Consider the following 72089-nt stretch of genomic DNA (forward strand, 5'->3'; position numbering starts at 1 on the left):
TTTAAATCTAAGATACCATCATAGAGTGAATAACCTTCACTTGTATGCTACATAATTATATTCAAAGTTTTATGTGTTTTTGGTTAAAATTATAAGCAGTTATAAGTATTTAATACCAAACTGATGAAAACACTATTTTGTTTTTAAAATCTTGCATTTAAAAGTAAAAATCTTTAGAAACCCAAGACACTGGAACAAGAACCAATGCCAGAGTTCTTTATAGTTACAAAATTAAATCAAGAAATACTGAGAGCAGCATCATTTGCTACTTTTTTCTTTCTCTTCCTTTTTTTAAATAACGAAATTCTGATAACGTGAATGCAGAGGTTGACACTTTTCTTTTGTAGGATTTCATTCCTGAAATAAAAGCATGATTGTAATTAATATAATATCTATGAGAATAGATTGCTAGTGAAGTTCAAAACCATGTGGGTAAAAGCAGTTTTAATATGTCAATGTTTCCTAAAACCATTTCCACCTCATAAAATATACTGCTATTCTGAAGAATGTAATTTACTGATGGCAATACTAGATGTTAGCATGTACCTGGTTATACTGATCATCTTCTATTTCTATTACAGATCATAGTCATGCAACATTTGAAGTTTTACATTATTTGACTTCACTTACAGAAATGTTCAAAAAACAATAGCTCCTTCTTCACATGTTACTTAAGTGAACAGAAAAATGAGCATTTTCAGCCTGAAAGCAATTCATGGTTCTTATAATGAAACAAAGACATAAAAGATGACCTTCTGCTTTGATGTGAAGAATGAGTTACTATGAGTGAAACAATAAGAGTGAAGAAACTAAATAATTTAGGAAAATAGAAACCCAGATTGAAATTTTGTACAAAGGATATGCTGGCTTAAGAATCTTTGGTCCTGAAGTACATATTGGCAACCACAGTGATTCACTGTTAAAGTGATTTTAACAAAATAAGAAGCCATAAAAAATGAAGAATCTGTCTGAAAGACTAATGCATATATAATAAAGCTGATCTTTATGGCTCATCACAACCAATTCCAAAATTGATGTCCTACTATTTTCCTATAAATTAAGGGAAGTTTACTTCTGTTTCATAGGGCATTGACCAAAAGACTCAATACAAAACAAAACAATGAACCCTTATGCTAAATTTAGAATATTGTTTTGTGTAGCAATCAAAAACATTCAAAACAAGTGAAATCACTTAACTTATTTTGACAGGCACAGAAGCATTAATGAAAAGAATGCAGTCTACCTTTATATGGGCATTTTTAAAACAAAAGCTCCCAGTAAAACTGTATATATAAACATCGGGAGGACAAGTGAAGAATAGTTCTATAGAACCTTTTTGGAATCAAGGGTCTGAAGCACAATAAACCTTTCAGTTATGTACTATATTATCCCCGCAATTTTTTACATTGTTTAATCTCATGAGTAACTCTACCCATTGCAACAATTCATGTGATTTTCCATGATAAAAAGTCCTCCGAGACCAAAACAACATTTCAGATCTGGTACACTTAGACATATCACTCTCACTGCAAATACTATAAACATAGTACTTTTAACTAGCCCTAGTATATATTTAAGAAGTTTCATAAATTGTTTGTGATGTTCATGAGTTTAACTCTTATACCAAACAGTTTCTTGATGAAGATGGCACTGTGGTTTATATGAGAATGGAAACATCATAAAGCTTCTAAGGCTTATGGGAAAATAAGCAAGGATAATGCACATAATTGGTGAATCCATTCAATGATTCACCAATTACTTTTAACTTTTTTTTCTTAAAGAAGTTGAAAGTTTACAGAATATTCAAATATAAAATTTAGGATTCCCAAATATCAACCCACCAACAAAGCCTTCCATCTGTGTGGAACATTTGTTACAATTGATTCTATCATTTCTAAAAACAATCATACTATTTATTTAACATTAGTAACCAGTATTTATTGAGAGATCATATGTTCTAGTTATTGTGTGAAGAAATCCACATAGATTACCTTATTTAAAATACACAATATACATGCCTGTGAAATATACCCTAATGATTTTTAAATTCCATTATTTTACTTTTCAGTTCAAGAAATTTTACTTAGTTCCTTTTCAAAATTTCTCTCTTTGAAGACTTATTTTGCTCATATATTGTTTCTTGATATCTTTTATTTTTCCCCAAGCTATCCTTTAGCTCATTGAATACTTAGAACATTCAATTTAACATCTTTGACTAGTAATTATAATGCCTGGAATTCATGAATTATAGTTTCTGTTGATTTATTTTGTACTTATTAGGCCATACTTTTCTGTTTTTACTTTTCTGTATCCATGTTGATTTCTTTCATTTGAAATCTGTAGACTTTAATTTAATAATGTGTAAATCTGAAAATCAGATTCTCCCACTTTCCCTGTATTTGTTATTCCTTCCAACAACCCATATTTGCAATGTATAATAGTCTATTCTTCAATGATTTTTCCAAACTGATTTTGCAAAGACTTTGTTACTCTAGTGGTTACTGAGCTCTGACCCTTTTGCTGTATTCACCTAGTGTTTATCTAACATTTCTTGTAATGCCAGGATCTAAAAACAAACCAATAAAAGAAAAAAGGAAAAAAATGCCTGTCTAAGTCATTACCAATTGGCTTTCCTTCAATGCTTAGCCCAGCTTAAATTGACCCTAAATATCAGCACAAGTTGACAGCTTAAGTTCCATTCAAGTCCTTCCATTTTTCCCTGTGCATGTGAGAGACTATTGAAGTAACCTTCTAATTACAGATACTTCTGACTGCCGTAATTCACAGAGGGAACTCCCCAGAGCCATTCATCTCAGCTCATATGCAACCTAGTATATGCCATCCAGTTTGCTAAAGCTGCTGAAATGCAATATAATAGAAATGAGTTTGCTTTTACAATGTGGAATTATTAATTTACAATTTATAGTTCTTAGGTTGTAAAAAGTCCAACCCAAGGCTTCAACAGGACCATACCATGATTCTGAAAACTGGTTGCTTACAGGATGGACACCTTTGTCGCATGGAAACTCATGTGGTTAACATCTGCTGGTCCTTCTCTCTGGGTTTCTTTGCTTTTGGCTTCTTTCTTAAGTGGCTTGCCCACTGAGCTTCTGTGCATCCTCTCTTACCTTCTCCCAAACTATTCTCATAAGATTCTCTTAAATTTATCCCTTAGTTTCTCTGGGACATTTTTCTGTAAACACCACTCAATTGCATCTGGTTTATAAAGGACTCCAGTAAACATATTAAGACCTACTTTGAATGAGGTGGGTCACATCTCAATTGAAATAACCTAATCAAAATGCCCCACCAACAATAGGTTTACAACAACAGGAATGGATTAAAATAATATGTCCTTCTCTGGAGTACATAACAGTTTCAAGCCACCACAATGTCTCAACCATAAATTTCCACCTATGTGGATGTAGTTTGATCACTCACTTTCAGTGTTTTTATGGCAATGCCTGCCACTTCTGTGCCTTGAATTAATTCCAGGATAGATGAGACAGCAATGTGCATGTTGATTCAGTCCTTCAGACAGCCATCAGCTGTGTTGGAACAAGCATGCTTATGTCATAATAAGTGAATAATATGCATTCTCCTCTCTTGAACCAGGGACCAGGGAAAACCCTAGGGGCATGGATTGCTGCCAAGGAGGGAAATGAGATAGTGAAAGTGCCCTGAAGCTTTCCTACTACTTTTACATTTCCTTGAAAAGGGTTCCTGACATTTAAATTTCCCATATGTGGGGTCCATTTCCTTCTAAAGATTGCACTTTGGAGCAAAATGTTTTTAACATATTTGCCTTTAATGTGGCTTAATTGCTTTAAATTTTGAGTGTTTGCAAAAGTTCTGAAATAGTTCTGCCAGTGTCTTCTCATTTTTCTACGTTTCTTTCAGCTTTGGATGTTTAAAGTTTCTTACTCTGTCATCTTGCTGAATTTCGTTTGGTTTTAAATGATGTTTCTCTAATTGCCTACTTGAATATCTGGAATTTATTCATTTTAAGTGGACAAATCCATGATGTGTATGGATACTTATACCTTTTTAAAACTGGATATTACTAGTGACAAAATAAAGAAGCATGCATAGATGTGATAATTAGTCATTCAGTTTTCATTTAGCTCCATTTTATTGAAGGTATTTATTCATGTTAGGTAATATTTGGCACAATATTTCAAATTACTTTCATGAGATTTTTTTCAGTGTCTTTACAAGGATCTACATTTAATGATTTTAGTAACTTTTATATATAACTTTCAGCAACTAACTGCATTAAAAAATTTAGTATTGTTATGCCATTTACTAAGGCTGTTTAAACACACCTCATTTGCCACAAAAATAGCTTAATTGATGTGAAAATTTTAGTAATAATGTATTGACATAAGTAAACATATTCCCTTTTCTTAACATTTACATGCATCATGTTTGGCACCTGAATTCATCTTCTTCCTTTGCAAACATGGCACTCATAAGACAATTAGGAGAACTCCCTAGCTGCTTCCACTCAGGATTTTTCCTCCCCTAAATCCTTTTGCTATGGTGAAAATCCCACTTGACCTGATTAAAAATAATCTAATTATTAAGGGATTTTTAGTGTCTTTAGTGTTGTGTGTGTGTGTGTGTGTGTGTGTGTGTGTGCAGTATGCATAGAAGATATTGCTGATATAAAGCTGCTTCTCTTCATTTATTTAGTTTAAATGTTCCTCTTCAGCACTCTGAAGGAAACCAAAATTGCATTGGTTAGCTTCCTAATCTTCACAAAGGTATGTAGTTACAAAAATGGATGTTTCTTCCCAGAGTATATTAAACAGATAATCAAAAAGTATTTGCATAGTCCCTTGAGGGATAGGAGAAAAATATGGAACTATTAAACTTTACCACTGGGGAAATTGTTTATACTGTGTCAAATATTAGGGATACCAAAATCAACCAACCAAACCCTTGAACTTAAAGGTTGCTCTTGTGAAGCTTTTGTATGTATCAGAGAAGCTTAGCCCACCTATAGGTATACCTAAGAGTTACTTCTAGAGGACCTCTTTGTTGCTCAGATGTGACCTCACTCTCTCTAAGCCCAACTCTGCAGGTGAAATCATTGCATTCCTCACCATGTGGCACATGGCATCTGCGGGTAAAATTCTCCCTGTTGGCATGGGAGATGACTCACAGGGGTTAGCCTGTCTCTGGCATTATGGAATTAACAATACCATCTTGACTAAAAAGGAGAAAAGAAGGTATCAGTGGCTGAGAGAGTTCACATAGAATGGAGAGGCTACTCTGTAGGTCACTCTTATACAAGCTTCAGTTAGACATTGCTACCTATCATCATTTGCCAACCCCCAACCAAAACAATTCCAGCCAAACCTAAAGAAAACTAAGGCAATATATAAGATTCTACAAAGGTTCCATGCACTAGGGTAATTTTCCAGAAAACCTACAACCTTCAGAGTGGTCCCTGGAATAGATAAGTCCTGAAATGCAGAGGGACCTGCTTCTGCAGAACATCAGCTAGTTCCTTTCTTATCCCATATTATAGACAGCCCCTTCCAACATAAAACACTGTAATGGGTATAGTCCAAATACCCCTAAAGAGTGGGAGAAAGATCAAAGGTGAGGGTGGAATTATACAGAGAAGGTAGGATTTAACAAATAAGTATGATTGATGAGTCATTATATTGATATTTATTTTAGTCTCTAGTATCTTGGAGTGGCTGGATGTAAAAACCTAAAATTGTGGAATTGTATCCCATACCAAATTCCAAAATTTGTTCTACAACTAACTGTGGCAATGTGCTTTGAAATTTACTGCCTTTTTGTATATAAATTATTTTTCCCAAAAATAAATATAAGTTGATTGTGATGATAAAAAATATTACTTCTAATCCCAGGGTTCTGGAGCAACTAAAAGGAAAAATCTGAGATGATGGAATGGTAAGCCACGGCAAACACTATGATTTGTTCTGTAACTACTTGTTGAAGAGTGCTTTGAAAATTACTTCTTTTTTCTTTGCTTGCTATATATGTTATGTTATACAATAAAATTTAAAAAAATAAAAAATGAAAAATCAAAGTAAATGGATATTTCTGCACATGTAGTTTTTTCAATTCCCTTTTTTAAAACTTTTTTTTATTGTATGTTACAGCATATATACAAAGCAAAGACATAAAAAAGCAATAGTCTTCAAAGCACACTTCAACAAGTAGTTACAGGACAGATCCCAGAGTTTGTCATGGGTTACCATACAATCTTCTCAGATTTTTCCTTTTAGCTGTCCCAGAATATAGGAGGCTAGAAGGCTTACATTTTTTTTATCATCACAATCAACTGTTATTCCTTCTTTTTTGTGAAAAATAGCATATATACAAAAAAGCTACAAGTTTCAAAGCACAGCACTACAATTAGTTGTAGAATATATTTCAGAGATTGGCATGGGTTACAACTCAATAATTTTCTATTTTTATTTCAAGCTGCCCTAAAATACTGAAGACTAAAAGATATACCAATTTAATGATTCAGCATTCATATTCCTTTGTCAAATCCTAACTTCTCTGTATAACTCCACCATCACCTTTGATTTATCCATCCCTCTCTTCAGAGGTATTTGGGTTATGGCCCTTCTAAATTTTTCATATTGGAAGAGTTCATCACTAGTATGGGGGTAGGGAGATGGAACTATCTGATGTTCTGGAGAGGCTGTGCTAGGTTTCAGGACTTATCTGGATCAGGAACCTGTCTGGAGATTGTCAGTTTCTGGAAAGTTACTCTAGTGCCTGGAACTCCTGTGGAATCTTATATATTATCCTAAGTGTTCTTTAGTATTGGCTGGAATGGTCCTGGTTGGGGGTTGGCAGGTTATGAAAGGTAGTAAGGATTAATGGAAGCTTTCATAAGAGCAACTTCCAGAGTAGCCTCTTGACTCTATTTTAACTCTCTCTGTCACTGATACTTTATTAGTTATAATTCTATACCCCTTTTTGGTCAGGATGGAATTGTTGTTCTTATGGTGCCAAGTCTGAATTCATTCCTATGAGTCATATCCCAAATCAGCAGGGAGACTTGTACCCCTGGATTTCATACCCCATATAGGGGGGAAGGCAATGAATTCACTTGCAGAGTCGGGTTTAGAGAAAGTGAGGCCACATCTTAGCAATAAAAGAGGTCCTCCAGAAGTAAATCTCAGACAGGCCTATAGTAGTCAAAATTTCTCTGCTACCTAGATAAGCTTCACAAGATTAAGCCTCAGGATCAAGGGCATGGCCTATTGATTTGGGTGTCCCTAAAGTTTGACATAATATCAGGTGATTCTTCACAGTAAGGTTTAATAGTTCCATATTCTTTCTCCCATCCCTCAGGGGACTTTGACTATACTTTTTGATTATTTACTTAATATACTCTAGGATACGTCCAAGCATTACAATATTCTATACAGGATTAAAGGACCTCTTTCTTATTCTGGGCTCCTTGTTGACATATTCTTTCAGGACTTCTTTGTCTGTGAAAACTTTAATCTCCCCATCAGTTTTGAAGGATCATTTGACTTGGCTATAAATCTTTCTCTTTCAGGATCTTGAATATAACACCACTGCCTTCTCACTTCTATGGTGCTAGTTGAGTAGTCTGAACTCAGTTTTATTTGGTTTCCTTTGTATGTAGTAGGTTGCTTTTCTCTTGCTGCTTTCAGGATTTTCTGCTTCTCTTCAACATTTAACAGACAGATTAGTATGTGCCTTGGGAAAGGCCTATTTGGATTTACTCTGTTTGTTGTTTTTTGGGCTTCTTTGATGTATATAATTTATGTCCTTTATAATGGTTGGGAAGTCCCCCCCCCCATACCCTCAGCTACTCATCCTAGCCCTTACTCCTCTCTTCTTCTGGGACACCAATGATTCTTATATTTGTGCACTTTTTTTGCCAATCATTTCCCTGATATTCAATTCAAGGTTTTCCATATTTTTTGCCATTTGCTGCTTTAAGTCTTCGAAGTTAGTTATCCTGTCTCCTATATCACTTATTCTTTCTTCTGTCTCTTCAAATCTGGTGTTTTGTGCCTCTGTTATGTTTTTTTATTTGGTCAACAGTGTCTTTAATCCATGTGATAACCACTATTTTTTCTATTTATTCTTTCAAATTCCTCTTTATGCTCTTCTACTGTCTTCTGGTGTTTTAATTTGGTCATTAGGCAGGGCTCTATCTGTCTGCATTGTGATGTTCACAGCGATCTGCTGTCTTCACGGCAAGTAATTATGCTAATTGATTTACCTTGGGAGTTCATTTCTTTCAGTAGTCTAAGACCTCATGTTTGTGTGATGGATGTGTTGACATCTTAGAGAGTTCTTAGAGTCAGAGGTTCTGTTTATAGCTTGAGGAAACTAGGTGGAAAGAGTGCACCAATTGTTTTCAAAGTCATTTCATTTCACTAGTTAGGTCTGGAAATAATAAATTTATCAAAAAATTTAATTCATTATCATAAGCCACTTTTTGTTTTAAAATAAAATATAACCCATATCCATGTCTTCTTTGACATATACAATGTGCTAGAAATATTTGAGATGGACAAATCTCAATTCTATATCCTGGGGTTTCAATTAAGTTCTTCACCCCAGGATATAGAGCTAGCAAATATAAAAAAAAGAACAGACTAAATCTTGACTTTAAATACCATGCTTTTTTCACCAGAGTACAATAACCAAAATGTTTAATCATTATTAATTAAATAACAATATATTTAATAATATTGAGATCTATGAATGAGGAAGAATAAACTTGGTAAAAACTCACTGTTCAAATGAGTTTAAAACAGGTGTCTTGCATCTGTTCTGTGAGGACACTTTGCCTTATGAGACTGGGATATTAATCAGCACCACTGTTTAGTTTCCTGTACCATTTGCAGTTATGATGGCCTCCTACACTCTCATCCTGGTCACCATCATCCAGACGGCTTCTACTGCAGGTCTACAGAAAGACTTCTCCACCTACTTCTGTCATTTAACTGTGGTTAACCTATGTTATGGAGCCACCATTTTCATGTACATGAGCCCAATCTCTTCCCAAACCCCAAGTAAGAAAAAGTAGGGTCTGTCTTCTACACTATTGTTACTCTTATGCTCAACCCCATGATCTATAGTCTTCAAAATAAGACATTGCTTGGGGCAATGGAAAACATCCTATAGAACTATCCATTACCTTCTAAAATGTGGATTTAAACATTTATTAGATATTATGAATTACCAGCTGTGTTAGTTAGATTCAGTTGTCAACTTAGCCAGGTGAGCATACCTAGTCTTGTTGCTGTGGACATAAGCCAGCGGTACGTGAACCTCATCTGTTGCCAATTACATCTGCAGTCAGCTAGGAGGCATGTCTGCTGCAATGAGTGATGTTTGACTTAATTGGCTGGTGCTTAAATGAGAGATTGCAATGTAGCACTGCTAAGCAGCTCAGCATTCCTCATCTCAGCACTTGCAGCTCAGCCCAGGCCTTTGGAGATGCAGAAAGAAGTCACCCTGGGGTTGTTGGAACCCAGGGGCCTGGAGAGAAGACTAGCAGAGACCATTTTGTGCCTTCCACATAAGAAAGAACCTCAGTGGAAAGTTAGCGACCTTTCCTCTGAAGAACCAACAAAATAAATCCCCTTTTATTAAAAGCCAATCCATCTCTGGTGTGTTGCATTCCAGCAGCTAGCAAACTAGAACACCAGCCTATGAATAAGCTCATACTGTTATTTACACTGTAGGACTTGACTACCTGGTAGTAATCATATATGTCTATGTGATATAGTGTTACAATCAGTCTACTAACCTAAATTAAATTCACTCTCAAATAGGTAGATTTAAGTACAGAGTTATGTTATTATAAAATAATGAGGTCTTATGTATTACATTGAGGATACAATTGAAGATAACAAATCCCAAATCTACAACACCAATCAAGGGAAAAAGCATGATGACAAGGGGTGATCAGTGTCAAAATCAAAGGGAATGTGAAGTAGGTAAAATCATATATGGTTGAATACTTTAGTTAGTCAATAAACTTGAATGGTAAAGGTATATTCAAAGGGAGGATTAAAGGTAAACAGTACAGAAAAGGGAATTATAGCACTGTGGGAAAGGGATTTTTAGTAGGTTACAAGATCTCTGAAGTTATAGCTGAAGATGACAGTGAAGTTGATAATGTTTGCAATGAATTTTATATTCTTAGCATTGTAAATGTTTAAAAGCAGACATCTTATGTGATTATATATGTTTTATTAAATTTTAAATTATCCACTTGGTGTGATTGACTCTGGAAGAAAGTGACACTATAGTTAAGGTAGTCAATCCAATGTCAAGTAGAGATAAGTATTAGAATTTTAGAAAAGGGGTTGGGGAAGCTGGAATATTTTTATACAGCACTATTCAGCAATATCTATGGGTTGGAAGGCAAACAATAGTCAATTGGGTATTTTATTTTCTTTTGTTTGTGTTTTGAGCTAATTTATGAACATGATGTCTGAATTGGAAGAGAGATGAGGCCCAGACTGAGATCTATTGGCACAGGCATATACAGCACCCTTCCACATGAAAGCTGAATTAGCTAGGTTGCTGCAGAATACCCAGAGAATAACTGTATTAATTATTACAGTTTGCAAGCTGCAGGAGTGGGATATATCAGAACAGGTGCAGCTTTTATAAAGGGAAATTTAATAAGATTCAAATTTACAGTTCTAAGGCTATGAAAATATCCAAAATGAGGCATCCAGGGAAAGATGCCTTAATTCAACAAAGGCCAATGTGTCCGGAACACCTCTGTCAGCTAGGAAGGCTGTTACCTTGCTCCCGGGCTATGCTGTTTCCAGCATCTGTTACTGTGTGTGTTTCTCACTTTCCTTCTCCACGGTTGCTTTTCATCTCTTGGCTATCCTTGGTTCTGTCCAGTTTCTGGCTTGCTAAATATGTCATGGTGACAAATACTGGGCTCCAAACATTTCCAAACATCAGTGTCTCTGTTCTGTGATGCAACTGTTTTCCAAGCATCTCTGTTATCACTCCAAAATATTTACTCTTTTAAAGAACTCCATTAAGCTGATCAAGACCCACCTGGATTGGGTGGAGTCACACCTCATCTAATCCAAAGGTCACATCTACACCTGGGCATGCCACATCTCCATGAAGATAATTTAATCAAAAGTTTCCTGCAAGACTTTAAGAAATGACTGCCTCAGCAAGACTGAGTAAGGATTAAAACATGGCTTTTCTGGGGTATTTAATATTTCAAACCAGCTCAATAACACTCTTATAGTCAAGTCATCAACAATGATCAATTAGGAAAATGTCCTCTTTGTGTATTGTCTTTAATGGAGAAGGGGCCAAAAATTATGCCATTGCCAGCTTTTACTTGCTATTCTGATTTGTACACTTACCCAGCTTTTGGTGAAAAAGTGTAATATTTGTGCTGACTACCTGGCAGTGGTCTCAGAGAATCAGATGGGAGCAGTCTATAGAAAAGTATTGGAGAACATTATCATTATATAATCTTAGTAGATGGCAAGTATGGAAATGTAGAGAGTGTAGATGGAATAAAAAGTAGGAGAAGATCAAAGGTACCAATCATTAAGCATCTCTCTACCTCAACAAAATTGACATTTTTCCCTGAGAGGCAGTTATTCTGACCATTGTAGAATGTTTAGAAACATACCTGGCCTCTACCCATGAAATACTATTAGCACCTCCCCAGCAATGATAACTGGAATTATGATTCCATACATTGTCAAATGTCCTCTGGGTGGGGCAAATCACCTCTGTATTGGGAACTACTGAATTAACTGATGAATATGCAAGATATATTATGCACTCAGGATGTATTGACTCATTTAATTTCTTCTAACTGTTTAATTTTTAAAAATGAGCTCAGATGGTTAAATTTACAACACTAATGTCAAAAACCTACTAAGCAGGAGTGCTGAAATTTGATCTAAGATTTGAAACCAAATTTTGCAAAGTTTAATTGAGAAATGTAGCAATATCAACCCATCCTCATCTGAATCACAATTCAAAGGATATATTCCAGTAATTTATCTCTCTTTCTCTCTCCCTTCTCCCTCTTTCTTTCCTTCTCTCTCTCTGTATATGTTTATCTGTGTTCATATTAAATAAAAATTATAATTTCAATATGTGGAATTTCATGGAAACCTAGTCACAAGAACAAAAGCTAACTTTGTACCTAGCAATTGAAAATGTAATTTGATAAACTAAATAGGAAAATTCAAAAAACACTAAGTAAATGTTTAAAGAAATGAACAAGGACACAATATTAAGTTCAATTTTCACCTCTATCTTGGAAATTGTTGAGTAAGGCATGGATGTAATGAGACAGCTAATAGAGGATTACATTTCTAGAAGTCTAAGAGAGGTAGAAACTTCAGCATCTATAACTGAGCTTTATTTGGTTAAAAATAATAAAACACCAAAGGAATTGTCCTAGAAGATTTACTTATTGAATTGCAGGTCATTTACTGGTGAGGATTATTGCTGAATGAAATGTCACTGCCAAGAAGAAGGAAACACAGTTTTAGAACAGCTTAGACCTGGAAAATAGAACTCTGAATTGGGAATCAGAAAACATGATTTTAGCTTCTGTTGTAATATCAGGTTATAGTTTAGCCTGGAATAAATGAGTTCAAAATATTTAGGGTTCAGTTTTTCCTCCCCATTGAAAAAATTTTGTTAGGGAAGAATCAAAAGAAGACAGATTTTTATTTTATTTTATTTTTTTGCAAAACAATCCAATCTAGCAAAAATGATAATCATTGGATTTGGAGACAGAACTCAGAACATGATGCTCTTTGTCAAATGAATTCCATTCACATATAAATGAGTCAAAGATTGCAATAAATCATCAGAGGTAACATACTGGTTTGAAAGTATTATGTACCCCCAAGAAGCCATTTTCATCCTGATCCAAAATTGTGGGAGGAACTATTTCTTTTAGTCCTGATTCAATTCTGTGGATTATAATCATTTGATGAGATTCGCTTCATGGAGATATGACACACCATTTGTTGGTGTGACTTTTGATTAGATGGAGATGTGACTCCACCCATTCCTGGGTCTTGATTAATTTACTGGAGTCCTTTAAAAGAGTGAACATTTCGGAGAGAGTCAGAGCTGACAGAAGCATCATAGTCTAGAAAAACAGCAGATGCCTCAGAGCCAACAGAGCCCAGATCTGATGTAGATGCCAACACTTGGAGACCAGACACACGGATGTTGGAGATGCTTAGTTCCCAGCAGATATTGCCATGAGATTTAAGCAAGCCAGAACCTGTTCAGAGCCAAGGGAATCCAGCATATGCAAGCCAGTCCTGGAGAAGTAAAGTGAGGAACACCCAAGGAACAGACACTGAAAGCAATGGAGCCCAGGAGCAAGGCAAAAACAGATGCCAGCCACATGACTACCCTGCTGACAGAGGTGTTCCTGACAAATCAGCCTTTCTTGAGTGAAGGGAACCTCTTGTTGGTGCCTTGATTTGGACACTTTCACTTGGAACTGTAAACTTGGAATTTATTAGATTCACCTTGAAAAAAGTCATTCCATTTCTGATATACTTTATTCTTACAGCTTGAAAACAAACACAGGTAGGAAGATCCAAAATCAACAAACTTTCTGTCAGAATTTTTACTCCAATCAATTCCTGGATTTTCACCTGAATGAAGTGTTCGAGGAGTATGTCATGAGATTGGGCAGAGGTAGTCAACAATATCCAAATGCCACATAAATGCTCCAGTGAGTGAATATAGTGAGGCATTCACAACATAACAACATGAAAAAACATCACAGGAAAGAACTCCATCACACACAGCATCCCATGGTGAAACCATCTTGTCAAAATCACTTGTTGAGAAATAAATTTTCATTGGCTGAGAGGCTCTAGAATTCAAAGGCTACACTTGAGGTGACTCGCATTATATAGATATCATATTTTAGCTTACGGTGTATTGGAGTGGCTATAGGGAAGTAATTAAAACTGTTGAACTGTATTCCGATAGCTTTGATTCCTGAAGATGATTGTATAACTATATAGCTTTTAGAATGTGACTTTGTGATTGTGAAAACCTTGTGTCTGATGCTCCCTTTATCCAAGGTATGGATAAATGAGGAAAAAATAAAGATAAAAAATAAATAATAAGGGAGATAGGGAGCAAAAAATTAGTGTAGATTGAAATGCTAGTGGTCAATGAGAGGGAGGGGTAAGGGGTATGGTGTATGGGGTTTGTGCATTTTTTTTTCTTTTTATTTCTTTTTCTGGAGTGATGCAAATATTTTAAAACTTATCATGATGATGAATACACAACTATGTGATGATACTGTGATCCATTGTTTGTATACACCAGATGGACTCTATGTGTGTGAACATTTCTCAATAAAAATATACTTTTAAAAAATAGCAAACATTGCCCAAATATCCCTATAGATTGGGACAAGGACCAAAGGAGAAGGAGGATGTGCAGCAGGGAAAACGAGATTCAACAAACGAGCATGGCCACTGAATGATTATAGTAACATTCCTTCCAGCCTCCACTGTTCTGGAGCAGCCAGAAGGAATAATCTGTAATAATGGAATGGTAGCCTATGACAAACTCTGGGATCTGTTCTGCTGCTACTTATTGAAGAGTTATTTGAAAACTACTGTCCTTTTCTTTCCTTGCTTTGTATATATGTTATGTTATGCCATAAAACAATGTTTAAAAATATACAAGTGGTCAACGAGAGGGAGGAGCAAGGGGTATGATATGTATGAGTTTTTACCTTTTTCTTTTTATTTCTTTTTCTGGTGTGGTGGAAATATTCTAAATATTATCATGGTGTGGAATATATAACTATGTGATAAAACAACACATTTATTGAGGTTCTTCATCCTAGATTTGTTTGGTGTTGCTCTTACATAAAAGCCTTGTTTCCCAAAGTTCAAATGCAATCATCACACACCCTGGATGCAACAGTTAGCTGGTTCAATAAGACCATTCTCTAAAGACTCCCTTCATCTTATGTCTTGGGGAAAGAGATCTTATACTCTCAAGTTTTCAACCTTAACTACTAATATGTCCATTTTTGCAACTTGATTCAGTGGTGTCAACAGATCTCTTCTGTGTTTTTTCTTTTCTGGATGCCAACATCTCTGTTCGCTGCCCCACCAGGAACCTTCTCATCCTTTACTCCTCTCACTGGTTATTAGCGCTGGCCCCCCTTGCTCTCTTTCTTCTGCAGGCCACACTAGGTGCCACCACAGCTGCCTATGGACATCCAGCTTTCACTTGCTGTGAGCCACTCAACCTGTGGTTCAGTTTTATCATCTGGATGACAATGGGAATAAGTGTGAATTATCTGTAATAAAAGTAAATGTATGAATTCTAAAATTGAGGCAAAGTTTCTTGTCATTTACTTCTGAATATCAAAAGAAAATGATATAAAAATGTGTTTGGGTTAGCAAGTTATAGAAATGGCAACATGTCACTTCCAAACTTGAGTGGCAGTTACAGAATTTTCCTCCTCTTCATAGAGTATCTATGTCTGCAACCTGGTTTACAGAGATAATACAGGTTTTCTTTATAAGCACATCTTTCTATAAAGGGACATTTTTTTCCATGGAAAGCAGTACATAAATTGGACTCCATGTAAAGAGCCTGAGAAACCATTGAAGTTTAGGTGATGATGTGATGACTCTACTCCCTCATTCATTTGAGGCTGGATTAGGAAATTCTGAGTTGTTGTAGGGAATGAGTGAGAATATGGTAAACTGAGAATACTTGCAGAAAACTTTCCTAAGGAGAGGACACTATAAAATGTATGCTTTAAACACTAGTTTCAAATCCTGATAAGTAATTTTTAGAATGTCATGTTGGGCAGAGGGATTTAAAAAAATAAATCTGGCTTTTCAACCCGAGAAAAAGAGTTGTTCTCACTCAAATATTTAAGGGATGAGCAAATATTAAAGTCCCCAAAAGGGAAAAATCATCCTCTTTTTATAATTGAACTAATTCATTTAATGGGTCATTCATTCATTCATTTGAAATTAATTTCTAATTTGAACACGTGGTGTTTAAGTATAATTACCGACCTCGATATGTGAATTTATGAAGGGCAGAGAATCAATAACATACTATTAATTTTTTTGTGTGAAAAATAGCATATATGCAAAAAAGCTACAAGTTTCAAAGCACAGCACTACAATTAGTTGTAAAACATATTTCAGAGATTGGCCTTTTGACCCGCATGCACATGTCCAAGTTCACCACCGGGGTCCTCTTGCTGCGCTTGCGCACACCCGACTGCAAGCTCAGCAGGAATCAACACGATGCGCCTGCGCACGACCCGACCGGAGGTTTGGTGGGTCGCACGGCGCCTGCGCACACTGGCCGCCCGCTCCACCTAGACGCGTTTGCCGCCCCGTGGCCCCGTTTGCGGGTCACGGCCGTTGGCGTCTGTCGTGTCTTGGCGGGCGTTGGCGCTGGTTGCTGACCCTCAGGGAGCCACAGGGGTCCAGTCAGGGGCGGGCCGGCCTGGCCCGGGGTCCCGGGCATTTACCTGGGGCCGGGCAGCCGCGACCGAGAGCTGGAGGCCGGACGGGAGCTGGAGCCGGAGCGGGAGCGGCGGGGGCGGTGCGGGGCCTGCCCGCGGCCAGATGAGCGGGTGGCCGGACGTGGGGCCGCAGTCGCAGTTTCCTGTGCGGGTCCTGCCCGCGCCCTGGGGCCGCTGGAATCCTCGGGAGGGAGACCCTGAGGAAATTCAACATCAGGAAAGGGCTGGACGGCCTGACCGACGGATTGTCCTCGGCTGCGCAGCCGCCGCCGCCGCCGCCTGCGCCACCCGGCAGCCACGAGCTGGAGATCTTCGAGACGCTGCAGGGGAGGACTTCCAGCTCTGCAAGGTGAGCGGGGGTGGGCGCGCGGTGGCAGAGCGCCGGGGAGGGGGGGTAGCGGGTGCGGGTGGGGGTGGGGGAGCACCCGGCGGGGCGTCGAGCTGGGCGGGCGGCGGGGTGCGGGGCACGGGGAGTAGCGCGCGCGGGTGGTGAGGCTCCGGGCCTGGGAGTGTGGCGGCTAGGTGCGGGAGTGGGGCGGTGGGTGCGGCTGGGCGCAGGAGAGGGGCGGCGGAGCGGGGCTCTGGCCTGGGAAGGGGCCTGCTGGCCGGGACTCAGGGTTAGGGTCCTTGTTCACAGGGCCCTGACCCCGCCGGCGGTGCCTGGAAGCCTTTGGTGGGAGCGGTTTTGGTTTAACCCGCCAACTTGAGTTTCCTTTGGAAACGCTGTCTGATGAGTATCACTAATGCAAAGGCCAGATCTGTCCAACTGGATGTTTGATCGTGGCTTTTCTCCTAAAATGTGCAATGAGTGGCTGAAAGTACGAAATCGCATTATGTTCGGTTAAGAAGTTAGTGCTATGATTTTTGCCTGTTGAGGAGGTTAGTGCCATGGGGTGCAAAAGCCCCCTGTTGCGGTTGGTTTTAGATGTTTCTCCGTGGGGGCTTGGGCCCCATCTGTCTGGCGGGGTCTTCTGAGTTCCTCCAAGCACCTGTTAAAGAGGAGGGGGTGCTGGCCTCACCTATCTTGGGCCCTTTTGCCTTCTTTTTATTTTTTTATAATATTTTTTACTATGAATATAATGTTTATACAATGAGGAATGTATTTTGAAGTACATTGTAAGAAGTAGTTCTCAAACAAGAGTTTGATATGGGTTACAGTTCCACAGTTTTGGGTTTTCTAGCTGCTCCAAGACCCTAGCGACATAATAGAAATACCAATATAGTGATTTAACAGTCGTGATCATTTGTTACATTCTAAATTCGCTGTTATAACACCTCCTTCTCCTTTGACCCTTCTCCCAGTCTTTTAGGGATATTTGGACTCTGCCCATTCTAACTTTTTCATGTTGCAAAGTGATATCGGCAATATAACATAGGGGGATGGAACTAGTTGATGTTCTTGGAGAGGCTGGTCCCTCTGCATTTCAGGACTTACTTGGCCTAGAAACCATCTGGAGTTTGTAGGTTTCTAGAAGTAATCTTAGTGTGTGAAGCTTGTGTAGAATCTCTGATAAAGCCGTGGGTGTTCTTTAGGGGTGGCAGGAATGGTGTTACAGGTTGGAGTTGGCAGACCATGGTAATTAGCAGTATCTAACTGAGGCTTGTGTAAGAGTACCCTCCAGAGCAGCCTCTTGAGTCTACTTGAACTCCCTTAGCCACTGATACCTTATTTTATTACATTTCCTTTTCTTCTTTTGATCCGGAAGCTCTTGGAGTCATGTTCCATTTTCCCAGGGAGACTTTCACTGCTGGATGTCATGTCCTGTGAAGAGGAAAAGGTAATGATTTTACTTGTTATGTTGGGCTTAGAGAGAGGGGCCACCTCTGCGCAACAAAAGAGGTTTTCTTGGGGGTGACTCTTAGGCCTAATTTTAAGTAGGCTTTCCTATCCTTTGTGGGGGTAAGTTTCATATGAACAAACCCCCAAACTAGTGACTCAGCCTATAGCTTTAGTTGTCCAGACTGCTTGTGAGAATATCAAGAATTCAACTTGGGGAAGTTGAATTTTCCCCCGTTCTCACCATTCCCCGAAGTGGACTTTCCAAATACTTTTTTATTCACTGTTCAAATGACTCTGGGATTTATTGGGACATCACTCTGGACAAATCAACAAAATCTCCTGTCCTTCTCAAGGTTCCATGTACTTATGGTGTTCAATTAAGCTGTCTACATAAGTTATATTAGGAAATGCAATAGTCAAAGTATAAATTTTGTACCAAATAAACATTTTTTGCTTTAGTCTCACACATAATTTGAAATTTTAAAATATTAATTACCATCTATTTTCAGCACCCTGCATTAATGACATTCCTTTGTTCTTCCTCATGTGGAAACATTTTAAAAATTTGTACATGTAGTCATTATCATTATACACTCTAGACATTCCTAGATTATACCATCTCAATCTTTATTGTCTATCTTTCTTTCTCATTTCATTTGTGCCCCCAGCTCTCCTCCCTCTATTATTCCCACATTCAGCTTCATTCAGTGTTTTAACATAATTATATCACACTTAGGTAGTATTGTGCTGTCCATTTCTGAGGTTTTTACATTCAGTCCTGTTGCACAATCTGTGTCCCTTCAGCCCCAATTAACCAATGTCTTACCCTATTTCTATCTCCTGATGGTCTCTGTTACCAACAAAATTCTCCAAGTTTATTCAGTAATGTCAGTTCATATCAGTGAGACCACACAATATTTGTCTTTTTGTTTCTGGCTTATCTCACTCAGTATAATATCCTTAAGGTCCATCCATGTTGTTACATACTTCATAACTTTATTCTGTCTTACAGCTGCATAATATTCCATTGTATGTATATACCACAGTTTGTTTAGCCACTTGCCAGTTAATGGACATTTTGGCTGTGTTTCCATCTCTTGACAATTGTAATAATGCTGCTATAAACATTGGTGTGCAAATGTCTGTATGTGTCCTTGCCCTCATGTCCTCTGAGTAGATATCTAGCAGTGGTATTGCCGGGTCATATGGCAATTCTGGATTTAGCTTTTTGAGGAAACAGCCAACTGCCTTCCACAGTGGTTGCACCATTTGACATTCCCACCAACAGTAGATAAGTGTGCCTCTTTCTCCACATCCTCTCCAGCACTTGTCGTTTTCTATTTTATTGATAATGGCCATTCTGGTGGGTGTGAGATGATATCTCACTGTGGTTTTGATTTGCATTTCTCTAACAGCCATGGAAGTTGAGCATGTCTTCATGTGCCTTTTGGCCATTTGTCTTTCCTCTTCTGAGAAGTGTCTGATCATGTCTTTTGCCCGTTTTGTAATTGGGTTGGCTGTCTTTTTGTTGTTGAGTTGAACAATCTCTTTATAAATTCTGGATACTAGACCTTTATCTGATATGTCATTTTCAAATATTGTCTCCCATTGGGCAGGCTGTCTTTTTACTTTCTTGATGAAGTTCTTTGATGCGCAAAAGTGTTTACTTTTGAGGAGTTCCCATTTCTTTCTTTCTTTCTTCAGTGCTCTTGCTTTGGGTGTAAGTTCTAGAAACCCAGCTCCAGGTATAAGATTTATAAGATATTTCTGTACATTTTCTTCTAACAGTTCTATATTCTTAGATCTAATGTTTAGGTCTTTGATCCATTTTGAGTTAACTTTTGTATGGGGTTTGAAACTTGGGTCCTCTTTCATTCTTTTGCATATGGATATCCAGTTCTCTAGCCACCATTTATTGAAGAGACTCTTCTATCCCAGGTGAGTTGGTTTGACTGCCTTATCAAAGATCAATTGTCCATAAGTAAGAAGGTCTATATCTCAATACTCTATTCAATTCCATTGGTCAATATATCTATCTTTATGCCAGTACCATGCTGTTTTGTTCACTGTAGCTTTATAATATACCTTAAAGTCAGGTAGCGTGAGTCCTCCAGCTTCGTTTTTTTCTCAGGATACTTTTAGCTATTTGGTACACGTTGCCTTTCCTGACAAATTTGGTTATTGGTTTTTCTGTTTCTGAAAAGTAAGTTTTTGGGATTTTAATTGGTATTGCATCAAATCTGTAAATCAATTTAGGTTGAATTGACATCTTAACTGTACTTAGTCTTCCAATCCATGAACACGGTATGCCCTTCCATCTATTTAGGTCTTCTGTGATTTCTTGTAACAATTTCTTGCAGTTTTCTTTGTATAGGCCTTATGTCTCTTTAGTTAAATTTATTCCTAAATATTTTATTCTTTTGGTTGCTGTTGCAAATGGAATTCTTTTCTTGATTTCCCCCTTAGATTGTTCATTACTAGTGTATAGAAATACTACAGATTTTTGAGTGTTAATCTTGTAACCTGCCACTTCGCTGTGCTCATTTATTAGCTCCAGTAGTTTTGCTGTGGATTTTTCAGGGTTTTCGACATAGAGTATCCTATCATCTGCAAACAGTGAGAATTTTACTTCTTCCTTTCCAATTCTGATGCCTTGTGTTTCTTTCTTTTGTCTACTTGCTCTGGCTAGAACTTCCAACACAATGTTGAATAACAGTGGGGACAGTGGACGTCCTTGTCTTGTTCCTAATCTTAGGGGGAAAGTTATCAGTTTTTCCCCATTGGGGATGTTGTTAGCTGTGGGTCTCTCATATATTCCCTCTATCATTTTGAGGAAGTTCCCTTCTATTCCTATCCTTTGAAGTGTTTTGAACGGAAGAGTATGTTGAATTTTGTCAAATGCCTTTTCTGCATCAATCCAGATGATCATGCAGTTTTTCTGCTTTGATTTGTTGATATGGTTTTCTTATGTTGAACCCTCCTTGCATACCTGGGATGAATCCTACTTGGTCATGATGTATAATTCTTCTAATGTGTTGCTGGATTTGATTTGCTAAAACTTTGGTGAGGATTTTTGCATCTATATTCATTAGAGAGATTGGTCTGCAGTTTTCTTTTTTGTAATATCTTTGTCTGGCTTTGGTGTGAGGGTGATGTTGGCTTCGTAGAAAGATTCTGGAATGTTTGGTAAAATTCACATGTGAAGCCATCTGGTCCTGGACTTTTCTTTTTTGGGAGCTTCTTAATGACTGATTCAATTTCTTTACTTGTGATTGTTTTGTTGGGGTTGTCTATTTCTTCTCAAGTCAATGTTGGTTGTTCATGCCTTTCTAGAAAGTTGTCCATTTCATCTACATTGTTGTATTTATTAGCATCAATTTGTTTGTAGTATCCTGTCATTACTTCCTTTATTTCTGTGGGGTCAGTGGTTATGTCTCCTCTTCCATTTCTGATCTTATTTATTTGTATCCTCTCTCTTCTTTTTGTCAATCTTGCTAAGGGTCCATCAATCTTATTGATTTTCTCATAGAACCAGTTTCTGGTTTTGTTGATTTTCTCGTTTGTTTTCACATTCTCAGTTTCTTTTATTTTTCTCTGATCTTCGTTACTCCATTCCCTTTGCTTGCTTTGGGGTTAGTTTGCTGTTCTTTCTCTACTTCTTCCAAGTGGACAATTAGTTCCTCGATTTTTGCCCTTTCTTCTTTTTTGATAAAAGCATTTAGGGCAATAAATTTCCGTCTTAGCATTGCCTTTGCTGTGTCCCATAAGTTTTGATATGTTGTGTTTTCATTTTCATTTGCCTTGAGATACTCACTGATTTTTCTTATAATTTCTTCCTTGACCCACTGGTTGTTTAAGAGTGTGTTGTTGAGCCTCCACATATTTGTGAATTTTCTGACACTGTGCCTATTATTGATTTCCAACTTCATTCCTTCATTCAAATCCTTGTATGATTTCAATCTTTTTTAATTTTTTGAGACTTGCTTTGTAACCCAGCGTATGGTCTATCCTTGAGGATGATCCATGAGCACTTGAGAAAAAGGTGTATCCTGCTGTTGTGGGGTGTAATGTTTTATAAATGTCTGTTAAGTCTTGCTCATTTATTGTATTGTTCAAATTCACCGCTTCTTTATTAATCCTCTGTCTAGATGTTCTGTCCATTGATGAGCGTGGTGAATTGAAGTCTCCAATATTACGGTAGACGCGTCTGTTTCTCTTTTCATTGTTTGCCTCATGTGTTTTGGTGCATTCTGGCTCGGTGCATAAATATTTATGATTGTTATGTCTTCTTGCTGAATTGTTCCTTTTATTAATACATAGTCTCCTTCTTTGACTCTTTTAACTGTTTTACATATGAAGTCTAATTGGTTGGATATTAGAATAGCTGCTGCTGGTCTTTTCTGATTGTAATTTGCATAAAATATCTTTTCCCAACCTTTCACTTTCAACCTATATTTATCCTTGGGTCTAAGATGTGTTTCCTGTAGACAGCATATAGATAGGTCCAGTTTTTTAATCCATTCTGCCAGTCTATGTGTTTTCATTGGGGAGTTTAATCCATTGATCTTTAGTGTTATTTCTGTATGAGTAGTCCTTTCTTCTACAATTTTGCCTTTTGGATTTTATATGTCCTACCTAATTTTCCTTCTTTTTACCTTTACTCATAGTCCTCCTTTCTCCACTCTTCTCCACACCTCACCTCTCTCTTCTGTCTTTTTGTATCTGTCTCTACTGCTCCCTTTAGTATTTCTTACAGAGCTGGTCTCTTGGTCACAAATTCTCTCTGTGATGTTTTGCCTGAAAATATTTTAATTTCTCCCTCATTTTTGAAGGACAATTTTACTGGATATAGAATTCTTTGTTGGAAGTTTTTCTCTTTTAGTAGTTTAAATATATCATCCCACTGTCTTCTTGCCACCATGGTTTCTGCAGAGAAATTTATGCATAGTCGTATTGGGCTTCCCTTTTTTGTGATGGATTGCTTTTCTCTTGCTCCTTTCAAGAGTCTCTCTTTCTCTTTGACCTCTGACATTCTGAATAGTAAGTGTCTTGGAGTATGTCTGTTTGGATCTATTCTCTTTGGGGTATGCTGCACTTCTTGGATCTGTAATTTTAAGTCTTTCGTAAGAGTTGGGAAATTTTCAGTGATCGTTTCCTCCATTAGTTTTTCTCCTCCTTTCCCCTTCTCTTCTCCTTCTGGGATGCCCACAACACATATTCACGCACTTCATATTGTCATTCAGTTCCCTGAGTCCTTTCTCGTATTTTTCCATTTTTTCCCTGCATTTTCTTTTGCTTGTTGAATTTCAGATAGTCTGTCCCCCAGTTCACTAATCCTATGTTCTATCTCTCAAAATCTACCATTGTAGTTTTCCATTATTTTTTTCATCTCTTCTACTGTGCCTTTCATTCCCATAAGTTCTGTGATATGTTTTTTCAGAACTTACATTTCTTCTTTTTGTTCATTCCTTGCCTTTTTTTTTATTAATTAAAAAAAGAATTAACAAAACAATTAGAAATCATTCCAATCTACATGTACAATCAGTAATTCTTAATAACATCACATAGTTGCATATTCATCATTTCTTAGTACATTTGCATCGATTTAGAAAAAGAAATAAAAAGACAACAGAATAAGAATTAAAACAATAATAGAAAGAAAAAAAAACAAAAACAAAAAACCTATACCTCACATGCAGCTTCATTCAGTGTTTTAACATAATTGCATTACAATTGGGTAGTATTGTGCTGTCCATTTCTGAGTTTTTATATCCAGTCCCGTTGTACAGTCTGTATCCCTTCATCTCCAATTATCCCTTCTCTTTTTTTTTTTTTAATTAACGGAAAAAAAGAAATTAACCCAACATTTAGAGATCATACCATTCTACACATGCAATCATTAATTCTTAACATCATCACATAGATGCATGATCATCATTTCTTAGTACATTTGCATTGGTTTAGAAGAACTAGCAACATAACCGAAAAAGATATAGAATGTTAATATAGAGAAAAAAATAAAAGTAATAATAGTAAAATCAAAACAAAACAAAACAAAACAAAACAAAAACCTATAGCTCAGATGCAGCTTCATTCAGTGTTTTAACATGATTACTTTACAATTAGGTATTATTGTGCTGTCCATTTTTGAGTTTTTGTATCTAGTCCTGTTGCACAGTCTGTATCCCTTCAGCTTCAATTACCCATTGTCTTACCCTGTTTCTAACTCCTGCTGAACTCTGTTACCAATGACATATTTCAAGTTTATTCTCGAATGACCGTTCACATCAGTGGGACCATACAGTATTTGTCCTTTAGTTTTTGGCTGGATTCACTCAGCATAATATTCTCTAGGTCCATCCATGTTATTACATGGTTCATAAGTTTATCTTGTCTTAAAGCTGCATAATATTCCATCGTATGTATATACCACAGTTTGTTTAGCCACTCTTCTGTTGATGGAGATTTTGGCTGTTTCCATCTCTTTGCAATTGTAAATAATGCTGCTATAAACATTGGTGTGCAAATGTCCGTTTGTGTCTTTGCCCTTAAGTCCTTTGAGTAGATACCTAGCAATGGTATTGCTGGGTCGTATGGCAATTCTATATTCAGCTTTTTGAGGAACCGCCAAACTGCCTTCCACAGTGGTTGCACCCTTTGACATTCCCACCAACAGTGGATAAGTGTGCCTCTTTCTCCGCATCCTCTCCAGCACTTGTCATTTTCTGTTTTGTTGATAATGGCCATTCTGGTGGGTGTGAGATGATATCTCATTGTGGTTTTGATTTGCATTTCTCTAATGGCCAGGGACATTGAGCATCTCTTCATGTGCCTCTTGGCCATCCGTATTTCCTCTTCTGAGAGGTGTCTGTTCAAGTCTTTTTCCCATTTTGTAATTGGGTTGGCTGTCTTTTTGTTGTTGAGATGAACAATCTCTTTATAAATTCTGGATACTAGACCTTTATCTGATATATCATTTCCAAATATTGTCTCCCATTGTGAAGGCTGTCTTTCTACTTTCTTGATGAAGTTCTTTGATGCACAAAAGTGTTTAATTTTGAGGAGTTCCCATTTATTCATTTCCTTCTTCAGTGCTCTTGCTTTAGGTTTAAGGTCCATAAAACCGCCTCCAATTGTAAGATCCATAAGATATCTCCCAACATTTTCCTCTAACTGTTTTATGGTCTTAGACCTAATGTTTAGATCTTTGATCCATTTTGAGTTAACTTTTGTATAGGGTGTGAGAGATGGGTCTTCTTTCATTCTTTTGCATATGGATATCCAGTTCTCTAGGCACCATTTATTGAAGAGACTGCTCTGTCCCAGGTGAGTTGGCTTGACTGCCTTATCAAAGATCAAATGTCCATAGATGAGAGGGTCTATATCTGAGCACTCTATTCGATTCCATTGGTCGATATATCTATCTTTATGCCAATACCATGCTGTTTTGACCACTGTGGCTTCATAATATGCCTTAAAGTCAGGCAGCGCGAGACCTCCAGCTTCGTTTTTTTTCCTCAAGATGTTTTTAGCAATTCGGGGCACCCTGCCCTTCCAGATAAATTTGCTTATTGGTTTTTCTATTTCTGAAAAATAAGTTGTTGGGATTTTGATTGGTATTGCATTGAATCTGTAAATCAATTTAGGTAGGATTGACATCTTAACTATATTTAGTCTTCCAATCCATGAACACGGTATGCCCTTCCATCTATTTAGGTCTTCTGTGATTTCTTTTAGCAGTTTTTTGTAGTTTTCTTTATATAGGTTTTTTGTCTCTTTAGTTAAATTTATTCCTAGGTATTTTATTCTTTTAGTTGCAATTGTAAATGGGATTCGTTTCTTGATTTCCCCCTCAGCTTGTTCATTACTAGTGTATAGAAATGCTACAGATTTTTGAATGTTGATCTTGTAACCTGCTACTTTGCTGTACTCATTTATTAGCTCTAGTAGTTTTGTTGTGGATTTTTCGGGGTTTTCGACGTATAGTATCATATCGTCTGCAAACAGTGATAGTTTTACTTCTTCCTTTCCAATTTTGATGCCTTGTATTTCTTTTTCTTCTCTAATTGCTCTTGCTAGAACCTCCAACACAATGTTGAATAATAGTGGTGATAGTGGACATCCTTGTCTTGTTCCTGATCTTAGGGGGAAAGTTTTCAATTTTTCCCCATTGAGGATGATATTAGCTGTGGGTTTTTCATATATTCCCTCTATCATTTTAAGGAAGTTCCCTTGTATTCCTATCTTTTGAAGTGTTTTCAACAGGAAAGGATGTTGAATCTTGTCAAATGCCTTCTCTGCATCAATTGAGATGATCATGTGATTTTTCTGCTTTGATTTGTTGATATGGTGTATTACATTAATTGATTTTCTTATGTTGAACCATCCTTGCATACCTGGGATGAATCCTACTTGGTCATGATGTATAATTCTTTTAATGTGTTGTTGGATATGATTTGCTAGAATTTTATTGAGGATTTTTGCATCTGTATTCATTAGAGAGATTGGTCTGTAGTTTTCTTTTTTTGTAATATCTTTGCCTGGTTTTGGTATGAGGGTGATGTTGGCTTCATAGAATGAATTAGGTAGTTTTCCCTCCACTTCGATTTTTTTGAAGAGTTTGAAGAGAATTGGTACTAATTCTTTGTGGAATGTTTGGTAGAATTCACATGTGAAGCCATCTGGTCCTGGACTTTTCTTTTTAGGAAGCTTTTGAATGACTAATTCAATTTCTTTACTTGTGATTGGTTTGTTGAGGTCATCTATGTCTTCTTGAGTCAAAGTTGGTTGTTCATGTCTTTCCAGGAACCCGTCCATTTCCTCTAAATTGTTGTATTTATTAGTGTAAAGTTGTTCATAGTATCCTGTTATTACCTCCTTTTTTCTGTGAGGTCAGTAGTTATGTCTCCTCTTCCATTTCTGATCTTATTTATTTGCATCCTCTCTCTTCTTCTTTTTGTCAGTCTTGCTAAGGGCCCATCAATCTTATTGATTTTCTCATAGAACCAACTTCTGGCCTTATTGATTTTCTCTATTGTTTTCATGTTTTCAATTTCATTTATTTGTGTTCTAATCTTTGTTATTTCTTTCCTTTTGCTTGCTTTGGGGTTAGCTTGCTGTTCTTTCTCCAGTTCTTCCAAATGGATAGTTAATTCCTGAATTTTTGCCTTTTCTTCTTTTCTGATATAGGCATTTAGAGCAATAAATTTCCCTCTTAGCACTGCCTTTGCTGCGTCCCATAAGTTTTGATATGTTGTGTTTTCATTTTCATTCGCCTCGAGGTATTTGCTAATTTCTCTTGCAATTTCTTCTTTGACCAAGTCGTTGTTTAAGAGTGTGTTGTTGAGCCTCCACGTATTTGTGAATTTTCTGGCACTCTGCCTATTATTGATTTCCAACATCATTCCTTTATGGTCCGAGAAAGTGTTGTGTAAGATTTCAATCTTTTTAAATTTGTTAAGACTTGCTTTGTGACCCAGCATATGGTCTATCTTTGAGAATGATCCATGAGCACTTGAGAAAAAGGTGGATCCTGCTGTTGTGGGATGTAATGTCCTATAAATGTCTATTAAGTCTAGTTCATTTATAGTAATATTCAGATTCTCTATTTCTTTGTTGATCCTCTGTCTAGATGTTCTGTCCCTTGATGAGAGTGGTGAGTTGAAGTCTCCAACTATTATGGTATATGAGTCTATTTCCCTTTTCAGTGTTTGCAGTATATTCCTCACGTATTTTGGGGCATTCTGATTCGGTGCGTAAATATTTATGATTGTTATGTCTTCTTGTTTAATTGTTCCTTTTATTAGTATATAGTGTCCTTCTTTGTCTCTTTTAACTGTTTTACATTTGAAGTCTAATTTGTTGGATATTAGTATAGCCACTCCTGCTCTTTTCTGGTTGTTATTTGCATGAAATATCTTTTCCCAACCTTTCACTTTCAACCTATGTTTATCTTTGGGTCTAAGATGTGTTTCCTGTAGACAGCATATAGAAGGATCCTGTTTTTTAATCCATTCTGCCAATCTATGTCTTTTGATTGGGGAATTCAGTCCATTGACATTTAGTGTTATTACTGTTTGGATAATATTTTCCTCTAACATTTTGCCTTTTGTATTATATATATCATATCTGATTCTCCTTCTTTCTACACTCTTTTCCATATCTCTGTCTTCTGTCTTTTTGTATCTGACTCTAGTGCTCCCTTTAGTATTTCTTGCAGAGCTGGTCTCTTGGTCACAAATTCTTTCAGTGACTTTTTGTCTGAGAATGTTTTAATTTCTCCCTCATTTTTGAAGGATAATTTTGCTGGATATAGGAGTCTTGGTTGGCAGTTTTTCTCTTTTAGTATTTTAAATATATCATCCCACTGTCTTCTAGCTTCCATGGTTTCTGCTGAGAAATCTACACAAAGTCTTATTGGGTTTCCCTTGTATGTAATGGATTGTTTTTCTCTTGCTGCTTTCAAGATCTTCTCTTTCTCTTTGACCTCTGACATTCTAACTAGTAAGTGTCTTGGAGAACGCCTATTTGGGTCTAATCTCTTTGGGGTGCGCTGCACTTCTTGGATCTGTAATTTTAGGTCTTTCATAAGAGTTGGGAAATTTTCAGTGATAATTTCTTCCATTAGTTTTTCTCCTCCTTTTCCCTTCTCTTCTCCTTCTGGGACACCCACAACACGTATATTTGTGCGGTTCATATTGTCCTTGAGTTCCCTGATACCCTGTTCAAATTTTTCCATTCTTTTCCCTATAGTTTCTGTTTCTTTTTGGAATTCAGATGTTCCATCCTCCAAATCACTAATTCTATCTTCTGTCTCTTTAAATCTATCATTGTAGCTATCCATTATTTTTTCTATGTTTGCTACTTTATCCTTCACTTCCATAAGTTCTGCGATTTGTTTTTTCAGTTTTTCTATTTCTTCTTTATGTTCAGCCCATGTCCTCTTCATGTCCTCCCTCAATTTATCGATTTCATTTTTGAAGAGGTTTTCCATTTCTGTTCGTATATTCAGCATTAGTTGTCTCAGCTCTTGTGTCTCATTTGAGCTATTGGTTTGTTCCTTTGACTGAGCCATATTCTCAATCTTTTGAGCGTGGACAGTTATCTTCTGCTGCTGGCGTCTGGGCATTTATTCAGATTTCTCTTGGTGTTGGACCCAGCAAGGTTGTAATATTTTTCTGTGAAATCTCTGGGTTCTGTTTTTCTTATCCTGCCCAGTAGGTGGCGCTCGTGGCACACGTTTTTCTGCGGGTCCCACCAGTAAAAGGTGCTGTGGGACCTTAAACTTTGGAAAACTCTTGCCGTCCTGGGGGAATCAATGGTTTTCACCCTACAGTATTGTATCAGGATTAAAGGGCATGGCTTTCCTGGGGTACACAACACCTTAAAAACAGCACAGGGGCATAAATGTTTATGTACCTAGTAACACAGCTTCAAAAAACATGCAGCACAGACTGATAGAACAAAAGAGAAAGGTAAAAAAGTTTACAATAATAGTCATAAGATTTAACATTATTTTATCAATAATTGATTGAATAAGAAGACACTGTTGATATGGATATAGAAGACTCAAAGAGCACTATCAACCAACTTAACCTTTAATTAAAATTTATATACCTTTAAAAAACATATTTAAAGTAATATCTTAGGAAAAATACCTGTTGCTACCTGCATGCAATGTGATTTATTTTCCCTATAAATTAAGCCCATTTAACATGTCTATAACATTGTATTTTTGTATTTTTTTATCAGCCTTAGGTATAATATGGAGTACAATTTAAGGAGTAGATTTCAAGAATATTGACTTTGATTGCCCATATGTGTAAACTAAGTTGGTTTGATTCTCACTCCAATCTCTTCCAAATTGTGACCTATGTGAGGCACTTATGAAAGTTTAAAAAGTTATTTTTAAAGTTGCTTTCAAAATGCTTTTGCACCTTAGTGAACGGCTTTCACAAATAAATTTATAGTTTTATATATATTTTTCATAGATATATTAATATTTAGTTTATTTCCATAAAATATTTTTATTGACTAATACCAGTTTTCTTCATCCTATTGAAAAGAAAGATTAGAGTGTACTGGTTTAACCAAGGGTACTAAAATCAGACTATCTTGGATAGAATCCCAGAAATTCCATTTACAAGTTGTGTGAACTTTGGCAAATTATTTTAACATTTTCATCCCAATTTTCTCTAAAACATGGAGATAATAATAGCTATATGTCTGGTGTGACGTTTAAGAGTCTACCCATAAGCAGCAGTAATAATGATGTCTGGCACATGGCAAGATTTCAATAAATGTGAACCACTATTCCTTTAAAAAGACTTTTTTATTCATCCTCAAAGAAGGCATTAAGTTGAAGTATTATTTTCCTACTGCAAATGCGGAGTGTATTTTATCAATAGGGTTGGGAATAGTTAGGAAAAAGGCACAACAGTGAAAGAAAGGATAACTAAAAGTGACTGATGGTGGTATGTTAGTGTATCTGGTTGGAGGCACCTTCAGTACAGTGAGAATCTTCACAGAAAGCACTTTAAACAACAGGACAGTGCATTTCTGCTTTCTTTTAAATCCACAATTCAAAGCCTCACTTGCCTCACATGGGAGACTGACCCAGAACACTAGAGAGAGATCTTCAAGGATAAGGTTGCTCAATAATGTCAAAGATTACCAGTGATCAAAAGCAAGGTTCCAGTGACTGCACATCATGTCCAAAAGGTCAGGAACACCTGATAAAACTCCCACAGCCAGTTCTTCTGCAGGTTTTCTGGCTGGAAAGAAGAAAAAAGTGAAAAACCATTAGACATAGAAAATGCCCAACAGCTGTGCACAGACCCACCTGTACAAACAGCCTCTACAAGGGGGTACCCCAACCTGGCAAAGGGCAGCCCCTGGACCCTGCAACCCGGCCCACTGTCCCCCACCTCCCAGGCACAACTCAGGCACCTTGCCTCCTGGGTATGCCGTGGGACCCTGGGGAGGAGGATATGGCGGGGGAGAGGGGGACCTGGGGGGTGGTTAACAGGCACAGGGACACTCGGGGTTCACCATGCAGACCTTGGGGGGCGTCACTGCAAGGACCCTGGGGGAGAATGCAGTGGGGGACTAGGGGAGGGATGTCACACTGCTAATCCATGCAGGCACACGGTGGAAACCCTGGGGGGATGGATACCACAGAGACACTAAGGCTGAATGCATGGGGACCGTGGAGGGTGGACACCACGGGGACCTGGGAGTGGATACCATGGGGGACCTGGGATGGACGCCATGGGACCCATGGAGGGTGGAGGCCACAGGGACCTGTGGTAGACTCTGTGGGGACCTGGAATGAAGGGATGGGGACCATGGAGTCTGGATGCTGTGGGGACCGTGGAGGGTGGACACCGTGGGAACCATGAAGGGTGGATGCCATGGGGACCTGGCATGGATGGTGTGTGGACCTGGCAGCGGATACTGTAGGGACCTGGGGTGGACACCATGGAAAACACAGACAACCTCTGTGTTTTGGGGACTGTGCAGGGTGGATGCCACAGGGACCTGGGGTGGATGCTGTGAGAACCGTGGAGGGTGGTAACCATGGGGACCTGAGCTCGACACCTTGAGGACCTGGGCTGGATGCTCTGGGGACTATGCATGGTGGACACTGCAGTTTCCTGGGGTGGACACCCTGGGAACCACAGAGGGTGGATGTCACAGAGACCTTGGCTCCGAACAAGGAGGATGCACCCACTGGAGAAGTGAGACGTTCAGAGTCCTCGCCTGCCCACTGGCACAGTGGGGCCACCTTGGAGGGTGGCAGCAAGGACGTGGGGGAAGTAGTGTCAGGCAGTGGGCACCTGTGTGAGTGTCTTTGGAGGCCCCGGGAGGCGACGAGGATGTGCTTTTCTACACGGCCCTGCCCTGGCCTGCCACCTCTGGGAAGCTGGAACCCCTGGCTCTGTGGTGCTTATAAAGCAGAAACTTCACACACACCACGAAGGGGATTGTTCAGAAGGGGGGGTGGCATTCACGGGGTCAGCAGTAAATGTCGGGGCTTTGAGGACAGAGAAGCCCCAGCCCTGCTGAAGGGATTTGGGCCTAGGGCACCTGGTCAGGACTGCCCAGGCAGTGACAACATGTGGCACCCTGCACAAGGGAGGACTGCCCTGCAGCTGGGGCAACTCAGCCTTGTCTGGTCCCTGTCACTCCACCCTGGGCCGCAGGGCCGCTCACCAGTGCCCGCCATGGACTGCTGGCCCTGCCCAGGCCAAGAAGTTGGGAAGAAGACTCTGGGATGTGCAGGAGGAGACCTCAGGATGGGACCTTGGCACTAAAGCCCACTTGAGCACCAGCCCCAGGTGGGACAGGCTCCAAGTACCTGAGATGTGGGTGGGGCCTGGAGGCCCCCTCAGGACAGACCCACAGCCAGGAGCCAGCCAGCAGGTGTCACACCAGGAAGAAGGCCAGGAAGTGACCATCCATACATCTGGGAAGCCAGGGTAGCACCAAACTCAGTGCAGCCCACCCAGCATCAGCACCAGAAACAGCCCCTCTTTCCTCCTCTTCACGCCCGGCTAGAACCAGCAGACACCATCAAAAGATAAACTACACAACTGAAAAGGGGCACGGGATATGAACACACTCAGAAGCCCACGAAGAGATGCTCAGCTCACCAGTCACTAAAGACACACAACCCAGACCACAAGAGACCACCTCATACCACTCAGATGCCCATAACCATCATCAAGAGTTAACCTTTAAATAAACAATGACAACACCAGGGAAACCCCAGATACTGTGTCAACAGGAGGGACACCCAAGTCAGTAGGCTAAGCCCTTGATCCTGAGGCTTACTCTTGCTTATGTAGGGAGCACAGAAGCTTAGCCTACCTATAGGCATGCCTACGAGTTACTTCTGGAGGACCTCTTTTGTTGCTCAGATGTGGCCTCACCCTCTTGAAGCCCAACTCTGCAAGTGAAATCATTGCCCTTCCCCTAAGTGGGACCTGACATCCAGGGGTGAAAGTCTCCCTGGCAACGTCGGAAGTGACTCCAGGGATGAGCCTGGCCCTGGCACCGTTGGATCAACAATGTCTTCCAGACCAAAATGGGGAAAAGAAGTGTTAACAAATAAGGTATCAGTGGCTGAGAGTTCAAATAGAATTGAGAGGCTCCTCTGGAGGTCACTCTTATGCATGCTGCATTTACACATTGCCACCTATCATACCTTGCCAAACCCCAACCAAAACCGTTCCTGCCAATCCTAAACAACATCTCGGGCAACACATAAAAATAGACAAAGGTTCCATGCACTAGGGTAACTTTCAGTAACCTACAACCTCCACGTGAGTCCCTGGACCAGAGAAATACAGAGGGCGCAACCCTTCCAGAACATCAACTCGTTCCTTCCATCCCCATACCCCATACCCCATATTATCGACAGTCCCTTCCAACAGTGAAACAGTTAAAAAGGGCACAGCCCTAAAGAGTGGGAGGAAGACCAAAGATGGAGATTGAGTTATACAGAGAAGGTAGGGTTTAACAAAGGAGTATGGCTGCAGAATCATTGAACTGATGTCCCTTTTAGTCTCCAGTATCTCAAGCAGCTAGAAGTAAAAACCTCAAATTGTGGAATTGTAACCCACACCAAAAACTGAAAGCTGTTCTACTAATGTGCCTTGAAACTTGCTGCTCTTTTCTATGTCACATTTCTCAACAACAACAACGAAAAAGCAATGACAAGCCCTGGCAAAGATGGGAGAACTGGAACCGCGCGCAGCTGCTGCCGGGACCTGTGCGGCAACTCCGGAAAGCAGTAAACAACTCGCCTGTGCCAGCACCCCACTCCCAGTGTGCGTGCTCCGAGAGCTGGAAAGCCGCCGAGAACACCTGCACGTGGTGAGCACTGCAACTCCCTCCACAAGGACCGCACAGCGGGGGCCACGTGGGCGCCCACCACGGAAGACCCACACACAAACGGGACCAGCCATAGGACCGGGCGCTGTCGCACCACCAAAGGAGCAAAGGCCTGACGCGCGGGAGAGAAGCGGACACGGAACGAGGGACGCGGTCAGCTCCAAGTACTGAAGCGTCCAGAGTAGGGACATCCTAGAGACAGGGGCAGACTGTGGTCGCCAGGCCTGGGGGTGACTCGGGGTGACTGCGGGGTGACAAAGTGTTCTAAAGTAGATTAATGCAATGGTGGCGCCAGTTTGTAAAGACGCTAAACAACATCGCGGTATAGGCTTTAAACAGGCGCTTTTACGGTATATAAACTGCATCTCAGTTAAAGGTAGGTATAAAAGAAATTTAAGATATGAATTTGCACAGCATTTAAGTAAAACGGGTTAAAAAAAAGGATGAAGCAAACGGAAGGGTGGGTAAGTTTGGGGTCCGGGCTCCAGACTCCAGGGTCGTGTTCCCGGGGCCATATTCAGAGACCGGTTTTCGGTATTCGAGGGGGCCACGGGTTCTAGGCCGGAGACAAAGTGCCTGAGTTGTGCCTGGAAGGTGGGTGACAGGGTGGGTGCAAGGTCCAGGGGCTGCCCTTTGCCAGGTTGGGGTACCCCCTTGTGGAGGATGTTTGTACAGGTGGGTCTGTGCACAGCTGTCGGGCATTTTCTGTGTCTAATGGTTTTTCACTTTTTTCTTCTTTCCATCCAGCAAGCCTGCAGAAGAACCGGCTGCAGGAGTTTTATCAGGTGAGCTGCTTCTCACAGCTGCTGCGTACTCATGCCTCCCTACTCCTCTGGGCAGCAACTCCGAGCCCTGGTGGCTGGTTCTGGAGAGCCTCTGCTGGTAAGTGTTGCTTCAGGGCTGTGAGGCACGCAGAACAAAAGTGTAGATGAGCCCCTGGAGGCGCTGGTGGGGATGCCACACAGAGAGGCCAAGGTCAACGTGGTGTTTTATCTCCCAGCTGCCAGTGTTTTTGCTTGGGGGTGTCTGTGTTTGGGGTTGCTCTCCAGGGGGAGAAAGTCTCAGGTGGTGGGGCCCCGGGCCCTTGTCTATCCAAGTGCATCTGCCTGCAGTCCAGCCCTCCGCAGACTTATGGTTTCAGGGGTCCAGGTTGGAGGGGGAAGCAGGCCAGGCTTTCTGTGGGTCCGTGAGAGCCCTGGGGTAGAACTGGGATGTCATCCTGGCATTTCTCAACCTTATTTGACCCATTCCCCATGCTTTTCCCATGCAGTCCTGTTCCACAATGGGGCAAGGTCACTGTTCTTGGGCAGCAGGCGGAGGGGTTCTCTGGAGGCCCATTTCATCTCCCCTCCTTGCACACACCCCAGGCCCCCAGAGGCTGTCTTGGGTGTTGTGGCTCGTGAGTGTGGGCCTTGCATAGGTGTGAGAGTGGAGACACTATTGGAAACTCAGGGTGTCGGGTGAGGACGATGCAGGTGGAGGGGCAGGTGGTGTGAAGGCATGGCCTGGACCACTGTGGCTCTTGGCAGAGCAGTGGTGACTGGCTGGGGATAGGGAGGGTACCCTATCCAGAGATGCAGGGCAGAGCAGTCAAGGCACGGGGCTGGGTTTGGAGCATCCGGACAGCCCTCTCAGGCCATGGTGTCTTGGAGCTGAGGCAGGTGGTGCTCTGTGGAAACTGTGCAGGTGGGATGACAGCAAGGCCACAGATAAGTTTGTGGCACACCTGTAGCAGCCAGGGCCACGGCTGAGGCAGTGCACCCACTGTGCATGGTGGGATGCTCTGGCTGGCCTTGCCAGGCACCTCAGAGGGTCGAGGGTGGAGGCTGAGTAGGGCACATCAGGGTGAATTTCTGCTACATGGCAGTGCTGACACCTAGGAGCCAGTAGTGGGGTGAGGTGGAGGGAGGGCTAGCCTGAGGGGGAAGTCTGGGCAGGAGGAGGCCAACAGGGGTCTTTGGGGCCTGGTAGGCTGGCGAGAGTCCTCAGGCTGTGTGACCAGAGCACACCAAGCGGTGCAGCTCTCTTGGCTCCCTGCTTCCTGTCATTTTGGGTGAGAGCAGATGCCATGTCAGGTGGCAGCTTTAGCTGAGTGCATTGGTTTTGAGGCTTCTCTCTCCTCCAGTCAGCTCAGTTCTGATTGGTTTTGCCTGTGCTAGAACTTGAAAAATGGAAATCCAGCAGAAAATAAACTTAGGTTTGGTTTCTTTCACTCTGCAGAATGTTTTTGAGATTATTCCATGTCGTTGCCTTATCAGTAGTTCACTCATTTTTACAGCTGAGCATGGCATGGGAATCCTGCAATCCATCCATTTTCCTGCTGATGGAAATATGGTAGTGTCCAATTTTGTCTGTCATGAACAATACTGCTGTGACCATTCTTGTGGAAAGCCCTCTGTGGACCTGGCTTTCCTGTACCTTTGATAAATTCCCAGGAATGGAATTGTCAGGGTATAGGGTTTGTCACTGTCAGGTTCATGTGTCCACTTGGCCAGGTGCTGGTACTTGTTTGGTTGGGCAAGTGTTGGCCTGTCTGTTGCCATGAGGACATTTCTTAGAATTCAGTCACAATCACGTCGGCTGCATCCACAGCTGATTCCATTTGTAACTAGCCAAGAGAAATGTCTCCTGCAATGAGTGATGGTTAATCTAATCACTGGAAGCCTTTTAAGGAGGATTCAGAAGAGACAGGCTCCCTTCCTGCTTCAGCTGGGGAGCCTCTCCTGTGGAGTTCTTCTAGACCCTCCATCGGAGTCCTCAGCTTCACAGCCTGCCCTATGGATTTTGGACTCTGCATTCCCACAGTTACATGAGACAGTTTTAGAAATTTTCTATTTTCAGATATTTCCTGTTGATTCTGTTTACTAATCAAATGGCTTACTAGGTTTCAAAATAATATGCATGGAAAAATTATAAAAGTATGTATTTTAATTATATCAAGCAAAAGTGTGCAATTTTAGTTTAACAAAGCACTAGGAAGGATGGATGGAAGAAGGGAAGGAAAGAAGGAAGGGAGTGAGGAAGGCCAGGAAGGAAGGATAAGGCTAAATTTCCTTCACTTTTACAATTCCAAAGCATAGTTACAGAATCATTGCTTCCTACAATAGCCAGTCTCCAGTATAAGCCCCCACAAGTTCCACCTGCAAGTACTCACACTCTTTTATAGGGTCCTTACACATTTTGCCAAGGCTGGTTTGTGTAACCAAATGTATCAATAGTATACGATACAAAGTTGGTCAGGCACTTTGATAGTAGGTGATAAAGGACTAAGGCTTCCAATGTGGGTTCTCTCTCTTTCTCTCTTCTGTCTCTCTATTTCAGTCTCTCTCCTCTTTTTTATATCTTTTACTCAGGGGGAAACAAGATGCCATGTAGGAAAAAACTCTTTAAAGTGGTCCATGCAATGACAACAACCATTTGACTGAGCTTGAAGCCCATTCTTCTTCCAAAGTTCAGTCTTCAGAAGAAAGCAGCCTCAACAATTTGACTGCAATCTCCTGAGGGATCCAGTCAGCTAAGGCACTCCTAAATTCCCAGTCCTCAGAAGTTGGGGGAAATAAGATATTTTTGTTGATTTAAGATGCGAACTTTTATGGTAATTTGTTATGCAGCAAAATATAACTAATACACTAACAGACTTTTTATAAATATAGCATATCATTCAAATGAAAACCTTACAAAGGTAGATTTATTTTAAGCAACCAGGTTTAAGTATTCAAGAGGAAAATAGTTCTTTAGCATTCGTAAATTAAGTAAATTATATTCAAGGATAGGGCATCATGTTTGATATTAATGTTATTAGCATAATTGTTTTAAGAAGGAATGGTTATCTTGATATATATATATCAAAAGATATTGCTAAAATTCAGCAATCATTTCTTATTTAAAAAAGCTCAGTGCATGCAGACTGGAGGAATATTTTTATAAGATGTTATAAATTTGAATTGAAACAACACCATAACCTTATTTTTGGTGACTCAACTGAGACATTTCCCCAAAATTTCAGAATAAGAAAAGAGCACCTTTTAATTTTAAGCTAAATTAAAATCAAGACATTGATATTAGGCATCTTCTGTTTCTAGAATATCTAAAGAAAGGGAATATTCTCCTAGTGGGATGCTTGGCTCAGCAGTGAAGAATATTTACTTAGGTATAATAATACAGGGATTGCTTACTGATTTTCATGGACACATGTAAGACATTACTGTGATTATAATACACAAGTGAAGACATGCACAAATCTCAACATCCTTGACAATTTGTAAAAGGAAGAATGTAGCTTCCAATAGGGAGGAGAAAAGGGGATTAAAAAAATTCTCATCTTACCCAGAGGGGAGTTTAGATACTGAATAAAATATTTGAAAATGAAATGTAGGCATGTTTTGGTTTGCTAAAGTTATTGGAATGCAATATAGCAGAAATGGTCTCGTGTTTTCAGAGGGGATTTATTAAGTTACAAATTTACTGTCTTAAGGCCATGAAAATGTCCAAATTAAGGCACCCAGAAAGAGATAGATTGACTCTGAGAAAACTCCTATAGTATCTGGGTTTTCTCTGTCACATTTGAAGGAACATCATGTCATGTGCTGTCCTTCTCTCCCAGCTTCTAGTTTCAGATGGTTCACTAAGTTCCTGTTTTCAGTGGCTTTCACCCTAAGAATCTGTGGCTCCTCATTTAGCTTCTCCAGGATAGACTCTGGGTTTCATGTCTTAGCTTAGCATCTCCAAACACCTGTGTCTTGGGTTTGTCTCTCTGCTCTCTGTGTTAGGTCTGAACTCTAAGATTTCTGCCTGTTACTCTCTTCATACAGAGCTCCACAAAACGTATTAAGATTCCCCTTGAAAATGTAGAGCTGTGTTCCAGTAGCCATGTTTCTTGATGATGATTGAACAATGATATAGCTTTCACAACGTGACTCTGATTGTGAAAACCTTGTGTGTGATGTTCCTTTTATCTACCATATCAACAGACGAGTAGAACATATGGAATAAAAATAAATAATAGGGGAAACAATGTTAAAATAAATTTAGTTTGAAATACTAGTGATAAATGAAAGTGAGGGGTAAGGGGTATGTTATGTATAATCTTTTTTTTCCTGTTATTGTTTTATTTCTTTTTCTGTTGTCTTATTATTTCTTTTTCTAAATTGATGCAAATATCCTAAGAAATGATGAATATGCAACTATGTAATGATATTAAGAATTACTGATTATATATGTAGAATGGAATGATATGTTAATGTTTTTGTTGTTAATTTTTTAAATTTAAAAAATAAAAAAATAAAAAATAAATTAAAAAAAAGATTCCCCTTGAATGGATCACATCTCTCTCTAATCAAAAGGTCCCAATCACAATCAGTGAGGGGAAAAGTATCTGCAGAGTCCCCTTCAGGGACTGGTGAGAACGGGGAGAAATTCAACTTCCCCAAGTTGAATTCTTGATATTCTCACAAGCAGTGTGGACAACCAAAGCTATAGGCTGAGCCCCCGGTCTTGGGGTTTGTTCATATTAAACTTAACCCTGCAAAGGATAGGTCAAGTCTACTTAAAATTTAGGCCCAAGAGTCACTCCCAAGAGAGCCTCTTTTGTTGCTCAGATGTGGCCTGTCTCTCCAGCCAACACAACAAGCAGTCTCACCACCCTACCCCTCTCTACATGGGACATGACTCCCAGGGGTATGGACCTTCCTGGCAGCGTGGGACAGAGATCTTGGAATGAGCTGAGACTCAGCATCAAGGGACTGAGAAAACCTTCTAGACCAAAAGGGGGAAGAGTGATATAAGACAAAGTGTCAATGACTGAGAGACTCTAAACAGAGTCGAGAGGTTATCCTGGAGGTTATTCTTATGTATCAAGTAGATATCATCTTGTTATTCAAGACATAATTGAGAGGCTGGAGGGAACTGCCTGAAAATGTAGAGCTATGTTCCAGTAGCCATGTTTCTTAAGGATGATTGAATAATGATACAGCTGTCACAATGTGACTGTGTGATTGTGAAAACCTTGCGTCTGATGCTCCTTTTATCTACCTTGTCAACAAAGGAGTAGAACATATGGAATAAAAATAAATAATAGGGGGAACATATGCTAAAATAAATTTAGTTTGAAATGCTAGTGATCAATGAAAGCGAGGGAAAAGGGGTATGGTAGGTATAGTCTTTTTTTTTCGTTCCTGTGTTCATTTTATTTCTTTTTCTATTGTCTTTTTATGAATTAATGCAAATGATCTAAGAAATGATGAATATGCACCTAAGTGATGATATTGTGAATTACTGATTATGTATGATGTTTTGTTTTGTTTCTTAATTTTTTAATTAATAAATACATTTAAAAAAAAAGGTCCCAATCACAATTGAGTGGGTTACATCTCCTGTGGAAACATCCTAATCAAAAGGTCCCACCCAACAATAGGTCTGCTCCTACAAGATTGCATTAGAAGGACATGGCTTTCCTGGGGTACATAAAACTTTCAAACCAGTATAAGGTGTAAGTGTATTAATTAAAGGAACACAGTTCACCAATGTTAGAAGAAAAAATAATGTTATAACCATCAACCTTTAAGAGGAAGGAGCAAGAAAGGGGAAACTATAGGTAAAATAAATTGTCATCCAGCACAGAGGGACAACAGTAGCTACTGTCTGAAGTTGATGGTTAAAGAAATAGAGGAATTGTTATTTTATTTAGGAATATGGTGAGAACAATTAGAATCAGAATAGTCGACCAGTTATTGTTTGGGCAAGAAGATTGTAGGGAGGAGTAAGGGAAACAGTTTCAAATCCTTGACTCATTGGAATGACTTCATGTGTTATCACTTTTATGAGTTACTTTGATGTAAAGTAATTACAGTCTGTTTTAAAAGCATCATAAATTGAAATAGCATGCAATAAGTCAATAAAAAGTAGTCTGACATATGAAAAAATTTGTTTAAAATCCTTAACACTTAGGAAAACCTCTAACAAAAGAAAAATAATAAAGGTATATTTAGGCATGTCTGAAAAATAATATGGATCACAAAATGAATATATGAAATCACTCAGTTTACATTAATCAAGCATTATAAATTACAATAGAGTGCTTTTTCCCTAACATATTAAAAATGTTTAGGATGATTGGTATGGCACTTTGGAGCTGTGTGTTCCAGAAAAACATATTCTTAAATTTAATACTTTTGGGTGAGTGTGGGTCATTGTAAATAAGATCTCTTCAAGATGTTGCTTCAGTTAAAGTGTGGCACAAAAGATTGGGCCTTAATCTGGATTACTGGAGTGCTTTATCAGCAGAGAGAAAGTCAGACAGGAAAAAGCCACAGAAGGAGCAGCCAGAAGCTGCAAGTCACTAGAAACCAAAAGAGAAAGGAGAAGCCAAGAGAGGCTGCCATGTGCATTGCCATGTGACAGAAACACCAAGGACCAAAGATCCCTGGCAACCAGCCCCAGTTTTTCAGGAGAAAGCATCACCTTGATAATACCTTGATATTGGACTTTCTCCTAGCCTCAAAACTCTATGCCAATAAATCCTCACTGTTTAAACCAACTCATGGCTAGGTGCCCACATTAGCAATGAGGAAATTAAAACAAATGGTTAAAAAACATTTTTTTCCAGACAATGAGGATAAAGGAACGCTTTCATTTTCAGTTGAGAATTTAAATGGATAAAGACCCTCTAGAAGTCAATATGAACTATAAAACCTTAACCTCATGCGTCCCATAGATACATCTGTTCCATTTCTCTGGGCTGTTTGCTGTGATAAAATTTTGCACTTGACAAGGGTTTATCTACAAGAATGTTTTTGGCTTCTAAAATAGGTATGGCAACTGTGTAAATATTCAAAAGTATGAGATTTAACACATAAACTACAGCTCATCCACACAGTGGAAAGTAGCCATCAAACAGCAGATTGTAGGAAACATTTAATTACACAGAACATGTTAATAGTTTCTTAAGTGAAAAAGCAGACTATAAAACAAGATGCCCCTTGTCATCTCCAAATTTCTTTTCATTTCTTGTTTTTTACAATACAGATAGAGTAAATTAAAAAGTAGATATAGTAAAATGGCTGTATCAGGACATCGGAAATGTGTTTATTTTCTTCACTTTAGATAATTATGTGTTGCAATTATCTGAAGTGAACAAAGAACAGATACACCCCACCCAAAACTGAGAAAGACTAAATGAAATTGTCTAAAGAAATCACTTCAAGAAACTCTCTTTAAGCTCAGGAAGGAGGGGGCAAAAAACTCATAAAGAAATTTTGGTATTATTGACTGTTTCCTTGGTAGCAAAATGAGAACACTTTTACCTTTCTCAGAAAATAGAGAAATTAATATACTCATACCTGTGGGAAAATGTATACTAATCACAGACCACTTATTAGCTTTTTCTTTAATAAATTACTTGGGAAAATATGAGACTTAATGATAAGTACTTTAATTCTTTCTTTTCTATAAAAAATGCAATCGCTGCTGTGTATTGAATTCAAATTTCTGGAGATGAGTAAATATAGAACAAACCAGTAGGTGATGGGAAATGGAACATATGATTTGCTTTTTTAGGGAGAAAGTATATGTCTTTAGTTGTTGTTTCCTTTCCTTTGATTTAAATCTATGCTAAGAATAAAATAGGTATTTATCTGCATGCTTACCAGTTTTAGAAACAGAACTGTCTCCAAGAGCTGAGATGCATTCAAGCTCGATAGGCCACCTGCCATCCACAAACATCACCTCCATACCACAGAGATAATGATGAAATGATACTCATTTTTATTTTGCTTCCAACATCCATCCCACAGTCCAGTATGAAAAGAAATTACCCTCCTAACACCATATGCAAAGGACCTTCCTTTCAACTATGAGGTCTGGGTTCTGGATCTTTTTGAAGTGAGTGACTGTACCACACTTCTTCCCCTCTTGTTTTCCTCAGTCTAGTTCCCTCTGGTCTTCCAGATTTTTCTGTATTCTCTTCCCCATTAATTATTGGGGCTTCTTTTTTACTTGAAAGTTGCCAAAGGATCCACCCTCTTCCACGCTGGAATTCCATGATTAATAAAGTATTATTTGAATTCCAAAATCTCCACTGGATACTCTCTGCACTTCTGTACTTAACTAAACCTTGGCTTTATTCTAAGGATACAGATAACTCCATCAGAAGCTGAATGCTGAAAAAAAAAGTTACACAAATGGGAAGATTGGCATCACCGCTTATACAAAATATCACAATTTCTAATATGCTACATATTCAAACTAATACTCTAACAATCTTTCCATGCTTGCCTAATTTTCCAGCCCCATTTCCCACCCCACCCCATGCAACACATACCTCAAAGCTCCTTCAGTCTTCTCAAATCTCTAGCATTTTCTTTTTTTTTCCTTTTCCTTCTTCCTTCCTTCCTTCTTTCTAGTATTCATCATCCCAAACTCTGATTTCTAATATTAGTCCCAGCAGGTGATTTTGTTTCTACAAAAATCAATAATAATAATGGTAGATGATATATCAATAAGCTTTCTCAACTTCTCTTTCTTTAAAAGAAAGCAGGTTTCTTGCTTCCTATCTAAAGGCAATCTTTCCCCATTTTCTCCTTTACCTCCATCTCCTTTCTCAAGATTTTCATATATTCAGTTCAACATTAATATCTACCATTTATTAATTAATTCAATAATTTATTTGTTGAATATTAATGGACAACTGTTATGTACCAGACTCTATTCCTCAATCATTTCCTTTGGCATTTAAACCCATAGGAAATCCTCCCATGAAATAAATACCCTCCCTTAAACTCATCACATATCAAAGCACTATCTCTTTCCTGCTCTCACAATCACACCTCTGAAGAATTGCCCCTTTTGTTGAGGATAGTTCTTCCCTACTTCTGCATCTTCAGCCAGGAGGTGGGGGTATATGTGTTGTTACTTCCTCACTAGGAGGAAGAAATACAAATGCTAAAAGGCACATGAAAAGTTACTCAACATCATCAGCTATTAACTGGTATAGTATATCAAAATCACAGTGAGATATCATCTGATACCCATTAGAATGGACATTAAATAAAATCAAACAGAAAATGACAAGTGCTGGAGAGGATGTGGATAAAGAGGCACACTTATCCATTGTTGGTGGGAATATAAAATGATGCAACTGCTCTGGAAGGCAGTTTGGTGGTTCCTCAGGAAGCTAAGTATAGAATTGCTGTATTATCCAGCCATCCCATTACTAGGTATATAGTTAAAGGAACTGAAGGCAAGAATACAAATGGACATTCGCACACCAATGTTTATAGCAGCATTATTTATTTATGATTGTCAAGAAAGCCAGGAGAAAAAGCTAGCAGATGACGTCATGTCCGCCATGTGCCCTTCTAGCCGAGAAAGAAGTCCTGACTGTGTTCGCCATGTGCCTTCTCACTTGAGAGAGAAGCCCTGAACTTCATCGGCCTTTTTGAGACAAGATATCTTTCCCTGGATGGATGTCTTAGATTAGACATTTCTGTAGACTTATTTTAATTGGGACATTTTCTCAGCCTTAGAACTGTAAACTGGCAACTCATTAAATTCCCCCTTTTGAAAGCCATTCTGTTTCTGATATATTGCATTCTGGCAGCTAGCAAACTAGAGCAGATTTTGGTATCTGAGAGTGGAGTGCTGCTGCAGTTTGCAAATACCAGATATGTTGGAACAGTGTTTTGGATGGCTAAGGGGAAGATTCTGGAGGAAATGTGAAGAGAACGAAGGAGAAGTCCTGGAGTGCTTGAAGAGGCTGTTGGTGTAAACGGAACCACTGCCAATCTGGACAAAGGTGGACACAAAAGGGAGAGATTGGAGTTTGCAGAGTAAGAACCATGGAAGCTCAGGCCTGAAGCCAAGAAACCTCAGCCTGGAGAGTGGACCCACCCATATACATGGAGAGGGTGAGGAAGAGTCTCCCACCTTGTTGCAGTGGAAGAGTCGTGCAGCCTCAGGCCTTGAAGAAGGTAGAACACATTCCTTGGGGGACTGGGGAGAGCCTGGCTGCCGCCACATGGTGGGGTTCAGCATGTGCCCTGGAAATGGCAGAGAGCCCAGGGGTGGCCCTGATGCGTGGAGAGAGTGGAGCCGAGAAAAAGGTGGTCTCCTCGATGTTCCCTGAGGTTGATTTGGAAAGAGGCGGGCCACTGCATAGGCCCTCAGAAAGGGTGGGATTGCCAGTTTCTAAAGCCGAAGGATAAATGACTTTCAGATTTTGAAATCCAATGGTGTTTGCTGTGCAGGTTTTCCTTCCAGTTTCTCTGATCCTGACTGTCCTCCTTTGCATATTGGCATCAGATAACATGTTTTATGATTCCCAGATCTGCAGCCAGAAGATAATTATTTGCACCTGTTTAAGGTGATGCTTGTTATTGCCAAGTTGAGGAGGGGTGGACATGTGGTAGTTAGATTCAGTTGTCAAATTGGCCAGGTGAAAGTCACCTAGTTTTGTTGCTGTGGACCTGAGCCAATAGTATGTGAATTTCATCTGTTACTGATTACGCCTGCAGTTGGCTGGGAGGTGTGCCTGCTGCAATGAATGACATTTGACTTAATTGGCTGCTGCTTAAATGAGAGAGCGCAGTGTAGCACAGCCAAAGCACCTCAGCATACCTTATCTCGGCACTCAAAGCTCAGCCTAGGCCTTTGGAGATGCAGAAAGAAATCACCCTGGGGAAAGTTGTTGGAACTCAGAGGCCCGGCAAGAAGGCCAACAGAGACCATTCTGTGCCTTCCCATGTAAGAAAGAACCTCAGTGGAAAGTTAGCTGCCTTTCCTCTGAAGAACTAACAAAATAAATCCCCTTTTTTAAAAAGCCAACCCATTTCTGTTGTGTTGCATTCTTGCAGCTAGCAAACTAGAACAGGCGGCATGAGACCAACACTGACAGTCATGTAGAAACCTCAGCTTGGAGAACCCTTCCGGGTACTGGTTTCTGGGGTATGGAATGATTTGACTAAATCCAAGAGTCTTTCTTACACAGGAGGTCTTTAATTCAAATTTTGCTGGCTTGTATCAACATGCAAATTATTTCCATTTTATTTCCTCTTCCTGCTCTGATCTGTATCAAGGTATTACTTACTGAAATGTTTGTATCCTTTATACAGACATCTTTATTTCCCATCTATTTATTCTCATTTAGTTGTATTAAAATTTTTGAGAAAAAAAGTCCAACTAACTTTTTTCCATTTTAGGTCATCTAAATCTCACCCAGGACCTGTGGTCCATATAAGTGACAGTTCAATGAATGAGAGAACGGTAGAATTTCTTCTAAAAGTTATATTTATGATATAAAAGAATGAATCTTGGTATCCTTAAGTATATAAACTCTTCTAGGACTGTACTTACTAAACCTGAGATTGCTTACAAAGGTTGTATATCTCATATACCAAAAGGCTTATTTATACATTATGAAAAACAAGTGAAAAAAGTAGAATCATTTAAAATTTTAAAGAACCAAAAGTACCATAAAATATCAGTAAAGTTAAATTCACTTAAAAGTTTTTTGTTTATAATTGGCTTGTTCTAAATAGTTTACCAGATTTTTCTGATAATCCTGGCTAAAAGTATTTGATGGTTTTGAATTATTTTCAACACACTTGATCAGTTTTTATGTTGATTATTACATGTTGCCTTGTGTTAGCATCTTGTCTAGATCTCATCTCCTCTAAGTGTTTCTTCATAAATTAACAATGTAGGTTGTTAAAGTGTACTATTTAATGTAGCATTTTGAACCATCTTATGTCAATTATATGTAAGTTTTAAATTCTGAAACTAGTTTCATACAGTCAGCATCTCAATTAACTTAAAAAGAATAGAGTTTCCTTTCCCATAAATCTAGTTGCTAATCAAAGCCAGCCTGTGAGGTAGATCTGTGTAGTAGTAGCCTTCCTTCTGCCATATAGTTTTCTGTGATACCTAAGTGAGTGCTGGGCAATGTCTGTGCTCCCAGGGCCTGGCCACCTGGACATCTGGGCTTGGGATTGGGGTTTGCCCAAGTCTTCCCGCCTTCCATCTGTGGAGGCCCACAGTGTCTGTCACACTGCCCTCTTGGTGGAAATTATGATGAACCTGTTTACATAAAGGTTTGCATTTAGAAAATTATCTTCTATCTCTTCTTCCTATTTCTACTTCATTCATTCATTGACTCAGCAATTATTCAACAACTGTTGGTACTCACCCTGTAACTTTCTTTATTTTATTTTTTTTTTAATTTTTTTATTAATCAAAAAAAAGAAAAGAAATTAACACAACATTTAGAAATCATTCCATTCTACAAATGCACTCAGTAATTCTTAGTATCATCACATAGATGTATAATCATCATTTCTTAGTACATTTGCATCGATTTAGGAAAAGAACTAGCAAAACAGCAGAAAAAAATATAGAATGTTAATATAGAGAAGAGAATTAAAATAATAATACTAATAATATATATATATATATATAAAGGAAAAAGAAAAAAAACAAAAACAAAAGATACAAACACACAAACAAACAAAAAACCATATTTCAGGTGCAGCTTCATTCAGTGTTCCAACATAGTTACATTACACTTAGGTATTATTGTGCTGTCCATTTTTGAGTTTTTGTATCTAGTCCTGTTGCACAGTCTGTATCCCTTCAGCTCCAATTACCCATTATCTTACCCTGTTTCTAACTCCTGCTGGTCTCTGTTACCAATGATATATTCCAAGCTGATTCTCAAATGTCGGTTGACATCAGTGGGACCTTACAGTATTTGTCCTTTAGTTTTGGGCTAGACTCACTCAGCATAATGTTCTCTAGGTCCATCCATGTTATTACATGCTTCATAAGTTTAGTCTGTCTTAAAGCTGCATAATATTCCATCGTAGGTATACGCCACAGTTTGTTTAGCCACTCGTCTGTTGATGAACATTTTGGCTGTTTCCATCTCTTTGCAATTGTAGATAATGCTGCTATAAACACTGGTGTGCAAATGTCCGTCTGTGTCTTTGCCCTTAAGTCCCTTGAGTAGATACCTAGCAGTGGTATTGCTGGGTCGTAATCCATTCTGCCATTCTATGTCTTTTGATTGGGAAATTCAGTCCATTAACTTTTAGTATTATTACTGTTTGGATAATATTTTCCTCTACCATTTTGGCTTTTGTATTATATATATCATATCTGATTTTCCTTCTTTCTACACTTTACTCCATACCTCTCTCTTCTGTCTTTTCGTATCTGACTCTAGTGCTCCCTTTAGTATTTCTTGCAGAGCTGGTCTCTTGGTCACAAATTCTCTCAGTGACTTTTTGTCTATAAATGTTTTAATTTCTCCTTCATTTTTGAAGGACAATTTTGCTGGATATAGGAGTCTTGGTTGGCAGTTTTTCTCTTTTAGTAATTTAAATATATCATCCCACTGTCTTCTAGCTTCCATGGTTTCTGCTGAGAAATCTACACATAGTCTTATTGGGTTTCCCTTGTATGTGACAGATTGTTTTTCTCTTGCTGCTTTCAAGATCCTCTCTTTCTCTTTGACCTCTGACATTCTAACTAGTAAGTGTCTTGGAGAACGCCTATTTGGGTCTATTCTCTTTGGGGTGCGCTGCACTTCTTGGATCTGTAAATTTAGGTCTTTCATAAGAGTTGGGAAATTTTCAGTGATAATTTCTTCCATTAGTTTTTCTCCTCCTTTTCCCTTCTCTTCTCCTTCTGGGACACCCACAACACGTATATTTGTGCGCTTCATATTGTCATGCAGTTCCCTGATCCCCTGCTCAAGTTTTTCCATTCTTTTCCCTATAGTTTCTGTTTCTTTTTGGAATTCAGATGTTCCATCCTCCAGTTCACTAATTGTAGCTTCTGCCTCTTTAGATCTACCATTGTAGGTATCCATTGTTTTTTCCATTTTTTCTTCTTTGTCCTTCACTCCCATAAGTTCTGTGATTTGTTTTTTCAGATTTTCTATTTCTTCTTTTTGTTCAGCCCATGTCTTCTTCATGTCCTCCCTCAATTTATTGATTTGGTTTTTGAAGAATTTTTCCATTTCTGTTCGTATATTCAGCATTAGTTGTCTCAGCTCCTGTATCTCATTTGAACTATTGGTTTGTTCCTTTGACTGGGCCATATCTTCAATTTTCCGAGCGTCATCCATTATTTTCTGCTGGTGTCTGGGCATTTGATCAGATTTCCCTGGGTGTGGGACCCAGCTGGTTGAAAGCTTTTTCTGTGAAATCTCTGGGCTCTGTTTTTCTTTTCCTGCCCAGTAGGTGGCGCTCGTGGCGCTCGTCTGTCTGCACCGCAGTCGGCCCGGGAAACCGCGCGTGGAGGTGGGGGTCGCTGGCCGCCGCGGCTTGGGAGAGTGCCGGTCCTAATTGCCCAGCTGGCCCGAAACGCCAAGCGTGACGGGAGGGCCCCGCTATCCAACGTTCCCAGTCAGACCGGGGAGCCACGTGCGTGGAGGGGACCCCAGTCGCCAGCCGCCCCGGCCGGGAAAACGTGCGCCCCTCGGGTATCTCACCGCAGCAGATTCTCCCTGCCCGTTCAGCTGTTCCAGAATGGGGTACGCTGTCTTTTTGGTCTCTGTCGTGACTCCGGGAGCTGTTTCGTATTGTTTCTGTTTCTTTAGTTGCTTTTCTGGAGGAGGAACTAAGACCCGCGCGTCTTACTAAGCCGCCATCTTCTCCGGAAGTCCCAACTTTCTTTATTTTGGCTTTACATTTTCTGTATTATCTTTTTTTTTAATTGAGGAATCTTCAGACACATGCAGTCCATACATAGTGTACCATGAATGACTCACATTATCATCACGTTGGTGATCGCTGTAATCATTTCTAGAACATTTGCATCACTCCAGAAAAAGAAAAAAGAAAAAGCCCATACATTCCATACCCCTTATACCTCCCTCTCATTGACCACAAGTAAGTCAATCTACCCAATTTTTTCCTTTTATTCCCCCCCATTATTTATTTATTTTAACGTTACTTTTTCACTCATCTGTCCATACCCTGGATAAAAGGAGCAATGAGACACAAGCTTTTCATAGTCAAGCAGTCATATTGTAAAAGGTGTTTGGTTATATAATCATCTTCAAGAATCAGTGCTTCCGGAACACTGCTCAATGTTTCAGGTACTTCCCTCCAGCCATTCCAATACAGCATAAACTAAAAAGGGATATCTACATAATGCATAAGAATAACCTCCAGGATAACCTCTCTACTGTTTGAAATCTCTTAGCCACTAAAACTTCGTTTTGTCTTATTTTCCTTTTGGTCAGGAAGGCTTTGTCAATCCCATGATGCCACTACCCTGTTAACACTTTTCAAGGTGCTAATCGTCTTCCTACGTATCTCCTTTATATCACTTTCATGGCTGTTTTGACATTCTCTTGGGGATGGAGGGCAAGTTGGATGAAAAGTTCATGCAAGTGTTTTATTCATGTCCTAAACATATATTTGTTTTTATTTGAATGTTAGGTGATGCCTGGAGGGTGATTCATTTGCAGTGGGCATATTTTAAGTTAAATCACATTAATGTAGTTCTGTTTGTCTTTTTTTTTAATCCTATATAAAATGAAAAAAAAATAAAATAGAACTTAGACTTCGGAGTTCAAATACATGACTATAGTTTTCAGCCACAGGCAGTTTTAAGCAAGGTTCAAGGAGTAGCTGGGAGCTCGCAGCTTCCCTCTCTAGGGGTTGGCCTGTGGCTTTAGCTACTCTGGCTGCATCCTCAGTACGCCTATGTTACGCCTTCCTTTCCCCACCATCCATGGTGGTGAGGGGCTCATTGATCAGTTAACTACCAGCCTCCTCTCTCCACTGGAGACTTGGAGCATGGGGTACCTAGTACAAGTTCTGCAGGGCCTGGCCAGTCCCTCAGGTTGCCACGAGCACTTGCCCTCTGGGGTCTCTGACTTTACCCCCCTAACCACTGTGCACTCAGTGTCCTGCTTCTCTCTCATGGTTCCCACCTGTCCTGCAGGAGCTCCGCACCTGGGAGGAGGAGCTGACATGGGCTGCACTCCAGCAGAAGAACCTGGAAGAACTGCCGCAGCACAAGGGGCAGGAGCTGGCTGAGTGGGAAATTGACATCCTGGAATGGGAGCTTAACATCATCCTCCATCAGCTGTGCCAGGAGAAGCCCCGACTGTAAAAAAGCATGGGCAAGTTCAGGAAGAGCTGTCTGAAGCTCAAGGATAGCAACCACATCAGCCTTCCCTCTGGTCAGTGGCCAGGAGCCTGCTGGAAGTGAGAACAGAGAGCCTGGTTGTGGAGTGGGGCAAGGGCTTGGTGTGGGCAAGGATCACTACCTACTCTGTCTCAGTAGTAGGAAATGAGCTTTTGGAAACACAAGACCTAGGGTTTCAAAATGGACCTTTGTTGAAATCGGCCATTCTGTTCAGTAGAAAGACGCTGGCCTGCTGAAAGTCTCACCCACTTTAGGGACATTAGTGACTGTGACTGAACACATAGAGTGAACTGATATGTGAGTGTGGTCCAGGCTGCTAGAAGCATGGCTGCTCACATAGGCACCTTTCCTTTTAGGCAGACTTGGAGAAGGAAGCATGTGATTGGGGTGGGGTGGGAGAGCAGTTTGTAAATTTCAAGGTATATATGTGTGAGACAGGAGAAATCTTGCCTTTGCAGAATAGCTCATGTCAAGGTTTATTTAAATGACTAGTTCTCTGAATGCACTTGAGTTTATGTTTAATTCACAGGACTTTGATTTACACATAAGCTTTAGAAACACATTGCCTAAAAAAATATACAGTTTTGACTTGTACAGACTTGGAAAAATGCAAAGAAATATGAAGCTATGAATTAGAATCTTTGTGGTGTATAATGCACCCATTGAAGGAGGTGAGTGTTCAAGTGTATGTTTGTATAGATAAAAATGTTCACTTGTGTTCTGATACATAAGGCCCAAGGAAGCAAGCTTATTAGAAGTATAAGGAACTAAGGAAAAATAGCGTGATAGGAACAGCAGTGGTTGGCTTTCAATGGTAGCTTAAGTATAGACAAGGGAATTAATTCACTGAAATTTAGTAAATGCGTTCATGGGATGTGTTTACTGATCTCCTTGTTGCATATCTTTTTCTTTTCAGACAACCTTGAGTCTTCTAGCATGTCTTGAGCATCTACCGTGTGTTGAGCATATTGCAAGGTACTGGGAATACAACTTAGTGGGGAGACCCAGGTGTAGACAAACAGCTGTTGTTATTCCTCTTTGACAGATGAGGAAAGTGAAACTCAGAAATTCAGAGCTAAGCACAAACCCTGGTTTACTGTCCTTAAGTTCTACATTCTTTCTGCTGTACCCAAACTGCCTTTGGAAGATATTAGAGTTTGAACCATCTCCCTCATTTCCTTAGATTGTTCTCAACAAAGACTAGTTCTTAATACCCACCTCTGCCCCCTCTTAGTAAAAAGCATCAGTCCCCCTCCTTTGTTCCCTGAGAAAAGGGGGCAAGTACTAATAGATCATATGAAATAGAGAATTTTATGTTAAATTTCCTAGAATAATATACAAGGTCTCATTGTCTAAAAAGCTGTTCTAGATATATAATCATATATAACCTGTAAGTCTGTATTATATAGACAGCTTTCTGAAGACTGTCTAATGAAAGGTCACTAAGAAAATGGATTTTCCTCCTTTCTGTATCTCCACCTTCCATGTCCCTTTGGGAAAAAGAGAGGATTCTGAAAGAGAAAATTTTCTAGGTGAACAATGAAGTTTTCAGGCCTGTCAGTTTTCTTACATGAATTTCATTATGGAAAAATTCAAATGCACGTGCTATCTGTCTGTCTTTCCTCAAGCAGATTTCCAGCAGACATTCACTGTGCAGGCATCTCTATCCATGGACAAAAGAAAAAGTCTGATCAGCAGCTGCTCTAGTCCTCCTGCAAGCCCCACCATCATTCCTCGCCTTCGTGCCATCCAGTGTGAGACTATTTCCTAAATTACTTGGGGTCAGAACACACCAGGTGTCTGCTCTGTCCAGCCACCAACGGGTCCAGGCTTACTCCATCCATAACTTCTGCCACCTGTCCTCGACAAGCACATATGTACATGTACATACATATGCATACACATAGCCTTTCCCTTTGTCTCTCTCCATTAACTTTACTATGGTCTCCTCTACCTTTTATTCTTAGTCAAATATCAGCAAAGGGTTTTGGGGGTATCAGTGGTAGCTCAACTGATTTACAAAGTGATTTGCAGTCTAGTGTCTTGTGTCGATACAGGTTGGTTCCCTGGCCTGGGGCCCAGGCATACCCTCTGCCATATTTGGGGCATAATTGTTTTTCTTTTGTCCATCCTTCCCAGGGAAGGGCTTTTGCAAAGTCTGAGTCCTGAAGAAACTTGCTAAATGCTTTTTATGGTCAACTGGATCTGGACCAATTTTGCTTTTATTGCAGTGTGAAAAAATAAATAAATAAAATAAATTAAAAAATAATTTTCCTAATTTAAAGATAGATAGATTTCACCAAAACAAAGGGGAAGAAAATTAAATTAAAAAAAAACAGGGACAGGCCACGATGGCTCAACAGGTAGAGTTCTTGCCTGCCATGCCAGAGACCCGGGTTCAGTTCCTGGTGCCTTCCCGTGCTAAAAAAAAAAAAACTAAAACTAAAAAACAGGATTTATGACTTTTATTGAAAGATCAAATCAAATCACTAGGGTCTTTTACATGTGTCCACAGTTCGCTGGAACTGATGGGCACTTTCATATGCTCTAAATTTTGCCTCAGTCCCCTCAACTTCCTGTTTGATGGTAACTGGCTCTCTTCACCCAGTTTAGATAGAAACCTGGTCCCCGAGGGTTTGATTGTTGCTCTAAGGTACCCATGTCAGAAGAATGCTCCTTTTCTCTTATATTTTGTACTTCTCTAGGCCTGTTCTTTTCCCATCACTGCCTACTCTTGATTTTCTTCTCTTTAAGCTTGAGCTCCTCATTTTCTTTGTTTCCAGATCTTTCTTCTTTTGCACTTTTGCACTTTTCATCTTCCTTAACCCCTTCTTTTCTCCCACCTCTCTTCTCATCACCGCCCCCCTTGCCTCCCCATCCCACCCAACAGAATTAGTTGCTTAAATCGGATCTGTTTGGAACTCTGATGTCTGGTTGGTCTGAGCTTCAGCTTTGCATTGGACTTAGGGGAATTTAGGAAATTTTTCTGTGTGCTTTGAGAAAGATAAATGATTGGTGGCCGAGACCTTCATTACTTTCCTGGCTCTACTTGGGTACAGAGGTTTTTTTTATGATGGCCAACTTTTCCCCTGCAGCTCCAAATGTGGGCATTGATCTGGCAGAGTATAGGTTAATCTGGGAAGGGCTCTGTGTGTCTTTTTCCAGATCCCACTCATCCCTTGTAATTCACAGTGACACCAGGTGAAAGCAGCAAAACCTGGGGGCACAGCTCAGTCGTTCCTAAGGAGGAAGGTGAGGAGGAGGAGAAGAGGGCCCCAGTGAACAAGGAACGGACCTGGACAGAAGGAACTTGCCTCGAGAGATGAAGGGTAGGAGCCAGATAATGTGAAATTCTTTCTCACTGAAAAATGGATGCACTATTTTAAAATACCTTTTTCTGTTTTGGGTGTTTCGGTGGTTTCTGAGCAATCACCTGATCTTTACAACAGAATTTTCCAGTCTCTTTGTTCTCTGGAGTTTCCTAGGGCAGAGATCGGCAAACTTTTTTTCTGATGGGCCAGATGGTGAATAATATTTTAGGCTTTCCTGGCCGTAGGGTCTCTTTCACAACTAATCAGTTCTATTGTTGTAATGGAAAAGCAGCCATAGACCATGGACACTATGTAAATGAGTGAGCTTGTCCAGTAAAACTTCATTCATAGAAAAGGTGGTGGGCAGGTTTGGGCCTCGGATTGTAGTTGCCAGTCCCTATAGGTGTCCCACTGAAAGTGGTGAGCAGCCCAGGTATTAACCAGATATACGTATTCTGGCTGAGTATGCTACTTATACCTGGCTCTTCCTTCCTCTTTAAAGGTTTGTTCAAGAGAGGGATCATTAGCACGATTCCAGATAAGATTTGCAAGGTGGCTATAAATTCCAATAGGTTCAGTGGCACTGCTTCATTTAAAGGTATTTCCTGCTTTGGTATTAAATATAATTTTATTTTGCAGTAGAAAATATTAACTTTTGGCATTTTCTTCCCCCATATGTAAATTCGCCCTTGTAAACTTTTGAAACATGTCAAAGTATATGATGTAACTTTCCTGATTCTCAATTCTTATTGACATAAAATGTCAAGTAAAGACCTCTTTAATGCCAGAGGTTTTTGAGAACTTTAGGAAGATAATGTTTATATTTTAGTGTCTGTCAACAGAATAAAATATGTAATGACAAAGGTATCTTGAATTCAGTAATGTTAACTGAATCTGTATTTTGTGAATCTTAGCATCATAACCTTTTTTAAAAAATAGTACATATTGAGGAGGAGTCAAAATGGCAGCTTAGCGAGGTGTGGGATCTAGTTCATCCTCCAGAACAGCTACTAAATAACCAGAATAGTACAGAATAGCTCCTGGGACCACATCAGTGACTGGACACACAGCGTACCCCAGTCTGGACAAGCTGGACTGGCTGTGAGGCCCCCAGAATGACGAGTTCCCCAAGCCAAGGTAGTTGGTATCCGTCCCCAACAGGCTGCTTCCCAGAGGGGAAAGGAAGGGGACTTTACCAGCAGCAGGGGCTGAGCACAACTTAGCTTCAAGTGTGGAATTAATTCACAAATTCTGACTACTAAAAATAGGCCCCCAGCTCAGGTGAACCTGGTCAGAGCAGAGCTGGCTCATTTTTGCCCTGGTGCTAATGGGACAGGGCTGACTGAGAAAGAAAAAAAACAAAAAGAAACAGGTTTTTGTGGCTGTTTCTATGGAGGCTTGGCTGCCTTTGGATACAGTGGCAGGACTTCTGAGGCTGCAACTGTGCCAGGCATAGGCAGAAACAAGCTTCTTTGAGAGCTTGTCTGGAGCCAGTGCCTTCCCCAAGAGAGAGGTGAGGCCCAAACTCAGGTGAAATCCCTCCCTCAAGGAATTCAGACACCAGGGCTTGGTAATTTGAAGCCATTAAAACCAGCCTACAACCTCTCCTCTGTCACCACCATGCCCCCAGCAGGGAGAGTCTACCAAAGTTAATGGTACCACGTGATCTGATGCTGGTGTGGCCTGCAGGCAGACAAGCACCACATAGTGGGCAGGACAGAAAAAACAGTGTCCAGAGACTTCACAAGAAAGTCTTTCAACCTGCTGGGTCTCGCCCTCAGGGAAAACCAATGCAGGTGACTCTTTCCTCCTAACAGGAGGCCAGTTTGGTCTGGGAAAATCCAGCTGGGGTCTATAATACCTAAGTAGACTGTCCTAATTGCGGGGGGTGGGGGGGAATGGCACCGTACAGTCAGGCAAGAAACAAGAAAACAAGAACTGAAAATTTCTCCTCTTTTAAACAAAACCTAAGCTTGAGGTCCAGGAAAAGGTGAACTGAAGGTTAAAGAAGAGGTAGACAGCAAATTCATCCAGCAGGAAGACCCTAGGTAAAAAAGTGAAAACAATTTCCAGAATAAACTGAGTAAGGTAATTAAATGCTTAAACACCAGCAAAAAATAACAAATCACACTAGGAATATTGAAGATATGGCCCAGTCAGAGGAACAAACCAACAATTCAAATGAGATACAGGAGTTGAAATGATTAATTCAGAACATACGAACAGACAATGAAAACCTCAACAAAAACCAAATCAATGAATTGATGGAGGATATAAAGAAGGCAAGGAATGAACAAAAAGAAGAAATCAAAAGTCTGAAAAAACATATCACAGAACTTATTGGAATGAAAGGCACAGTAGAAGAGATGAAAAAAACAATGAAACCTACAATGGTAGATTTCGAGAGGCAGAACATAGGATTAGTGAACTGGAGGGTGGAACATCTGAAATCCAACAAGAAAAAAATATATATAGGGAAAAAAGGCAAATTTAATTCCCAGAGACTCAGGAATTGAATGACAATATGAAGCACACGAATATATGTGTTGTGGGTGTCCCAGAAGGAGAAGAGAAGGGAAAAGAAGGAGAAAAACTAATGGAGGAAATTATCACTGAAAATTTCCCAACTCTTATGAAAGACTTAAAATTATAGATCCAAGATGTGCAGCGTAGCCGAAAGAGAATAGATCCAAATAGACATACTCCAAGACATTTACTAATCAGAATCTGAGAGGTCAAAGAGAAAGAGAGAATCTTGAAAGCAGCAAGAGAAAAGCAGTCCATCACATACAAGGGAAGCCCAATAAGACTACGCATAGATTTCTCAGCAGAAACCATGGAGGCGAGAAGACCTTGTTCACTGCCCTCCCTCATGGCCCCAGGACTGTGAGTGTGAAAGTGTGAATGTGACTCCTGCTGCTGGAGCTCTGGTGTTCACATGGAGCCTAGACGTGCACCATGAGGCCTTGGCATGTTCCCCCATCTCGGGGCTGTGAGGTGACCATGGTCCCTGTGCCCGAGGAAATGCCCCGGCTGCACCCCTGGCAGGGTCCTCCATCTGGGGGGCTGTGGGGTGACTGGGGGACTCTGTGCCCAGCACCCAAACATACACAGGCTTGCCGGCTCCTGTCCCAGCTGTCAGCATCCTTCACTCATCCCTTCCTCTGCCTTATGGTTGTCAGGGTGTGAAAGTGTCGGTGCCAGCACCCTTGTGCCCACAGGACAGTGAGGTGCCTGGGTGGGTTTGCATTAGGGAGTCACCCTTTCTCTTCCAGAGAGCTCCTGTCCAGTGACGTGATGACAGAGTTCAGCATGGCTTGCGTCTACCTGCATGAGACTACGAGTCCCAGGAGCAGTTCACAGTAAGCCCTCGTCAGCCTGGGACCCCAGGGTGAGACCGTGGGTTGCTGGAAGTGTGTGCTTTCCCTGGTGAAGTCCATCGCCTTGGTCTGACAGTTCTCTGTCCCTCACAGAATGCAGTGGCGCTTTAGATGAAGACCCAGCCACATCTCTGCAGCCCTTAAATGGTGGGGTGGAGCCTGCAGTGGGAGGAGCCTGCTGTGTAGAAGGAGCCTGTCATATGTGGTGGAGCCTGCTGTGTGGGTGGAGTCTGTCATATGGGGTGGAGCCTGCTGTGTAGAAGGAGCCTGTCATATGTGGTGGAGCCTGCTGTGTGGGTGGAGTCTGTCATATGGGGTGGAGCCTGCTGTTTAGAAGGAGGCTGTCATATGTGGTGGAGCCTACTGTGTGGGTGGAGTCTTATCATATGGGGTGGAGCCTGCTGTGTAGAAGGAGCCTGTCATATGGGGTGGAGCCTGCTGTGTGGGTAGTCTGTCATATCGGGTGGAGCCTGCTGTGTAGAAGGAGCCTGTCATATGGGGTGGAGCCTGCTGTGTGGGTGGAGTCTGTCATATGGGGTGGAGCCTGCTGTGTAGAAGGAGGCTGTCATATGTGGTGGAGCCTGCTGTGTGGGTGGAGTCTTATCATATGGGGTGGAGCCTGCTGTGTAGAAGGAGCCTGTCATATGGGGTGGAGCCTGCTGTGTGGGTAGAGTCTGTCATATGGGGTGGAGCCTGCTGTGTAGGCAGAGCCCCCCATGTGGGGTGGAAGGTGGAAAGCCCAGAGGGACAGAGTGCTGCACGCAGGTGGCTCTGGGACTTCAGAGGAGTGTGGCACCTTCTGCAAGACTGTGTGTGGCCACTTGCAATGGGTAGAGTCTGGTGGGGCCCAGCTACAGACAGGCCAGACTCTCTGCTCAGGATAGATGGAGGCACTTCTGAGCAGAAACTGCTCAAGCAGGATTTTGGAAGCTGGTTGTTGGGTGGGAGCCTGATCGTCTCATCACCCCGCCTGTAGGGAAGCCCAAGCTTCTCTCACAGTGGACCGTTTCCTCACTTCTCCCTGCCTCCCCACCGTTGCAGTGTGTGCAGCACCCATATGGGATCTGTCTTCCCCATGAGGCCTGGTCTGTGTCATCGGCTCATCCTCGATCCCAGCAGAGGGCTTAACACTAGCAGGAGCATGGCCCCACCTGGGGCTGGATGCAGTGATGGGTGCGAGTGCCTAGGCCAGTGTGGGGAAAAGCGTGCCATTGGAGGGTGCACAGGGACAGAGGTGCCACCTTGGGTGCAGGGGCAGCAGGGCATGGGCCAGGGTTTCCAGTGTTGTTAAATTGGGACATCTGTGCTGGCGATAGCAAGGAGCCATCTTCAGCCTTCCTAGCCCCCAATCCCAGCCTCACTTGGCCTCTCCGCCTCATCCGGCCTCACCCCTGCCGGTGCTGAGGCATCCCCATAGCACCTTATCCTTGAGCAGAGTGCAGACGGCACACAGGGGTCAGGGTGCATGGATGGGGCAGTGCCCAGTGGTGCTCTACCTCTTTGTCTGGAGCTCATCCAAGAGCACGCCCCTCCACCTGTTCCCTGCTGGAGTGATGGCACCAGGCCAGCCCACCATCTCCCTGCTCTGCCGTGCAGCCCTCTCCCGCCAGCCTGGCGCTGTCTGCCTCGTGCTGGACATGGTGAAGTGGATCCTGCACTCCAAGGCGTCCAGGAGGGCTGGGCTGCAGTGGCCCTGGTGGTCATCCTCCCCGCCCCAGCCCCCTGGTCTCTGGCTGTCAGAGGAGGGAAATTGAATTTTTATGAGACTAATAGTGATGGAGCAATGTTTTTTAGCTGAGTCTGATTTAAAAAATAGGCCATTAATTGAGAGAGGAAATTGAAATGCATTTGTCTTGTATGTAAGTAGTGTCACAAATATGAATGGGGTCAGAGTCCTGGCCTGTTCCCAGAATGAAGTTGACCCTTCCGAGGCAGCAGGTGGAGTGGGGGCCCTCACTTGGGGGTGCTATTCCTCACCTGAGCCCCCCAAGTCCAGGCCCTACATGCTGTTGGTCCCCACTTTGCCAGGAGGTTTCACCAAAGCTGTACTCTGGCCCCGAAGCCCAGTCATCTCACCTTTAGTGACCGGGCAAGTCTTGTTGCCTCACAGGTACCTGCCCAGGGCCCCCACTCAGCTCCCTGTCCTGCGAACTTGCCAGGCCCCCGCTGCCTGCATGTCCCTGGGAAGCCCGGCACTTGGGGGTTCAGGGGGCTTCTGCAGCTGTCCAGACAGTACACCAAGGCCTAGTTGAGACCATGTGGTCAGATGGAGGCCTAGGATGTCCCGGCCCTGGGCAGGGGCCAGGGGTTCCTGATGGGGAGGGGAGCAAGCCCATCAGCCCTGGCCCCTGAGAGCACCTGCAGCCACCCTGTGGTGGGGAATGAGGCAGCACTCACGGGCTGGCATGGAGCGAGGTTTCCTCTATAGGACTCCATGCTGGATGGCCAGCTTAGCCTCAGGAAGATGAGGCTGGGAGGCCCAGTTTGGGAGAAAGGAAGATCTTCTGGCAAGGGGGTGTTGAGGAGGGAAGGGGCCCAAGGGGTGGGGAGGTGGGGTGTGGCAGGGCACCCTGCGTGGCTGTTTCTGCAGAGCTGAGCGGGTCCTCCTGGGGTCGTTATCCCCTCTGGAATGGGTCTCGGCCTGGTCCAGCCTCTGGGTACTCACTGGGACCTTCCCTTGCGTGGCATCTCATCAGATCATGGAGGGCAGCCAGGCCTCAGGGTGAGACCCTGAGCTCAGTGCTGTGACTGTGCTTTGTCGGCCACAGCTTGGGTGGGCTTAGGTGAGGCCGTGCATGTGGTGGGCCTGCCCGGGACAGCACCAGGTGTTTGCAGTGCCAGGTGTGGACAGCACCAGGTATGGACAGGGCCAAGTGTTAGAACAGTGTTGAGTGCTCAGGAGAGTGTGGCTGGGCAACATTGGGTCCTTAGGACAGCACGGGGTGTGGACAGTGCTTGGTGCTCAGGACAGTGCTGGTTTCTCAGGACAGTGCGGGATGTGGACTGTGCTGGCTTCTCAGGACAGCACCTGGTGTGGACAGCACTGCATGTGGACAGTACTTGTGTGTGGACAGCATCTAAATGTTAGCTGCTGCTGCTGCCTACCTTCCCCTCCAGGCAGCCTGTGTTTGCTGAGCCCAGGCCTGTGCAGTCCAAGGAGTCAGTCCATCCAGTTCTCGTCTGTTACAAGGAGCACTGGAGAGAGATCTGTGTCACTTCACTTGCTTTCAGCCACTGCATCCAGTGGGCTTCACTGCCGGCCCACGGGGAGGACGATGGTGAACGTGAGGAGTGGTGGGCAGTGGGGTCTGTGGTGAAGTAGAGATTCAGGAATCAGCTAAGGCTTAAGGGCAGTTGTAGTAGAGGCCCCGGCACCCATGTGGTCTTGGTGGTTGGGTCACCGAGATGGCACTGCACGCAGCCTTTGACCCCCATGCTGGCCCTCTTGTTCCCCACCTGGCAGCAGTTAGCTCCGACGTGCCCTCTGCTCCCCAGCTGAGAGTCTCTTGTGGCTCTCATTTCCCTGAGAAAATGCCCACAGCATAATACTGTCAGTGTTTTCCCAGCCTGAGCCCCCTCCCCCAGAGCATCTCTGGTCCCACCTTGGTCCTGGGTCCCAGCCACACTGCTGGTGCCGTGCAGTTCTTGGAATAACCTACATGTTCCTACCCCAGGGCCGATGCTTGTGCTGTCCCTGGGACACTTCCTCAGTGAAAGTGCATGGACACCCCCCTCCCCACCTCCGCGTGGCCTCAACCATGGTGTCCTGTGGTCAGGGAGGCTGCTGGGTGAACGATCTGGAGCAGCCCTTGTAACCCCTTGTAACCCCTCCATCCTTCTGGGGCACTGTGCTCAGTGAATGGGTTTGGGTTGATGGCTGAGTCCCCAGGGGCCGAGCAGTGCTGGGGGTGGGAGGGCCCGTGAAGTCCATCTGTGGATTAAATGTGAGTGCCTGTTACCTCCAGCTGGGAGGCAGGGGTCCACAGGTCAACGTGCGTAGAGCTAAAAGGTGAGTCAGGTCGAGGAGCCAGATGGGAGCCCTGGGGTGTAGCTGTCTCAAGTCACGGGCTGGTGAGCTCCCCAGGTGCCGAGCTTGGTATTGGCCTGTCTTGGGAGGGAGGCATCCTAGAATGTTCGTGGAGCCGAGGAGGACTTTCAGAAGGAGGGCAGGTTGTGTGTCCTGGTTGGGGATTGTTCTCTGCCCGGCAACCAGCCTCCCAAGGCCCTTCCTGTGGCTGCCCGAGAGGATGACTCTGTCCCACAGGGTCCTGGCAGAGAGCCAGAGACCACAACCCATCAGGAAGGCTGTGACCTCTGAGTGGGTGGGCCCAGGACCAGGGGCTGTACCATTTGGTTTCTGTGTTACAACCTTAAACATGTTGGGTCTCCTGCAAACTTTGGTGAATCAGCACCCCAAGAACATTTCTGTATGGATTCCATATTGAATCACCAGCGAGTTTTTAAGAGTTTCCAATTCTGTCCTCTGACCATTGGAAATAGAACATTATCTTTGTTTCCAGAAGAGAGTCAAAGAGGAAATTGCTGTGCCCTGGAGGGCTCCTGAGAACCCGCTGTGCGCACACCAAGCCCTAACCAACCTCGTGGGTTGTTCGAGGATTCTCCATGGGGCGAGCTGAGCCTGGGGATCCCCACGGTCAGGGAGGAGTGCTCCCCAGAGACGCCCATCTTGAAACCTGGTCCACACCTGCCACACAGATGGGCACCTACCTAGCCTGGACTACTGGGGTCTGGCATCAGTGCAGCTCCAGCAGGGGTCAGGCTTTCTGAGGGTCACCACACCTCTGGTCTCAGCATGCACCTCCCCTGGAGGACCTTTCCTGCTGTTACCCTTGGAATGGGTGCACCTCCATGGATATGATTCGGTTGAGTCCTTCCCTGGCCTCTGGCACTGAGCGAGTGCGTTGTGGGGTTTGTGACCTTCCAAGGGGATCGCCTGGCCCCCTGCAAGACACGAAACCATGTGGCCCACAGAGGGGCATAAAAGACTCATCCCTCCTTCCCGAAGCCAGGACATTGATAGAAGGATGCCATGGCAGTGACTTCCCTGGTCCCTGGCTTCCAAGTGGCTGAATGAGGTAGAAATGGCAAGCTTATTTTCGTATGATTTCTTGTCAACTTCTCTGGCTGCAACAGCATGGCATCACCCCAGGAAGCATCGTAAGTGTTCTCTCCTGATTGTCTGACCTAGGAATGTTGAGAGAATGAAAGAAAGGGGCCATGGGGCCATTGCCAGTGTCGACTTTGGTCAGTCATGACCCTGAAGCCAGGCTGTCCATTGGGCCTCTCTTCCAGGCCTTGCTCCGGGCAGGGCTCAGCAGCTGCAGAGAGACCCTCAGATCCCATAGCTGGAAGTAGGGTTTGTGCTGAACTGAGGCACGGAGCCCAGGGGGTTTGTGCTGAGCCGAGGCAGGCTAGAACCTGCAGTGTGGCAGCTCCTTCCATTGTCCAGGCCGCGCCATCCCTACTGCGGCTTCTTCCAGGGGTGTTGCTGGTGGCTTGGCCTGGGACAGCCAGTGCCCCGGCCCTGCTGACCAGCAGGTGGGCATGTCCCTTCTTGCTTCTATTGGCACCGCCAAGAAGCCTCCTTCCCTGGAGGGCCTGACATCTTTTGAGGGCAGGCTGAGCCCAGAAGACTCTCCCACTCTCTGCAGACAGCTGGGAAGGAACTGTGGGCCCGGTAAATCTGCTCCTGTGCCAGAGCCTCCTGGGAAGCCTTGCAGACCTGAGTTGTGGGTGCTTGTGATTGTTCAGGACCCTGTAGCAGCATGATGGAATGCCAGTCAGTCTTGTTTGTCTTGAGATGCTTTTCATTACTAAGGCGCCCTGAGTTTGGGGCTGAACCCCCAGTGCACCATGAAGCTCCATGCAACCTGGACTGGGAGAGTGCAGGTACTGAGGACAGAGGGAAGGAATTCAGGGTGCAGGTGCCGGGGCAGAGGGAAGGAGTGCAGGGTATAGTTCTTCAGAGGAAAGGCAGCTAACTTTCAACTGAGATTCTTTCTTACTTACATGGGTAGCCATGGGGAGGGTAAAATAGGTAAGCAATTCACAACCTTGGAAGAAAAATTTGCAAACATGTTGAAGAAAAGACTTTTACCTAAACACTGTATAAGTAACGAACTGCCAGAACCCAGTAAGACAAACACCCAGTTAAAGATAGTTCAAAGTCTGAATGGGCCCTGTTCTAATTTGCCAGCTGCCAAATGCAACACACCAGGGATGGATTGGCTTTTAATAAAAGGGGATTTACTTTGTTAGTTCTCCAGAGGAACGGCAGCTAACTTTCAATGGAGGTTCTTTCTTACATGGGAAGACACAGGCCAATCTGCTGGCCTTCTCTCCAAGCCTCTAGGTTCCAACGACTTTCCTCAGGTGTTTCTTTTCTGCATCTCTGAAGGCCTGGGCTGAGCTGCAAGTGCTGAGATGAGGTATGCTGAGCTGCTGGGGCTGTGCTATGTTGAGCTCTCTCATTTAAGCACCAGCCAATTAAATCAGACATTGATTGAAGCAGGCATGCCTCTTGGATGACTGCAGGTGTAATCAGGAACAGATGACGTTCACGTGCCATTGACTCATGTCCACAGAAGTATAACTAGGGGTCCTCACTTGGCCAAGTTGACACCTGAATCTACCTACCACAGATGCCTCACCCAGGATTCAGAGTGGCAAACCGTGTGTGCGAGATGCTCGGCCTCACTTGTCATGTGGGAAGTGCAGTCAAGGCTGCAATTTCCCCCTAAACACCACTGAGTTTCCAACATTTGTAAAATAAAAAAGACTGATCATGCCAAGTGTGGGCAAAAATATAAGGGAACTGATACTCTCACAGGCTACAGTTGGAAATGGACAGTGGAACCCCACCCAGAGAAGCATCCAGCAGCCTCTTGGAACGTTAAAATATGCCTCTCCCATGACCCAGCCATTCCACTCCCAAGTATTTCCCTAAGAGACATGGAGGCCCACATGCACGAAACTGTTCATTGTTCATGGTTTGGCTTCATTCGTTATCGCTAAACATGGCAAACTACTCAGATCATACTCAGCAGCGAATGAATAAATGCTGTGGTACATCTGTGCTGTGGGACATACTCAGCAGTACACAGGAAAGAGCACCCATAGTATCTGCGTGTGGATGAATGTCAGCATGATGCGCTGCATGGAAGCAGCCAGGGAAAAACAGTGTGTCCTTTGGACTCCACGTCATAGTCGCGAAAAGGCAGACTGCTCCCTAGCAACAGAAAGCAGATCGGTGGTTTCTGGGGAGGGTGTGGGGTGGCAGGGGGAGTGTCACAAAGGGGCCAAGGAGACTTCCTGGTCGCAGACTCACCGGGGTGGGTCCTCAGGGGGTGGGTCCTCGGTGGCAGTTCCTTGAGGGTGGGTCCTCAGGGAGTAGGTCCTCAGGGTGGGTCCTCAGTGGCAGTTCCTTGAGGGTGTGTCCTCAGGGGGTGGGTCCTTGGGGGCAGTTCCTTGAGGGTGGGTCCTCAGGGGGTGGGTCCTCAGGGGCAGTTCCTTGAGGGTGGGTCCTCAGGGAGTAGGTCCTCAGGGTGGGTCCTCGGTGGCAGTTCCTTGAGGGTGGGTCCTCAGGGGGTGGGTCCTTGGGGGCAGTTCCTTGAGGGTGGGTCTCCAGGGAGTAGGTCCTCAGGGTGGGTCCTCGGTGGCAGTTCCTTGAGGGTGGGTCCCCAGGGAGTGGGTGCTCAGGAGGTGTGTCCTCAGGCAGTTCCTTGAGGGTGGGCCCCCAAGGAGTGGGTCCTCAGAGGATGGGTCCTGGTGGCCAGGTCCTTGGGGGTGGGTCCTCCAAGGATGGGTCCTTGGGGGCAGGTCCTCAGAGGCAACTACTCAGGGGTGGTGGCTGCCCAGACCTGCAGCACTTGGGACCTTACTGGGCCTATGGATTCTTGGGCCCCACCTGTTCCTGTGGACTCATAGCCTGGGGTAGGCCCTCCAGGGACTCCGATGGAATTTGAGCCAGAGTTCTGACCCTCCAACTGCCTCTGCCCCTCAGACAGGTATGTGCTGTAGCCGCTGTGGGGTCAGTCCTCCCAGGCCACCTACCTTCCCTTAGTTAGATTAAGAGCAGTTAATGAACACTTGTGGGTTCCTTCTGTTTAGTATATTTTGTATGTCAGCCTCTTTGTTTTTTGTGATTAAGAATTGTTCAGAACTAGAGTGTGTTTAGAAAAATCTTGACACGTAGAGTGGATCAGTGCCCCCAGGTTGCTGGTGCCTGCTCGGCAGATGTGAGCCAGGGGCGTCTCTCTTTCCAAGGAGGCGTGCAGAGGGCTTCACTATTCCAGGTCTGCTTTCACCATCAAAACTTGCTGTTCCTAAATTCTGACATTTATTCATTGTTTGTCTAGCAGATCTTTCCTGCCACCTTGCTTTGGGGTCACTGGCCTTGCCCGTCCTCACAGGCTAATGGGGGTCCTATGGTATGCTCCAGTGGCCGCGTCCTGGGGGCCATGCCTGGCAGAGCGCTGAGGTTCGGGTCTTCATGGCACCCCATGTCCCGTGCCCCGGGTGCTCTGTTCAATGCCAGGCACCCAGTATGGTCCTGGAGATCACAGACCAGCACCACCCTGGAAACCGGATGCCTCGGGAAGCCTTGGGTGCGTGGTTGTGGCCAGGGAAGGTTGTCCCATGCCCCCCAGGAGGCCCTTCCCCACAGAATCAGCACGGGTCACAGTTATGATGCACACGGACAGGCGTGCCTCCTTCCGTGTGGCCCTGTGATGGCAGTGCACAGGTCAGATTTGGCACAGTGTGGGCTCTAATTAAAATGTACAGAAATTAAACACGATGCTCCTGCTCTGCCTGAGAGGACGCAGCACTCCTGGATGGGTGTCCACCTGGGCTCTGGGTGCTGCCTGCTGCTGCGTTTCCATGGGTGTCCTTTATGCCTTGAGTGCTGGCAACTGGCAGCTGGGGTGCTCAGCTGTGCTCGGGTGACAGGGAGTGATGGCAGTTGCCAGGCTCACCATCTCCCCCTGGCCCATCTTCTGCTCACCTGCTGCCCGGTCCTGCCTGACAGTTTCCATTCTGGATGTGATTTGGGGAGGTGGTGGCTGCCTTTTCAAACTAGTTGCCAGTTGCTGACATGTACATGCTAATTGCAGGCCATGCCTGTCAGGAGACAGGCCCCATAAGTCAGTGCTGAATCCTAGGAAGAAATGGGCAACTGGGATGTGGCAGAGAGGGTAGCACCCTAGGATAGGAGGTTAGCAGGGACAGCGGAGGGTGGTGTCCTGGGGGAGGGGTCAACAAGGACAGGGGGTAGTGGTGCCCTGGGGGAGGGTGTCAGCAGGGGCAGTGGAGGGTGTCAGCAGGGGTGGGGGAGGGTGTCAGCAGGGGCAGGGGAGGGTGGTGGTGTCCTGAGGGAGAGGACCAACAGGCATAGAGGAAGGGCAACAGGGAGGGAGGGAGATTACCCGGGTCCTGAGGGTTTCATTTTAAATTGGGGCCTGGTGGGCGGCCTCCTGTCCGGACATCAGCTAGGCTGCACTTGCTGGGGCAGCCTCCTCCACAACTACAGCCTCTCTGCAGTGGGCGGGGCCACCTCCCCTGTCTGAGCTCCTGCCCCAGACTGTTTTGTCCTGGAGCCTGCAGGTCAGGGGTGCTGGAGGGTCTGTCCTTGAGATGCATTTGCCACACAGTATCCTTGTTTGTTTGGTTTTTAAGAATCTTGGGTTAGAAAACAACAGAGTTTTTAGCTTGTCTTTTATTTTCTAATTACCTGTTTTATTAACACACTGCTCTAATTGGTTTATTTCTCTGTAGGCCTGTGACACTGAACACAAATAAATCATAGTATTATCTATTTAATTATAATGACAATTTTGAGTTGTAGATTTAAGGGATTTTTCTTCCAGGCAGTTCAGTTCACTTTATAAACATTAGCCAATGTTTCCAACTGCTGTCTTTGTGTGAAAATAATGATTCCATTTTATCAAAATTTTATCAAAATGGAATACTGAAAGTTTCTGGATTTTTCCCCTCATCTGTCTCGGGACTTGTTCCAGGAACTAGAGGTTTTGATCTCATTGAGCATCTGCTTGATGTTCACTAATTTTAATGCCTTTTTCTGTATCTTTTAGCAGTTCATCCTTGATTTTGAATTGCTCCCTCTGTGCCTTAGGGTGGCCTAAGCCTATGGGTGGTGGGCATTGAGAGGATCCTGGGGCTGTGCTGAGCAGCCATCCCGGGGGCGCCGGCCTCTGCCTGCGCTGAGCTTCAGAACCTGAGGCTGCACCTTGGAAGCTGCACGTGCTGGGAGGGCCTGTTCCTCCCGCCGGCCTGGGGCTGAGCAGGTTGGCCGGCGGGGGGCGGGGACCGGGTGGTGTCCTCGTGAAGGCCATCGAGGGGGCCCAGGCCAAAGGAAAAGCGCAGATGGCGCAGGATGCAGCCAGATGCCTGGACAGCGTGCTCCGAGGAGGAGCCAGGGCTCTCTTTTACAACATTCCATGGAGTCCTCCCTGGTGGGACAGACCAGGCTGGCCTCGGGCACCCCAGGCATGGTGCCTGCATGCCCTCACTGCTCTGTTATTCCCATATTCATCTTTTCAGGGCTGGGGCACAGAACAGCCTCGGCCTGAAATGACCTTTATTGCCTGTTGTTTTTCTACATGAGTAGTTGACAATGTGAGACAAGGAGGGGCATGCCTCCTGGGTGCTGACATAACTAGCCGCTCATAACGGCACTTTCCATGAACTGTGCATCCTCACCTCTCAGGCTCAGGGACAGCTGACCCTTGTCCCCCAGGCCTGCTTGTGCTGACGCAGTCTGTTTCAGACCCAGAGTCGGGACACTTCTCGGCAGCCACAAGTAGGTTTCCCTCCTCCAGGGCCTGAGGCACACCAGAAAGGGCTCTGAGGGAGAGCAGGTCCGAGTCCATGAGAGGAGCAGCAGGTGGATGGCTAGACTGAGGACAGCTCATTCCATCCTCCCTCCTGAAAGCCTGGGGTAATATCCAGTGGAAACCCAGAAACAGCCCCGTCCCATCTCTTGGTTCTTTTGGTTAGTGTCTGTTAATGACCCTCCTTTTTACGTCTGTCCATCCTCCCTACCCTGAGACCCACACAAAATCCTCATGGTGGGTTTGCGTCTTTGAAACGATCCTGGTTGGGTAAAGGTGTTAGATCTGACTCTGCTTTGGTGCTTGCATGTGCAACTGGGTCCAGGCTCATGTGTCCCTTTGGAAAGACCCTGTGCGGCCTCTGCTCTCACCCCCAGCACCAGTGAGGCACCTTCCCTTGAGTTGGTGCTGCAGAGGGTGTGCTGGCCGTTGGGTCTGGGAGTCACCAGCCGTGCCAGACCTTCATTTTACCAGCTAGGTGCCAGCTGTGGCGTCAGCTTCGCAGAGCTGTGAGGACGCACATTGCTGGGTTGCAACCCCAGCTGGTCCGTGAAAACCAACCTCCATCCTCGCTTTCCTCTTGCCAGTTCCGCACCCCCTTCTCTGGTACCCCCCATTTGCTCCAGCTGGGGGCAGCCTGGGGCCTCAGAGCGAACTTGCCTGATGCAGCACCTGCACGGGCACTTCCGTGTGATGGGGAAGGATGCTGAAGGCCAGGTCACGGGAGCACAGGGACCCTGGCCATTCCATGCCACTATGCCAGTTTCATCCAAAACAGCATGGCAGATGACAGGGCTGGACTGCACTGGCCATTCTCGGCTCCAGCGTCTCTGCAGCCATCTCTTTGGGTGTCCATGTCTCATCCCACACGTGTGGGGAGCTCACGAATCATGGCGCCAGGGGGCCATCACTGCCATGCACATCTCACAGACAGCACAACCACCTGGTGCCCACCCCTGCACTGGGGCTGATGGAGGATCCACTGGGGCACTGTTCTCAGGGAGCTGTCCTGCAGACCCAGCACCGGAGCCCTGTTTCAGAGCTGCTGGAATGGGGGCCTGCCATTTGCATCTCCAGTCTGCTGTGTGAATGTGTCTGCAGGGACAACTGTGGATGGTGGTTACCAGGGACGATGCCCACTCGGGGCCTGTGCTCCCAAAACTTAGATCAAGTCCGAGGGCTGGAGGTCCATGGGGCGGAGTTTGTTGTTTGGATTTTTTGTGCTTGGCAGTGGCAGCATCTCAGTGCACTGCTGTGTTCTCTGATGGATCAGTGGGATTTGGCATTCCTGGGGCATGCTTCTTAGTTCCTGGAGGCAGTTCTGGGCAGCATAACCTGTGAGTCCAGCATAACCGAACAAATCCAGGACAGGAACAGCCATTTCAGCTAATACTTCTACAGCAAGATCATTATGTTGATTTGATAGTATACTATATGGAACACAGATTTATATCCGCAGTCAACATTACTGGAGAAGTATTCACAGCACACAACATCATCTTTGTTCTCTAGAGTGAATTCTATTTTCTAGAGTCCTTTGAAAAAATTTAATTTGAAAGGTAATTTTCCAATAACTTGTTTTAAGGAAAACTCTTGTAAAGGACTCAGGCCTTTCTTTATAAAGCATCTTTTCAAAATCCTTTCCAATCATCTCTTTAATCACTGCTGCATGAGAAATGTTATGTGGAGCTTTCACTTGTAGGCCTTTTTGTTTTTAGACACTTTTATGGCTAGAGTTTAATCAAACATTATAGTATACTAAGATCAGCAGAGGTGAGTTTCTACCTAGTCGGCCTGTGGTCAGTGTTTCAGAAAAGCCATCTTCAATTTTCTGAAGCTCAGGTCCCAGCATTTACTGCATGAACATCAGGTTTCTTTGACATTGTAGCAGTGTCCTGGGGAGGAGGGCAGATCCAGGAAACCTTAGGATTTCAGATCTAAGTCAGGAATGCAGCAGTGTCCACCTCTGCGCAGTCCCCATTGGGAAGATGTGGTGCCGTCCACTCAGTCTCTGTTGGGCCGACACAGTGCCATCCACCTCCGTGCGGTCCCTGTTCCAGCACAGTGCCAGGACTCTGCACATAGTCGCTCCCAGAGGCACTATACCCAGAATGAGCGTCGGTGACTGGGTTCATAAAAGAGGTCTGTCAGGGATAAATCTCAGCAGAGGATCCACACGCCACTGGGAAGTCCCAGTACCCTTCTGTCAATGCACCCCCACGCACAGCTCAAACCCGACTGAGAAGCTGAGAAGCTCACAGCTGATTACAAAATGGCTCTGTCCGTCCATCCGCCTGAGTCTAACATGGTACTCTCAGCCCCTGCGGATCCTTCTGGTTCTGGCCTGCTCAGCATCTCATGGGAAGGCACGTCGTGATGTCGGCTGGACTCTGCATCTCCAAGTGTCTGTGTCCATGTCGGCTCTCCAAATATTTGCATCTGCTTCCTACAAAATGTTTACCCCTAAAGGACTCCAGGTAAACTAGTCAAGATCCACCTGGAATGGGTAGGGTCATATCTCCAGAGAAGAACACATCCACGATTGGGTGTGCCACATCTCCATGGAAACAACCTAATCAAAGCATCCCACCCTATACTACTGAATCAGGATTAAATAACATGGCTGCCCCCACAAAACTGGATCAAAACTGGATCAATCCTTAAGAGAACATGGCTATTTAAGGGTGCTCGATGGGCAAGGAGGGGCCTGGTGGGGCAGGACAGGGGCTGCAGACGGCCGTGCCTACATCCTGTGCGCCGTGCATTGCGGTGCCACGGGCAGGGTTGAGCTGATGCTGTGGATGCGATGGGAAGGCCCACCCAGGCCAGACAATCCGGGGGTCAGGCCGTCCAGCCCTTTCCTGAGGTCGAATTTCCTCAGGGTCTCGGCGAAGCCCCCCCTCTCGAGGGTGCCAGCGGCCCCAGGGCGCGCGTGGGACCCGCACAGGAAACACTGCGAATGCGGCCCCGCGCCCGGATGCCGGCTCACCTGGCCGTGGGCGGGCCCCGCACCGCCCCCACTCGGGCTCTGCTTTTGGTCGCGGCCACCCGGCCCCACGCAAACACCCAGAACCCCGGCCAGGTCAGCCCACTGCTGACCGGACCACCGCGGCTCCCTGAGGGCCAGAAATCAGCGCCAAC

The 72089-nt window shown here is 42.9% G+C and overlaps 1 protein-coding gene across 1 annotated transcript; it reads left to right on the forward strand.

Moving 5' to 3' along the window:
* The first annotated feature begins 16249 nt into the window (after window positions 1-16249).
* On the forward strand, window positions 16250-56577 carry LOC143672714 (uncharacterized). Its single transcript, XM_077147264.1, has 7 exons — window positions 16250-16363; window positions 16410-16904; window positions 18262-18333; window positions 51180-51420; window positions 52303-52361; window positions 53018-53140; window positions 54579-56577. The coding sequence occupies exons 1-4, from the start codon at window positions 16250-16252 to the stop codon at window positions 51348-51350; spliced, it is 852 nt and encodes a 283-aa protein (XP_077003379.1). The 3' UTR covers window positions 51351-51420; window positions 52303-52361; window positions 53018-53140; window positions 54579-56577.
* Window positions 56578-72089: the final 15512 nt, after the last annotated feature.

The sequence above is a fragment of the Tamandua tetradactyla genome, assembly GCF_023851605.1.
Source record: "Tamandua tetradactyla isolate mTamTet1 chromosome 2 unlocalized genomic scaffold, mTamTet1.pri SUPER_2_unloc_1, whole genome shotgun sequence".
In the NCBI taxonomy this organism is placed as follows: Eukaryota; Metazoa; Chordata; class Mammalia; order Pilosa; family Myrmecophagidae; genus Tamandua; species Tamandua tetradactyla.

Coding starts and splice junctions, on each gene's coding strand:
- LOC143672714 (XM_077147264.1), top strand. CDS start 16,250: ATGCACATGTCCAAGTTCACCACCGGGGTCCTCTTGCTGCGCTTGCGC. Junction 16,364..16,409: donor ACGACCCGACCGGAGGTTTG/GTGGGTCGCACG, acceptor CGCTCCACCTAG/ACGCGTTTGCCGCCCCGTGG. Junction 16,905..18,261: donor AGGACTTCCAGCTCTGCAAG/GTGAGCGGGGGT, acceptor TTGATCCGGAAG/CTCTTGGAGTCATGTTCCAT.